The sequence below is a fragment of the Festucalex cinctus genome, chromosome 15, assembly GCF_051991245.1.
Source record: "Festucalex cinctus isolate MCC-2025b chromosome 15, RoL_Fcin_1.0, whole genome shotgun sequence".
NCBI lineage: Eukaryota > Metazoa > Chordata > Actinopteri > Syngnathiformes > Syngnathidae > Festucalex > Festucalex cinctus.
The window spans coordinates 10,998,006-11,049,021 of record NC_135425.1 but is presented as its reverse complement, the minus strand read 5'-3'; the positions used below and the strand labels follow the sequence as shown (position 1 = coordinate 11,049,021).

The 51,016-nt window shown below is 37.8% G+C and overlaps 3 protein-coding genes across 3 annotated transcripts; 2 read left to right on the top strand and 1 right to left on the bottom strand.

Moving 5' to 3' along the window:
* Positions 1 to 13,265: 13,265 nt before the first annotated feature.
* Positions 13,266 to 21,182, top strand: spp1 (secreted phosphoprotein 1). Its single transcript, XM_077498086.1, has 8 exons — positions 13,266 to 13,377; positions 14,885 to 14,954; positions 15,237 to 15,281; positions 15,354 to 15,431; positions 15,543 to 15,599; positions 15,672 to 15,824; positions 17,484 to 17,813; positions 20,395 to 21,182. The coding sequence occupies exons 2-8, from the start codon at positions 14,901 to 14,903 to the stop codon at positions 20,683 to 20,685; spliced, it is 1,008 nt and encodes a 335-aa protein (XP_077354212.1). The 5' UTR covers positions 13,266 to 13,377; positions 14,885 to 14,900; the 3' UTR covers positions 20,686 to 21,182.
* Positions 21,183 to 23,007: 1,825 nt separating this feature from the next.
* On the bottom strand, positions 23,008 to 25,645 carry LOC144002652 (uncharacterized). The gene is made up of 3 exons (XM_077498064.1): positions 25,511 to 25,645; positions 25,317 to 25,389; positions 23,008 to 23,717 (listed from the first exon to the last, which is right to left on the bottom strand). Exons 2-3 carry the CDS (start codon positions 25,374 to 25,376, stop codon positions 23,220 to 23,222), a joined length of 558 nt encoding a protein of 185 aa, XP_077354190.1. The 5' UTR covers positions 25,377 to 25,389; positions 25,511 to 25,645; the 3' UTR covers positions 23,008 to 23,219.
* Positions 25,646 to 37,536: 11,891 nt separating this feature from the next.
* Positions 37,537 to 42,736, top strand: LOC144002733 (uncharacterized). The gene is made up of 2 exons (XM_077498206.1): positions 37,537 to 37,614; positions 39,837 to 42,736. The coding sequence occupies exon 2, from the start codon at positions 40,057 to 40,059 to the stop codon at positions 42,409 to 42,411; it is 2,355 nt and encodes a 784-aa protein (XP_077354332.1). The 5' UTR covers positions 37,537 to 37,614; positions 39,837 to 40,056; the 3' UTR covers positions 42,412 to 42,736.
* Positions 42,737 to 51,016: the final 8,280 nt, after the last annotated feature.

The window sequence follows — 51,016 nt, the reverse complement described above, 5'->3', positions numbered from 1 at the left end:
GTTAAAATCATGTTTTTTGCTTATTTTACCCAGTTATGTGACTGATAATGACTTCTAAACATATACCAATAAATTAATTAAATGTGTTTTTTAAAACAATTATGAATCATCATGGCAACCAGTCCAGGGTGTCCCCTGCCTACTGCCCAGAGCCAGCTGAGATAGGCGCCAGCACCCCCCGCGACCCCTGTGAGGAATAAGCGGTCAAGAAAATGGATGGATGGACGGATGAATCATCATGAACAAATATTCTGATTGTTATACACATTTATTAAATGCTTTACTTTAAAGCATGTAGTTATGTTTATTGCTCAAACACAACCTACCAACCTACTAACTTTAACATAACCGGCCACTGTCAAGCTAAAGGATCATCTGTGGTCAAAATTAATAGTGCAATTAATCTGTGTTAATGAGATTTTTTTTGTGATTAATCAATGAGTCAACACTTTAACTTTGACAGCACTAATGTGTAATAAAATGAAATTAAATACAACCACTAATCATGCTAATTATTATTATTATTATTATTATTATTATTATTATTATTATTATTAAGTGCTGATCGATACTATCACCCCATCACCACAAACATCATCATCATCATCATCATCATCCATCCATCCATTTTCTTGACCGCTTATTCCTCCACAAGGGTCGTGGGGGGTGCTGGAGCCTATCTCGGCTGACTTTGGGCAGTAGGCGGGGTACACTCCAGACAGGTTGCCAGCCAGCCAATCGCAGATAATAATAATAATAATAATAATAATAATAATAATAATAATAATTGTTTAGCATCCATTGAAATTTTTAATAATGAAAAAATGTTAATGTACCTTACTCTTATCCATACTCCTGACTTGCACTTGAGGAATGATGCTGCCCTCTAGTGTGACAGTTCAGATACAACAGAGTACAACTTTATGTATAAAAAAAATAAAAAGGCCATTAAATACAACTGTATCAATGTGAACAATGGCGACATGCAGTGGTAAAGTTTAGGTATTGCAGGGTGTCCACACAAGATATCATTTCGAACAGTATCTCAGTAATTGTCAAGTAACATACAGTAACCTTGGTCATGACAAAGACTTCGGAGTAATGGCTTTTAAAAGTAGATAATGGTGACACATATTGAGCGAAAAATACTCATTATTTCTTGCGTGCTGTAAAAAAAAATAAAAAAAAATAAAGTTAATTAAAATGAGTGCAGAAACATGCACATGCAGACATAGGGGGGCAGACATAGAGCATAGAATGTGGCAGTCCGTCTTCTTCTGCTTACGATTCCCAGATCCAGACATTTAGAGAGTATATTTAGCTCCCTCTCTCATCTCACCACAGTAAAATCTCTGGCACCTTGACTGGAAAGTTTTTGTGCTTCTTTGTGTCTCAAAGTAAAGACACACACGCCCGCTGTAGTAGTCAGTTATGTAACATCATAGTGTTATGAAACTTGTAAAGACAAACAACTATTGGATAAACCACAGGTGAGGGTATGAAAGGACGGAATTAATGCTAGCATTGCGCCGGTGAATTGAAGTCTATAGCCCAGCTGACTTTGGGCGAGATGCCATTTACAGTTGACGGATTATGTCTTCCTAAGAGGACGCAGATAGAAACAATAATGTATGAGATGTAGGAATTATTTGGCATTTATTTTGATACTATAGCTGTGAGAAAAGAGTGATTCACACATTCCCGGCTCACCCTAGTTTACATTCCGTACCAAAAGATTCACACCTACGACCATAGAACGATGCCAGACACAAATACATGTCAGCTAATGCAATTATGCCAAGTGGTGTAATGGAAGAAGAAACAAAAACAGGACGGTTAGTGACGTCTTGAAGAACATGTTTAAGTATATTTATAAGGAACATCCCTGGAGTCTGAGCCAAACCTCAGATGACACAGACAATTCAAAATGCCCACTCATGTAACCAAAACGCACAAAACATGTAGTTCCAGTAAGACCAAAAAAAAAAATAAAAAAAAAAAAATCTAATGTGCAGCACTAAAACAAAGCAAGGTGAAATGTACATTTCATTTTACAGACTTTAATTTCATATTTTAATTTTCCTAATTTCTCCAACACACAGTCTTAACAAACCTAATACCAAACCAAAAACCAAACAAACCTAATAAACGAATGCACGATGCAATTAATTCTGTTCTCGCATAATTACTCACTGTTTCCTTGTTGAATGTTGACCAGGAAGAGGCACGTTTTGCATTTTTATGTGGTAAAGATGTTGGTGCTCTTTTTTCTCTCCCCTAAGACGAGACCGAAGACGACACTTTCATCCATTGCCGTGATTGGTCAAAACAAACGTGCACAATCTGCTGCATCGTCCAATCAGCTTGAAGCATTGTTACAGAATGTCCCTCCTTTTCCGAACGGATCTGCCGAGTGAAGTTACAGATTGATAATATGAAGAACTCCCTTGAGCGAATCACAATTATCAATGTGGCTTGTGAGGTTAACCCAATGTGGCTTTAAAAAAAAAAAAAAAAAAGCAGACCACCTCAATGATATTCATGGAACTTGTGGAAGCAATAGTATAGGAAAAATTTTATAGACCTAAAAAAGCTTTTTGATACTGTAGCTCATTGTATATTAAGGAACTACGGTATTGTATATGATATTATATGAGATATGGAAAATGCGGTCTGATATACAAATAGATGAAAAGTTACCAAGATGACTGATATCACTAGTTTAACCATGTGGAATCAAACCAATTGTACATCCTTGGTGGGGTTCCCCAAGAGTCCGTGCTAGGCCCTGAACTATTCATATACTTCAATGATATTTTCTGTATCATGAATCTTGAAACAACATAATGTGGAAAATGAGTTAAATATATTAAAAAACAAAATCAAAAAACAGGTTTGACACAAACAAATGAATGCTGAATTTAAAACAAAGTTTATTGATTAGTAAGTTAAAATCTTGGTAACTTCAAAAGGACAAGTGTATGGAAAATACATTTCTCTGAGTATTAATTGATGTGAAACTCATAACACATTAAAAGAAAGGAAGAAAAGCAAATGTCTATCAAATTTAGGCTATTTTTGCCGTTTTGTCAGGCAAAAACCAGTTACAAAATCAGCCAGTCATGTTATAAGCCAGCAAGACAAAGGACATCATTTGTATTGTTTTACGTTATCCATCTATTTATCCATTTTCCTATATGGATCCTATCCCAGTCAACATCGGACAAAACAGACTACACCAGGGGTGTCCAAACTTTTTCCTCTGAGGGCCACATGCAGAAAAATAGAAAGCTGCAAGGGCCACTTTGATGTTTTTTTGTTTTTGTTTTGTTTTGTTTTTTTAGTTATTTATTAAACATGGTAAAAATAAATGAAGCAATTGTAAATTGTTGATATAATGTGCAGTTATTTATTGAAAACGGCTAACAGTCACAAGGCAAATAGTGACCCCTGTGTGCCACTATAATAGATATGCCTCACCACTGAGCAGCATCTCGACATTCTGAACCACAACAACAACAATCTGTAGTAAACTGACCACACTTAAGAACAATTAATTTAATGTGATGTTTTCACAAATCGGACCTTCACACTTAGCAACAACTGGTTAAAACCATTTGTATTTCTGAAACCGAATTATTAGCTGTAAATGTGTGTGTCTTTGATAGAAACATTTAATCCACTTTTTTTTTTTTTTTAACAGCATTCAAAAATTATTTTTAGTGTATGCCGCGGGCCTCCAAAAAATGTTTGGCGTGCCGCAAATGGCCCCCGGGCCGTAGTTTGGACATCTTTGGACTACACCCTTAATTTGTCACCAGTCAATCACAGAAAACCATTTGAAATTGTCAGTGACAACCAAACCCATGCAGCCTGCACAAAAGTCAGGCAAATGTACCACTACTAATGGCTCCTTTAACTGATATAATTTAAAAATAATAGTTGAAAATAGGAAAAAGAACAGTTTCAAAAGCAACGTTATTTTTTTTTTTTTAGAGCAATAGGTGAATCAGCTGTTTTGGGAGTCGATCAGCTGTCTAAATAAACGTTAGTCATCATACACATTTTGAGAAGTACCGCGCCACTTCATGCTGTTAAATGAGGAAGAGGTTGGAGACCGACTTCTTACAGTAACTGCAAAGCCGCATAACCTGCCAGTACTTCTTACATCTTAGTCATGCTTTATTCTATTTCCAATTGTTATTTATTTTTCTTTCAGCATGTTGAGAAAGGTTGTTGCAGGTCTCACAAAGGAAGTGGCCATATAAGGTTGTTTCCTCGGCCCTGCAGCAGGGCCTCGTCTCAGGGAGTGTCAGCCTCGACTGTGTGGCGGTCTGTAATTACACTTGGCTGATCCAATGGGAGCCACATGAGTGTTAGTTCTGCTTTTCCTAAAATGCTTCAAATTAGAACTGGAACACACGTGCATAAACATGTAATCACATGCTCACGTATGTAAAGGAAGACCATGTTTAAAACGGTATACAGGATAAGCTTGCGTAACACCTTGTCTGGACATCATTTTACACAAGCAAACACTAGGCAGTGTATAAGTGGGTAACGTAAAATTACAATGAAACAAAAACTCTTTAATTTAGGATTACATTAAAACCAATAAGAACAGCACTAACGACAACCGGATTTGTGTAAGAGTATTGTTAAAAATTGACAAGTGATATTTGGTGGATTGGTGACTCATTAATATAACTACATGTTCATTGGTGCTCAGTCTCTAGAAGTCTCCAATAACGGCACGAAAAAAGTCGCTAACTTTGTTGCTTGTCGCCTTTTGGGAAAATAGTTGCTTGAGGTGTCGGAAATATCACTAAATAAATAAATAAGGCCACTTAAGTAGGCAGCATGAGTTGCCACTTGCATCCTTGCCAACAGTCACGTGGTAAATGAAGTCGTAAACTGTCGGCATTTAAATGAGACGGGACTGCCCACAAAACTGTTGTAATATTAATATTATATATTAATCCGGCAGCATGACAGGGGGAAAATAACAAATGAATCAACGTGGATACAGGGGAGACCAGATACTAAATACACGTACACACTAATTGACAATTAGACACAGCTGGGGAGGACACAAGCGGCAGAGGATGCTGATTGGTTGACACATGAGGGAGGACGGGCAAACACAGGTGGACATGACAATGCTTGACAAGACTAGTGGGTCACACAAGGACAACAACACAAAACACAGATCATGACTGAACTTAAAGAAACATGAGGACAAAATCAAACTAAACCAAGAATATTTGTTTTAACTCAAATCATTAAAGCTATTAAACACAGAAAATTCAATTTCAAATCGCTACTGCCACCTGTTAATGAAAAATAAAACTGCACACACCCCCTTCACATACACATTGCGCACACGACGTCACATCAGCATGACAGAGGGCGGGAAAGTCGAACCCGAATCCATTCTGAGAACTATTGGCCAGAGGCTTGCAGGAGTACCCACTGTGAACAGCTAAGGTGTTAATCTACTAATTAGAAGACGTTAAATGTGAAATTAAAAAGGCTATTGTCAAGATATTTTTGGCCAAATTGTTACAGAGAGCAACAATAAGGCCAATAATGTGTGCTAACTGCTGATCTGACTGATTCCACTTGGTTGGATTGTGGTCAATGACTGGACGTTTTTTTTCCCTGAGCTTTTCTGATCTTTTCATAAGTATAAAAGAGTATAAACAACTCATACCATGGGACAGTACGCTGACCAGTCTGGGGTAAGTCCCAAGTGTAATGGTGGTTTCACAGTTATTTCCCAGAACAGCTCTACAAAAACATACAGGTCGACTGAGATCAGTGTTTTGAACATTCTTTTAACTGTATGTACAGTCGGATACTGTCCAAGTTGACCAATAGCCTATTAATAATAATAAGTAAAAAGTATTAAGCATTTGGTCATAGCGATGAAAGCACAATGTAAACATGAATCTTAATAATATCCCTTTTTCTTCTTCTTTTTTTCAACATTTTTGTCACATAAATGTAAAATGAAGTGAGCTGTGTTAAAGAAAAAAAGTCAGTCACCAAAATTTTGATAAGATAACCCCTTTTGACACTTGCTGAGTGAGGTTTTCGGAAATATTCTCACATTTTGGGGGTCATGACATGAAATGTTGGAAGAAAGCTATATTGTAGTCAATTTCAAATATTTCTACGTGAACATCCTTCTTAGAAAGACACAAACCTAATTTTGTTTTATGCCGGTAGATATTAAAAAGATTTATTTAGTGCATGAAGGGGTCAACAGGCTCCACCCAGGACACTATTTTAGGATGACACAGTTAAATGCACACATCCCCTCTGTGGTTAAAAACAATTATGGAAGCATTTTCAGCTTCACCGAAAGTCCAGTTTGCACATGCATTTGAATTTGATGCCGTGATTATAAAGCATTTACTTCGTCATTGGGTTTGGAGCCTTGTAAAAATATCAACCCTCAGCTTAATTAACTCCATACCACATAGAAACATATATTCTTCAAAGCATGATTTACAATTCTAGATGCATTCTGACAGTGCACAAGAATAAAAAGACAGTTGGAGGGGAACATTTGAATGAACTCCAATTTAAAAAAATAAAAATAAATAAAAAATCAGTCCATCCATGTTCAGTATTGTTTGTCATCATAAGAATTGCGGCTATCATAGCTGATAGCTATGAGGGAAGCCCCACCCCTACACATTTGGTATCATTGGAAAGCTCTGAATGTCTTCTATAGAGCACAAAAGGAGTTCATTCAATCGTATGCACTGGGTGGGAGATATTCAGATTTAAAAATGCAGAGGACAAATTTGAATTGCTGGTAGTCAGGAGGATATGAGGGCGTCTATAACAAGATAGGGAGAGCATGCATTTTTCCAATGGGTCTTTTCAAGCTTTCTTACATTCTACCACATTTGGTGTGCATTGTTGTGCAAGCTATGTTATAATGGTACCCATTTTGTCACATTTAGTCATGGCCGATGGGATGACGGTTTATAGACCCAGTGTGATACAGTAAGTTGTGTTTTACAATGGCCTGACTTGGCGTGCAATCTGGGACGGGTATAATGCCATACCCGGACGTTTCATTTAAGCCTGAGCTCCACCCCATCCCCTCTTCCGCTTTTAATCAAGCTGGTCAAACTATAAAATCAGAACAACTTTCTAACCCACGTTGTCTTCTTGCCATAAAGCTATTATATCTTTAGATCTTCCTCCATCTGACATCTACTATAACCTCAAAATATACAGGAACTTGAGTCAAGCCACATCTGGTCCCTGGTTTTGCTTTCCAGATATCTTTTTGGAAACAATAACCTGATGGAGCCACAATGAAGGGGTTTTCCTCACTGTGACTTTCATAGTTTATAATGCTGGTTTGGAGGCAAATTGGAGGGACCACAGTGATGTATCCCACAATGAAAATGTAACAAATACACACCGCAATGAAGATGTGTGAGGTTATGCTGTTGAGAGTAAACGCGACTCTTCCCTATAAAACAAACTCGAAATAATGTCTGTACTTGCATAATAAAGGTAATAATATGAACACAAATCATTTATTACAAAAAAAATATTTGAGGTGACCACATCAACAACAATAAGCAGCAACAATGGAGCACAATATTCGTAGATTTGTTTTAAATGTTTTTTGTTTTTTTTCAGATTATTTAAATATGTTTGCCTTACCCCAAATATGCTGGTGATACTATGTGGTTACAACAAACATTACTTTTAGAATACAAGTACATATGGCTGTTTGTGTAATCAGTAGAATGTTTAAGAAGACATTTTGACTTAAAATGAGCATCAAACGGTGATAGAAATGGATTTTGATAGCATGCTAGCTTTATCAACGTAAAACACAAGTTAAAGCTTTAGATCATTTTGGATTGGCTCGCGCTCACCCGTCACCCTAATGAGGACAAGCCATAAAGAAAATCGATGGATAGACGGAGAAAATTTTAATGTAGCTACGACAAATGATTTTTCTCATCTCTTCTCTTTTTCAACCCTCATTTCTCTTTGTCTGCCCCAAGCGCGTAAAAGTCTGGTTTGAGTCTGACCACAACACGACCACAGCGGCCATCCTTACAGACACAAATAACCCATGCAGCCCCTCTGCAGCCACACCCTCAAGCAAAAATAGTTTTCACTGCACATGGCCCTTAGCGGGAATTAAATTTTGTGCAAACAAAAAAAACAAAAAAATGTATTTCATCATACCAGAAACAAATATGTTATGTGACACATGTTGGGGTTTTAATCCAACATTTCCTCCCTGATCAATTGCACAAATGACAATTACATTGACTGTTTTTATTCCACCACCAAAGCCCATAAAAATATTGGTGTGGTGCATTTTGTCGCAAGAATCTTAGTCACTACAAAAACTTTACTCAGATGAGTTTGCAACACTTTGTTCTCTATAAGTCATAAACTGTACAAAAACAATTCAGACATTTTCCACCCAATAATCGTCTGGGCAACATGCACTCCCAGCCACAACTATGAAGAACACACCCTGGTGAGGCAAACTAAATGTTGCCAATCAAACACAGTCATGCTGTAACCAGTCCAGCATGAACAGAAAGTGAGATGCCATCCAAAGCCATGTTTGTGTTCCTTGTATAGAATTACAATTCTCTGTCAACCAACGTAGACACTGACATGCGCTTAATTCTCTTCTTTACGTGGCATAACACCATGATGAACATTAGATATTTTGATACCCTCCACTTACAGTGTTGATTACGGATTGTTAGCCTTAGGGCAAAGGTGCCCAAGTCCGGTCCTCGAGAGCCCCTATCCAGCCTGTTGACCATGTCTCTCTCCTCCAACGCAGCTGAATAAAATCAAGCTCATCAGCTCAAGCTTTGCAGAAGCCTGATAACGACCCTGACCATGAATCAGGTGTGTTGGTGGAGAGAAATATGGTTGATGAAAACAGGTTGGATAGGGGCTCTCGAGGACCGGACTTGGGCACCCCTGCCTTAGAGACTATTGATATTTTTAAGAGGCTCAAGACACATTTTTTTAAGTTTGACATTTAAATTATCTTTTTAACCCACTCCATTTCTTTTCTTAGTTTCTTTTATTATATTGTCTTTTAGCTTTATTTTTGCCTTTTATTCTGTTTTCTTTTAGCTTTTCACTGTTTTTATTCTGTTGTCTCTTTGTTTTTAGCATTAACTCCAGTGTTTCCGGGTGCCTTTCCTCGCATGGTTTCTCTGTGCCTCGACATTTGTGTGTGTGTGTGTGTTTTGTTGTGTTGGTGTTGTTTCTTTTTATTGTATTATAGATGTTTTAATTGTTAAGCACCTGGAGTTGCTTACATTTTAATATATGAAAGGTGCTATGTCAATAAAGTTTGATTGATTGATTGATTGATTGATTGATTGATTGATTGATCTTGACTCGTAATGGACGTACAATGAATTATAAGCCACTTGTTTCCATTGTGTATTTGTCTCGCTGCTTAATCTGTAGAGCAATCATCCGACTGTGACTTTTGTGAGACAACGAAGCTCCTAAGAGTAATAACAACCTTGAGGACAAATGCAAGACTTGTCTGAAGCACTTGCCAAACCAACACAGTTCTGAGTGGAGAAATTTGATGGCTGCATATGGGGTATAATTCCGCAGTCATCAAGTGCACAAGAATTCTCGATCTGGGAGCTTAAGCTCCGGAACACTTTTTTTTTGCAAATGAAAATAGGCTGGATTACACAGAAACTTCTTGGGTGGACCAAAAACAACTCACATACAGTATGTAACAGCGTAGCAAACTTCCTGTTGTGAAGAGTACACGTGTACCCTGTTGTGAAGAGTGCCTTGCCAGTGACATGCAAGCCGACATTGGAAGGATGCACACAACCATATTCCTTCGCCCAAAGTCTTCAAAAATAACTGTGTCTGCACAACTTCCTCAGCGATATCTAACATTGAGACACGGGACAATACTAATAACATGTATGGGACCATCCTCGTATGAAATACACTTTTGACAGTGTATAGTTTTTGTTGTGGTGTTTCAGCAATTGTTCTGGGCAGTTGGTCACCCACTGCTGTGTGAAATACCTCCAGTTGGTGAGGAACGGATGTTCTTCAACTGTTGTTGACCATGGCAGGCATGACAAGCCATCTGCGTTGCTGTGTTGTTTGAGCCACCCTGCTTTTTAACGAATGAGATCATTTTCTGAAATAACTGCATACTTTTCTATGTGCTTCTTTGTCAATGCATGCCACAGACTAGAAATTCCTGCTGCAAATTTGTTGGACTATTTTCTGCTGTGGAAATTAAATATTTGTCCTTTGGGACTCAGGTAACGTTAAAAAGGTTTTGATTAGGGATGGGCGAGTACCGATACTATCGGTATCGGGCCGATACCAGCCTTTTTTCAAGTACTCGAGTACTCGTGACACAGACGAGTACTCGTGACACAGACGAGTACTCGTGACACAGACGAGTACTCGTGACACAGACGAGTACAAGCGACCGATGGCACTAGCTTGCAGCAGTTTTTCACCAAAACTTCACCGGTTTGGAAATACTTCAAAATTGTGAATCTTAAACTAAAAGAGCATTTTTGTGTTTTATTTTGAGCATTAAGACTATTGAAGAGTGACTGTGCTGTTTTTTTGTTGTTGTCAAAATTAAAGGAAATATATTTGTTTAAAAATATCTTTTAGTGATTTTTTTATTTGTCAAAATGTACTACTGGTATCGGCAGTTGGTATCGGTATTGGTGAGTACTGAGGGTCTGAGTATCAGTATCGGTCTGAAAAAAAGTGGTATCGAACATCCCTAGTTTTGATTTAACCGTAATGGTCTTCTAACTACTATCATTATTATGGCTTTGACAAGTCAATCTGCATCAAAGCATACAATTAATTTTGATCATACAACCATTTTACAGTATTTGATTCACTCATCTCTACTCTAAATCTGTCTGCAGTATGCAGCGTTCACTGCCAATTGTCAATGTTGACTTGACCCCAACTATTTTTTTACTTAATTGGCTTTATCTAGCTGAGCAAAATAAGGATTTTGACACTATAATCTCAATTACAACATGACACCTTTAAGAGGAAAACGCTAAAGAAGTTCAGCTGAACATGTGATTGTGAACCATGCTTACTCCTTTGTTCCCTCCTGTAAATGGCAACAGTGAGGAAACCAGACAGTCCTCTGATTAATCACAAAACAAACAGTCAGGCTGGTGGACGAACAAATCACTCCTTAGCTTATCCCTCCACCCTCATCCAGACTCACACATCACTGTCCACCTACCAATGGCATTACACAAATGTGAATATTTGTGCAGCTCGGGAAAAAATAGTGTGGTAAAAATATAACTTTCAGCAAAATTGAAATCCCGGGCTATTCAAAAGGAGTCCAAGCAATAAATAATTGCCATTCGTGTTGTTTGAGCATAAAAATGCACACTGCTCAAATGGTTTTGCACCTTTCTACATTCATTTAAATATCAGATAAACTATTGATAATATTATACTTTCCTAAAGAGAAAAGATTTAAAGTGTTGATGTTTCCTTTTATAAGTTCTTAAATATGTACCTGTTCAAATAAACCGAATAGTTTTGCATTTTGTTCCCAACTATGAGGAAGAAAAAACAGGAGCTTGAATCCAAGGTTTGTACCAAACTGTGATTTTTCGATGAATATGTTGTATATAATCATAATAATAATAATAATAATAATAATAATAATAATAATAATACTGCGATTGGCTGGCAACCAGTCCAGGGTGTCCCCCGCCTACTGCCCAGAGCCAGCTGAGATAGGCGCCAGCACCCCCTGCGTCCCTTGTGAGGAATAAGCGGTCAAGAAAATGGATGGATAATAATAATAATAATAATAATAATAATAATAATAATAATAATAATAATAATAAATAGAAAATTGATGATTGGAAGACTACTCTATCGAAAGCACAGTGGGTTCTGATTAATAATAATAATAATAATAATAATAATAATAATAATAATAATAATAATAATAATAATAATAATAATATTTTTTTAGAATATTGCATCATCATTCTGATGATGACAAGCAAGTTATACCGATCATGAGATTCCAAATAGTAGTTCTACTTGATCCATCTCGAAATGTAATTGTAGTCTTCCATTTCATGAAATTCCCTATAAAATAAAAATAAAATGATTAGTGACTACCAACGTGCCTTAAAGGAAACAAGAAGTGAGGCAATATCGCCAGGCCAGACACAGGAATAACACCAACCACCCAATCATCATGGAACATTCTGAGGGAAAATAATAATAACAGCTAACATATGCGACGACATTATAGTGTAGTCAGATTACACACTTTTGTCACCATTGTTGTCATTTTTGTGTACACGTTTGTCACTTTGTCCAACTCTGCATTTCCATATCACCACAATAAACAATAGCAGAAGGATACATTTGAAAATGCGATATTATGTAATGATTTTTTATTTTTGATAACATTTGATGGGTACGTTATGGAATGTGCCTGGGAGGTGACTCTCGTCAGATTAACACTAATCAGAGCTCTGACTGCAGTATACAACAACTAATGATGTGAACTTTAGCTTGAGCATGACAAAGACGCATGAAAGCAGCTTTCCTATGTTGCATTAAGTTTAAAGTCACCCGCTATTTATAGGACATATTATAACCACAGACACTTCACACCTATTTACATTCTAATTGACATGTTTTTGAATGTGGGGGGGGTTGCCGGAGTACGTGTAGGAAATCCACTTAAGTGTGGCAAGAACATAATTGTGATGACATAACACATTACATTGATTTGTACCGACCATTTGTTGTTTGTTCTTTTAAGGGTCCACGTATGACATATTTAGTTATAAGCCCACAGAAAAAGGTCAACGCCAACACAATCTGGTTAGTCTCTTCAGTTGACAGTTTAAGATGAATCAGTCTGCTCTCGCAGACATATTGTCAATTATCCGGGGAGACCTCAGTCAGACATTTTTCTGTCTGTAAGGAAGTTGAATCATTGTCATAGCGCTTGTTGATGTTTTTTTTTTTTTTTTTTTTTTTGTCACATCATGCCAGAGCACTTTCTTAGATTGATTTAATTCTCTTTATGTGTGTACGTGCGTTAGCCCCCACACCACAAACCAAAAGGAAGAGTGGGGGAGACAGACAAGAGGTGGACCATGGAGCGGTTAACCTCATGACATCACAGTCGCTGCTCTGATTGGCTCCTGACAGATGCGTGCAGATTTAAAGGCCAGCAGGGAGACTGCAGTAGCATCATAGGGCAGCGCACAGCATCCAGGAAACATACCGACATCAGTCTTCTTCTCTTTGACGCTTCGTCCTACTCCTAACAAGGTTAGTACAAATTTATCAAACGTGAACGATCACACGGAGTGTTTGGGAGGGACTGTTGTTTGCTATTTACTGCTTTTAATAACTACGAAAACATGTACTGGATATAATCTGGAATGTAGTAGGAGGATTGTAGTGGAACTGAATTACATGCTACTTCATCAGCAAATAGATGCTACTTGAATAGGACCATTTCATTTGATCAGTAGACAGTAAGGTCTTGCCTGTGAGACCAAGTGCTTGAAAATCCCTGTGACCTCTGTTGGGAAGCCAAAAAAAAAAAATCAAGCGAGTGGCGGTTGAGCAGCAATAGATTATAGGCATGGTTTTGGAATGAGATGTTAATTTTTGCTCTGTATGTCTGCTTCTGTGTGTATATAGCGCTTGGCTGCTCAGTTGTTGCCATATTTTTGGGTCTTGTGGCGGATGCACTTCAATTTTAACTTGCAATTTAACTCTTGAACACTGTTACACAAATAGTAAATTACACAACCAGAGTCCAAACCAAAACAGGCCATTTCTGTTGACCTGACATACCCATAAACTACATGTATTGGTGCTCATGTGAGACTGTGGTTGTAACCGCTTGAAACTGTTCTCAATTTGTAGTATGTACTACTTTTCATAGAACAAACTTTGACAGAAGCCATAGGTCACATTATAATCCTATATGGACATTGGTTTGGATAACTTTTTGTTGAAAGTACGCGATTTTGATAATCCTGAAGAGATCTGCCATCTTCATTGGAATATATTGATTTTTATTTATTTTTTAATAATATGAACAAAAGACACAAAGCAAGATGTTTAATCAACAAGACCTTTCAAAATTTCAGGACATTTTTTTAATAGTGGAATATTTTACATAATTGGTGTTAACTACTGACTGAGTAAATGTTTAAGAGTAACAAAAAAGCCACATGGGGGACTATTGCCTCCATTTAAAGCAGTTAAAGCCATAAAAAAAAAAAAAATCACATTAATCATGTATTAACGCAGATTAATCACACTATTAATTTTGGCTGCAGATGATCCTTTAGTTTGACAGCGGATGGTTATCTTAAAGGTAGCGTGGATTGTGTTTGAGCAATAAACATAACTACATGCATCAAAGTAAAACATTTAATAAACGATTGCATGCGTATGACTTTCAGAATATTTGTTCAAGTCTATTGTGGTCATTTTTTTCTTCATTATGTATGTAATTAGAACTAATTAGAAAAAGAGGAGGATGAGAGCGTGCAGTGGATCAAACAAAAAATGTGGACGACATCCTCATAACATTAAATGTAGAAAGAATAATTGAACACATAACAGGAATTCTTTAAATTTGGCGAGCAAAAAATGATGATAAAAAGCCTTGTTATTGAATTATTAACCATAATTAATAAAAAAATTCTAAGATGTGATTAATTTGATTTAAAAATTAGATTATACATATGCTTTAATCATTTTATTTCATTGTTTAAATTCAACATTGAGCGCTTCTATTTTTCTTTTGTTCTTCTAGACACCAAACAGGCACCATGAAAGTGGCATTTGTTTTCGTTCTGCTCTTTGCTGCAGTTCTCTGCCGACCAGTAAGTCATTTCTTTTTGTCGTCTTTGTTTTCCATCCATTTCAACTGTGTTGAGTTTAATTGTATGATGACAATTACTTTGGTAAGAGTGCAATTGCATAAATATAAAGCTCCTAGTATCAAATTATAGTGATGTCATTTCTATATTGCTCATGATATTGGTGGATATGTTGTGTGCATGTTTTTTTTTTTTTAAATCTCTCTCAAGAATACACACAATTTTCTTTGGCAAATACTCTAGTTTTATCTTATTTTACATTTACTGTGATTGTTTGCTTTTCAGGCAAGAAAATATTTTGACAGTTCAGCAGAGAGCTCTGAAGAAGTGGTGGGTATAAAGTCAGAAGGACAGAAAGACAGACAGTGAGACATCCACATTAATTGTCGATTTTGTTCACAGGTCAGACGACCAGCGCCTTCTTCACTCTTCAGGAGAAAGATGGCCGAGTTGACTCGCTTCCGTGTGTCACCATTCAGGGTACAACATTTCCTGCAACTCACTACAAGCTGACATTTTACGTTTTAAATGTGTTTGCTCAGCCATAACTATAGAAAGAATATAACCCAACCGTCACTGATGTTCTTACAGCTGTTCCAGAAAATTTTAGCACCCGTTGCTGTTGGTTCAGATGACAGCTCTGATGAGGTAAGACATGAAGAATTCATTTCAATCCTAGGATACAGTGCCAAGAATGCTAATTTTTGGCATTTTTGGTAGCAGCCAGCAGTCGAGATTCCATCTTTAATCAACTTTGAAACTACCGATGACGCTGCAACAGACACACCGTCCGTCGACAACCAAGATGAACCAAATAAAGACAGTGATGATGATGACGACGATGATGATGATGATGATGAGTCAGAGGAGAGTGTAAGTAGTTAAAGCAACATACCATATCCACCAAGAAAAATGCCATCTTGTATCACCAAATATTGTGCCAATTCATATCGGTCTACTCCTCAGCATGTTCAGACTGCTTCCAATGTCGGGGTAAGCACGTTGATGCATACATAAAAATGTAGCTGTCGGAGCAAAGTAAAAGTTGGCTGGACGTTTGATGTTTGATATTCACTACCGTCCAGGTTAGGGACTGTCCACAAATGACATTTTCCAGGTTGACCTTATTAAATGGTGAATGGTAGGACAAATCACCATAAAACAAACACAAGTATATGTTTTGTTTGTTTTATGATGATTTGTCCCACATGTCACCCTGGAATATGTAATTTGTGGACGGTCTCTAACTTTTCACCATCAGCCACAGTTTCATCTTTAATTTTGGATGGACTCAAATATTTGGTCCTCCGTGGCTGTACTGCTTTTGAAGTGGTTCGTTGTTGTAGGCCGCTAATTTCCCCTTTTATGTCTGCCGTGGGATGCAATAATTCCTCGAGTGTCGTTGTAGTCTTTCGAAGCCATGTGTTTTTATGCTTGTTTACAACACGAGTTATGTCACGAGGATTGTCCGAAAATGGCAGTTCCTGTACCTAATGAAAAAATATCCCTAAAAAGTACTATAAAGTCATAGTCGCTCAGCATAAATTGGTGAGATTTTTTCACTGAAGAGTTGAAATCAATATTGATGGAACAATAACGGCACTATCGTGATATCCCAATATTAAAATTGCAACAATATCGTCATGTCACGATATTTAAACCATCACATTAAACGGTGAGGTTGTATTACATTTATGCAGTTCTAGCAATCTCTGGTGGTTATTTTATTAGTACAGTTTAATTTTAACTAGGAATGTTTTGGCCACTGTGGCAATTTTCACTCCCATAAATCCATGAGCTAATATTTTTCAACATCTTTGCCAAAAAAACAAAACAAAACAAACATTACTTTTGGCCAAATCATCCAAACACGGCATTGTGGACTACATTGACCATGATACTTTGCAACGCTGAGCCAAAAGGAGTCACATGATATGGCCAAACCTATTTCTTTGTCACAGCTGTTATGCACAAAAACACAATAGCCTATTGTTTTTTTCCTTTTTTTTCTTTACATTATTGTGATTTTTTTTTAAATTTATTTATTTTTTTTAATATCGCTAATCTCCCCACAATATTGTGATTATTATAGTATTGTGAGGTTCATATTGGATATCGTTACACCCTATCACAGAATAGCTGGCTACTTTTTAATAAAAGCTATGCTCCTTTAAAACAAATATTGCCTGCCACCATATTTAATTCTGGGTTCGAATCTCAGCACACGTCTTCCTGTGTGAAGTTTGCATGTGTTTCTTGTGCTTGAAAGGGTTTCCTTTGGGTACTAGGCTCACTCAAACATTCCAAAGACATGCATGTTAGACTCATTCAAGACTATAATTTCTCTACAGGCGGGACTGTGAGTGTGTATGGTCTTACCAAAGTTATCTCGGTTAGGCTTCAGCTCACCCACGATCCTGAACATGATAAATTATAGGATGAATTACGTCATCATTCATTTTCACTATATTAAGTTATATTGCCATGTGCAGTTCCAGAGACTAAATGTGACCCCCTCCCCCCCCTTTCCAGGAAAGTGAAGAGGAAGATGAGGAAGATGAAGAAGAGAGCTCAGAGTCGGGCGAGTCTTCCACTGTTGCTCCTGAGACGGTGACCCCCGTAATTGTGACCGAGGACCCCCTGTTGCCCACCATTGTCACAGACACAGATTCAGGCCGCGGTGACAGCATGGGAGGATATCCCAGTGAATACAAGAGTTATGTCTATGCGGAGGAGAAGAGCTACCACAAGGCTCCCTCATCGTACAAGTCCTATGAATATGTTGACACGGGCAAAAAATCGGGTTATGACATGCCCATTGACAATGAGGTGGAGAAGTCACCAGAGGTGTACAAGAGTGAGGTCAGTTGAATTATTCTCAAATCCACTATATTGTTGCAAGCTATGTTTATGGATGTTTAGCTCTGAATGCTGAAAATGTTTCATCGTTTTAAATGCAAGGGTGAAAATCAATCAAAGCATAAATTATATATCTACAGGAAACTGACAGCAACAAAAAAACTTTGGTGCAAGAGGGGTAATTTATTCCTCATTCGGTTTGTTATATCAGTAACGTGGTGGCTATATTTACAAGACCTCAATATCCTGCATGCTCCAACTGTGTGCTTGTGGTATAAACATTGAAGCTTTTCCGTACAGTCAAAAATGTAGTGTACCATAATCAGCCAGTGCCATATTGGAAATCAATAAATTAAGACCAAGGACTTCTTCCGTCTCTGGCATGGCTTATGTGACCAACTCTGGCTAAATGGTCCGCACGTCACAAAGGTTAGTTTTGAGTAATTCTTGAAAGTCCAGAGTCAATATCTTTTTCACAAGGTAGCCTACTGGTTGCTATGGGCCTTTGATATATGTACCGAAACTTTAAATGTGTTGTTCTCAAATTAAGGGATTTCAACCTAGCAATATTAACAATCCTGTAACTTGGTTAACTAGGAATATTTCAATTTGCATTTTTTACCTATGCGGACCATTTAGCCAAAGCTGACCAGAGCTGGATTGGCACAAAAAAAAATAAAAAAAAATCGGCCCTGCCATTTGGACTTGAGACCCTCCAGCTCGACTCTTTCCTAAAATGCCACTGATGTTTATTGATGATGTTGTTTCCGTTTGCTATCTGTATTCGACCTGGATTAACAGACTGGTCCCTGGTTCAGTCTCTTGGGGTAAAATGTAGGAAAATCAAAATTAAAAAGCACTGCATCCGCCCCAAAATGGGCTGTCCAACCGGGCATCTGCCCTGTAGGCCATATAGCCAGTCCAGCCCTGCTGATCACATATGTACAGTTCTGGATTAAAAAAAAACAAACTACAATTTACTCAGCTATTTATATTTATACAGAACATTTCTTTTTTTTTTTTTTTTTTTTTTTTAAGATACAGAACATTTCTGTCTTCCATAAAATTCTGCCAAAATAATTTTCTTGAATTCTAAATTCAAATGTGTTAATTTAGAGAATTTATTAGCGGTGTTGTTTGCTGAAGGGTTGGATCCCAAAGCGCAGACAAAAATAAGGATTTAACTATTTATTCACATAACTTGGCTAAACGAAAAACAACGAAAAGCAACGAGAATCACGAGACGCCAAGCCCCCTTGGGCTGAGGAGAAGCACCGAGGAACAGTGAGTAATAATCTGGCAATACACATTTCTCAGACAGCTTAAATAGACAGTGAATCGATCTCATTGGTTGAGACTAGACATGTGGGTAACCCTGATCGGTCACTGAAACAGGACTGACATGGATTAATCTGATTCGCTGCTGATTGGCTCCTGACCATATAAGGAGCTGAGACAGGACTGACCTGGATTTATCTGATTCGCTGCTGACTGGCTTCTATCCATATAGAGAGATTAAAGATTATTGATATAGTGACAAGCTGATTGCATCAGTTAAAATACAATAAATAAAACCAAACATTAGACATTTGCCTCAAACAAATCATCAGTTCAACTAAAGTCAACTATCAGACATTTGCTGCAAACAAAACATCGGCCACAAACAAAACGTAGTCATGACAGTAACCCCCCTCCCCCCTCAAAGGACGCCTCCTGGCAGACCCCTAGGTGTAACCATAACCCTGAACACGAAAATAATCCGTACGTGACCCTCGTCATGAGACAAGACCCAAACATTACTCCTGCATGACCCGAGTCATGAAAAGCGGAAGATGAAAAGTCACTTTGGTTCATACAGTGTGACATCAATTCCCACTCATTGACGTTATGAATGCTTGTCCATCTCACTCAATGTGTTTGACTGGTACCTGGTCTAGCATGGAGAGGCTACAGCTCTCTGTGACTCTGAACAGGATTATTGAAAATGGACGCATAGCTGCCACAAACGGGCCAGTGTTTTAGGTCTTTTATTATTTTTTTTCCCAGAACTGTATGTATAAGTATATAAATACATTTATGTGACTAAGAACTCAGTGATTTAACACCAACCTTGTGCATGCAACACTTTGCCAAGGCCTTTGGTAAGACTCAAGACCACCAAAGTTGTCGCTTGCCTTCTGCAAAACCAACGTAAGCCAATATTGCAAAACCAGTAATGGCCCGGGCGCAAACTTTCAAAGGAAGAGGAAAAAAAACAGTAGTCGAAATACTCAGGGGCATAATTTAAGAAAATCCTAATTACAGAGTTTCAACAGGCGCCTTGACATGGATGATTCTCCTCTTTTAAATGAGTCCTGGTCCATCTAGCTGTAGCCAGCTATGAGGTGTCCTGAATTGATGTGTTCTTTCTAATCCTCATGTTTGCGTTAAGTCTGTAAGTACACATATTGATGCCCTCATATGAGCACACACTCTGACACTGATGGCTCACTTATGTATAGCAACATAAAATGCAAAAGTAGTGGTAAATCATAAAGACAGGACTGGTGACTACATTCATTAATGCTCCTATTTCTTGCTTCAGACTTATCAGGAGCACCCTGACAATCTGGAGGAGGATCCCAGCACTCCTGAGAATCAGGACGTTCTTCCAGCGGAGGAGGAGGATGACGGCATGAGCGATAGCGGAAGCTCCGCAGATGTGGAGGAGGAAGAGGAGTCCGAACACGAGCAGAGCAGCGAGGAGGCCGCGGCCACGCCCGGAGCAGCTGACAGCGATTCTGACGAGAGTGACAGCGATGAGAGTGACTCAGATGAGCAGGGGACGGGCCCTGAATCAGCCACTGACATGCCGGTGGTCATAACCGCCAAATAAATCTTCCCAGGGAGTCAGGTGGCGTCCCACAGATTGGTAGTCTGGTGCGATCGGAGACACTTTTATACGGCAGGGACAATCCAAGACAGCCCATATTTCTATATTGACCCGAACTCATTGGCACAAATGTATTTGTCTAATTCAATTTGGTTTGTTCAATTCAAAAAATTGATCCCGTGGTGTCCAAACTTGTGAACATTGATGACAAAAAAAGAAGAAGATGAGTCAGGAAGAAAATATTTGCACCAGGACAACACAGCATTAAATCAAAACCTGATGTGGTTCCAAATATGGGTCACAAGTTCAATGATCATAACTTCAAAGCCATGTATTCACCTCGTGTGGGGTTTAGCTTAATTGTTGCTAACTATTGTATAAAATCTGCTGATGTCCTCACTTCTTTCTTTACACTACATGTGGATTCCCCCCATGTTTATTGTAATGTATTATTTTGTACCATTTCTAAAATATAAATACAATTATTTTACTTAAATCCACCCTGCATACGGCTTGTTTATTTTGCTACAAATGGGAGTAAATCAAGAAAAAAAACAAAAAAAACCCATATCAAATAATTAACTCCTAGTTTACGGTGTATGAATGATAAATAAATCATCATAATGCTAATACGATCAGAAGAATGGTTGTTTTTACTGTCATGAACATTTGTGAATTTCTCTCTTGCTATATCACATTTCCCCACGAGCAGTGTGACCACATGACTATACTATAAACAGCAAATATTATTTAACAATATGAAATGGTACCAAGGACATTAACATATCACACCATGAAATATTAATTAGGCCTACCTCAAAATGATCAACATTAACCCTACGTTTCCAAAACTTTTTTGTCTTGTGTACCACCAAAACCTTTTTGTCACCCCTAACTCGTACATGCTGCTGATTCTCCAAAAGTAAAACATTACGTAACACAACAGAAGTTATTTGATTTTGTCTAATTAATTGGAACATTTAATTCTCAGGTATGGTCTTATTAAGTAAAATAAAAAAAAAATAAAAATGTATTTTTGAAAGTAAATAATATAATTTAAAAACTAATGAAATCCAAATAAATATAATAAAGCCTTCCTTTGATGTATATATAACTCTTGTTAACATTTTACCAAAAAACGTAAGCTCCTAAAAAAAACAACACTATTTTTAAAAAGGCATTTTATGTTTTAGAATAATAGAGACAGAATATTATTCATGGCTCTACCACTAACAACTTGTTTGAGTGGTGAAAATATATCCATTGAAATGTTTCCACGTCATGACCACGAGGCGCTCTAAAGCTTTGCCAGTCTAAAGCCCCCCAGTCCATACAGACATCACAAATTGTGATAATATAATTATAGACTATAATGGCAAAATTATTCCCTCATCTGCCTTGTATATAAACTTAAGTGGCATCTCATTTTTAATTCACTTGATATCAGAATTAATAGAGTTGACTATAAATCGTAGAAATTGCCTGGAAATCAACTGTCATAAACTGCTTTTAGTTTTTACACTTGGTAAAACTTAACATATTAAATAATAAAAACTTACATTCTTAATTACTTACAGCACAACTGAACATGTTTGTTGACATTAAATCATTTATATTACTATGATGTAATGCAAAAATTACTAATTTGACCTCAACATACAAATATATTAAGAAAAAGATCTTTATATTACATTTATATATACAAGTAAGCTTCCCATTTTATATCCCTGTAATTCCTAGTTTTCCCACTGGATGGCAGTAGAAACTTTGAATACTACCATACTAGCATCAAGTGACCAGACAGCATCGGGTATATCAGCACAAATAAGAGAAAGTACAAGAGAATAATTTTGCTTCTATAAACATAAATGATCGCTGACAACCACAATGTATTTGATTTGGTGCACTCTATGTGCTCTGTATACAGTAATACAAGATTTGCCTGTCATTGTTTTCCTGTCAAGACTAGAGAACAGTTAATTAATACAGTAATTTTGTATGTAGTGTTCAAATCATGTAATATGACCATATAATGACTAGAATGCAAGCACTATATGATAAAAAAATAATGTCAAAAAGTAAATATGTAATAAGTTAATATTATCTTTACCATTGCTAAACTCTTGTAGGCCTGTTATAACTCTTGCACTGGATCTCATTAGATGCTGCAAGCTTGCCATAGACCAGTGGGTGTGTTTTTTTTATTTCACCATATGAAAGTATACATGTGACAAAATTTTTAACATCTTTTTGTGGAACATAATATTGATATATGTGACTTAGATGTGTGGTATGTAAATCTGCATATGAAAACAATTACTGTACTGTACATTAGCCCAGTTTTTATTAACAAATTTTAAGTTTCCAAATAAATACATTATTAAGTAATATTAACATTATTATCCTGATTTTCTGGCAGCACAAGGTTTGATTAGAAACAATATTACAAATTGATTCAAGACAACAGTGATTCATTCCGATCAATTTTTAGTCCAGAATCATGACATTTTTAGGATATTTATTCATTGGGCTCCATGTTAGTTGTCTCCTCTTCTTTCAGTGATGCGAGATTCTGTCACATCTTCAGTAGGTGTGGTCGTCCCTGTCTCATCTGAGCTTGTGGTGGCAGGTTTGGGTGTGGGGGTGTTTCTGTCTTCTGCGGTTGTCGTGGTGGGATCTGTGACAGGAACTTCCTCGGAGGATTCCTCAGAGGACTCCTCGGATGACTCTTCAGATGATTCCTCGGAAGACTCCTCAGAAGATTCCTCGGACGATTCCTCAGAGGAAAGCTCGGTGGACCCCTCAGATTTGTCAGGTGTTTCTTCAGAGGATTCTTCTGATGACTCTTCAGAAGATTCCGACCGTTGCTTCTCGGATGGCAACTCCACAGACTCCGCAGAAGACTCACTTTCAGAGACGTCTCTGGACTCATTTGACTGAGCAGACTCAGAAGAAAGGCTCGAGCTGTCCCAAGCTAGTTCTTGTTTCTGGTTATTTTCGGTGATGTCAGCATCTTGATGCCAAGCCTCATCAACCTTTAGAGAGAATATCAATGGAAAGAATATAATGTAGCCTATACGCATACAGCAAAAAGTCCAGTGTTTATTTGACTACAATAGAGATAATTTTAACACACTTTTTCAGAGTTGATATAGTTCTACACCAGGGGTGTCCAAACTTTTTCATTTGAGGGCCACATACAGAAAATCAGAAGGACGCAAGGGCCACATAATGTTATAAAGAGAAATTGTGTTTAGTCCTAAAAATTGTACACATAATTTATTTGTGCTTTTGCATATTTAGAAAAATGCTACAGTGTATAAACCAATTTATTTGTAACATGGCAGTAGGGTTATTATAGTTTTGGAATTTTTTCATTTTAGTTAGTTTTCATTAGATTAGTTCTTTAAAAAATGCTTAGTTTTAGTTTAGGTTGTTAGTTTCAGTATTAGTATTAGTTTTTAAACAAAAAAATGTGTATTACTTGTGCGAAATATTTAAAAAAACACCATGGGCGCAATGTCATCTGAAGGTGCTTTTCTATTGGCTGCTGCTAAGATGACGTCACTTTTGTGTGACATACTTTCAAACGTCATTATTCCGGTTTATATCAAAATAAATCTACTAAAAATCACATTTAAAATCATCCCCAAAGGGTCATGCATTAAATTAATTACCAAAAGACTAAAACGAAGGACATGTTTGCTACAATTATAGTTCGTTTTAGTTAGTTTTGTAAACATAAAATGTAGTTTCGGCTAGTTTTCGTTTCTTAAAAGCATTTTCGTTTTTATTTTATTACGGTAACAATATTGTTTTTTTGAATTTTAGTTTATTTTTTTCATTAGTTTTAGTTACTAAAATAACCTTTAATGGCACCTGTTTTTCGATACCCTCCCATCTTACTTTGACCATCTCCAAACATTTTTGTTCTGTTTATTTTATTTGAACTGAGTCAAATGCCATTTTTAGCATATGTCGCGGGCCACTGAAAAATGGACGGCGGGCCGCAAATGGCCCCCGGACCGTAGTTTGGACACCACTGTTCTACACTCTCCAGAGTTAAATTAACACTTTTTAAAGTAGTTAAATATTTAACACTAGTAGAGAGTATATATATATATATGTACATTTTTTTTAATGTGTCAGTGTTTCTCAGTAGTAACAAAGTGATCAAATCTTTGAAACAACACTTGCTCAGAACAACCTTTAACACTGAAAATGTTAAAATTACACTTTGCGAGTTAAAAAAAAATCAACTCTAAAGAATGTAACCCTGGAATTTTAACACTCCAATTTTTTGCTGTGAGAAATGATCCAATAACAAACATCCCATTTAGTCAAGATGTCATATGACATTAAATGTGTGTTGACTCCCAATTTTGGGAAAACTATTTTTGAATTAAAAAGAGGAAGGTGCTCGTATTGGGTGAGTGACGTAGTTGTTGACTAACAAGTGCGAAGTGAAGTCAAATCTGAAATTAGTTTCTTCTACTTCCCTCTCTATCACAAAGGCAACTCTGATAGTGTAAATGGTACATTTCTATCCTAATACACTATACATTTTTAGATTTAGATACTTGATTTACTAGTACAGTGCAGTTTACACAAACATTATGTATAATGAGCCTTACTGGTTTGGTAGATGCAGTAGCAATAAGTACAATGATCAGTGAAAATGTTGGAAGAATCATCTTTGATTGGTTCCTGCAAATAAAAACAATGTAACAAAATATAATAATTATTACAACGCACAACTATACTTATCATACAAAACATCCAGGATTTAAATAAATATTTGATACCAATATTTAAATAATAGATTTACCTTTTTCCTAGTCACCTAGAAGTTTCAGTTCTCCTAAATTCTGTCTATAGTATCTGTGTTGAGTCCAAAAAGATGTGGAAGTGTCATTTGGGATGATCTGATGCTTAAGTATGCTGTGCGGAGAAGCTGGGCAGGGCTCTTGTGGGGTTTGTGGAGAGGATTGAGTAAGAGAAGATTACCTGCAGCCGGGGAGCAGGGGTGGAGCAAGACAGATAACACCAAATGTGGATTCAGTTACACTTGACAGTCTTTCCTATTTTGTGTTATCTTAGCAAACGTTTGAATATTAAACACTCATTTTATGATTGGAAATTAACTTCAGCTCAATGGCATTTGGGTCGAATGTTTTGTGACCTTGTGGATGTCATCTGTATTACACAGTAGTTATAGCAGGGCTGGACTGGTCATCTGGCATACTGGGCAGATGCTTGGTGGGCTGGAGTCTTTTTTTTTTTTTTTTAATTTAGATTAATTTATTATGAATTAATTAATTTACATTAATTCATTTACAAAATAGACAACAAATTGAACCAATCAACATCAGTGGCAGAGCTACGTGGTTGCCAGTGGTGGTTAGGAGGACGACTGGGCCGGTGGGCCTAAATCAAATTGCCAGGGCTGATTTATTTTTATTTTTATTTTTTTGTGCCAGTCCAACCCTAGAACTGAGGAGAGGACACTTCAAATACTTAAAAACTCACACCAAAACAGTATTTTAAAAACACTGTTGGATTCTTTATTATTGCCCATTGTCATAGATATTCAAATTTACTTGTTACACTGTGGTGTAATTGGGCACAAGGATTCAAGCGACAAATTGTAGAACAAAAATTCAAATCAAAATTCAAAGATAGCACATGGCAACACTTCCTGCTAGGACTTTCACAATAAAACAATACATTGTTACAATTTGTAGGTGGAGTAGATGATGTGGACCCAAATTGAGGAGACAGATCAGACAACGGGAATGGACAACTTAGGGTGATTTATTTACAACTGGGAACGGAAACCAAAACTAGACTTGACGTGAACGAACAGGACTTGACAGAACTTAACTTGGCAGACAATACAACAAGCATGACCCATGTAACACCATCAATGCACCCACACAGAGTGAACAAACACAACAGGCTAAATACACCAACACTAATGAGCTAAAGAGACACACCTGGGGAAAAACACAAGTGGCTAAGGGCAGTGATTGGTCACACACTCGGAAGGCAAGACACTCAGGTGGACGTGGTTTGACATGAGACAAGGGAAGCAACGAGGAACACGTAACAAAAACCACCAACCAAAGACAAAACACACCCAAAAACACCAAGAGAAAACATAATTCCAACCCCACAGAACCAAAACATGACATACATACTTGAAACAGGTTGTACGCTACAAAATTTAGAACAATAAATCAATCAAGGGGTGAACTAAACTCACTCGTTCTCTCTATGTCTAAATTATTCCTTAAGCCCAATTCACACTGGCTGCGGAACGGACGCGGTGCGTTTTCCGTACGGCTTCCGCGCACACTGCAATTCACACCACGTGTGTTGCGTGTCCGAAAATCTGCTCCCGACAGAACACAAGATCACGCGGGGTTCACGCTGGAGAGTTTAGTTCACGCGATAACAACCATGTATATAGGGTCCCATTTGTAAACAATAACCAAGCTTGCCTGTTGTCACATCGATATGTTTTTTGGACATTATTTCTGGGACTTCTACCATGCCTATTCTACCATAGATAAGTAAGTTTTGTGTTTAAATACTCATTTTGTCATTTTGTCATGTCATTTAAATAGTCATTTTGTCATGTTTAATTTATTGTGAGCTCATTTTTTGTCTTAAATCTCCGACTTATGTCATGCTATGTAGCTAGCTTCCCTTACCTTCATGCGAGACGCCCGACTTCCTATCCGGCTCGTGTAATTTCTTCAGCTTCATGAAATCCCGCATTAGGCGTCCGGAAAAAATTGTACGCTTGCGGAAACCTTCCGCATCGCCGCAGTCGTTCCGCACCGCAGATGCATCGCACCGCAGCTGGTGTGAATTGACACGTAGACTTGAATGTGTTCTATCCTTGCGGCGTCAGTACGGCCGCCGTACGGAAAACGCAGCGTTTCCGCAAGCGTTCTATTTTTTCCGGACGCCGCATACGGATTTTCATGAAGCTGAAGAAATTACACGAGCAGGACAGGAAGTCGGGCGTCATATCAAGGTAAATACAGTATATTTCAAAATAAAATAGTTTGCAAACTCGTTTTTTTATTTTTTTATTTTTTATTTTATTTTTTATTTTTTGAGGAGGGAAGCTAGCTAGCGCCATAGCATGACATCACTCGGACATTTCAGACAAAAAATGAGCTCAGAATAAATTAAACACGACAAAATAACACTATTTAAACAGAAAACATACTTAACCATTGTAGAACAGCCATGGTAGAAGTCCCAAAATTAATGTCCAAAAAGCATATCGATGTGACAACAGGCAAGCGTGGCTATTGTTTACAAATAGGACGATACACTGTTGTTATTGGGTGAACTCAACTCTCCAGTGAGTGTGAACGCCACGTGATCTTATGGTCTGTCGGGAGCAGATTTCCAGATACGCAACGCACGCGGTGTGAATTGCAGTCCTTGCGGCGTCCGTACGGCCGCCGTACAGAAAATGCACCACGTCCGTTCCGTAGCCAGTGTGAATTGGGCTTAACTCTAACTTCTGTTCCATGTCCGGCGCAAAAAGCGAGCTCCGCAACTACTGTACTTGGATGAGTTAGGTGTGAATCAACATCGAACTTTAACCTCAGTCAAACCCTTCTAACACATTAAGGAGTACAGTAAGTGCTTTAGTGTAACATTGTATCAGCATCATTGCCCATTGTTCATTACATTGCGCACACATTAGAATTATATTATTTTGATGTGACTTTGTTAGACACACTCCTATTGAGTTAATATAGGAAAAGCAACCAACCAGAAACAAATGTTTGCCTTCATTACTTGCTACAGTGCAGATATTCCATAAGGAAAGAATTCAGAAAAAAAAAAAAAGTGGAGGTGGGTGTTTGGCAGTGGATTTTAGTGCTTTTGGCTGGGCCGATCTGATAACTGTGAAGTTTGTCATGGCGACGATGTGAGCGCGCTACTGAATGAAAAATAGTGTTTGATGTAATGAAGAATTTATTCATCATTTAGGCAGACTGAGTGGCAGCCTGTGGAATTTTACAGGGGAGTAAGAGTTTGATAAGTGTGTACGTGTATGTCTGTGTGACACAACAGTGTTACTCCAATCGTGAAGTCACGACTGAATCGTTGCTCTTCCTGTTACTCCACTCCTGTGAATCCTAAAGAGGATGTGTTGTTAAAGAGCTTTCAAAAGACACAAATTTACATAAAATAGTCGTGAGAAATCTGCATGGCTTCACGTGTTATTGTTCGGCACGCAGAATGAATTTCTATATACAACAGCCCTTGTATGAGCATTAAAAAAAGATTAATTTCTACACTAAAAGCAACAAAAACAATGCTGTTAACACTGTTGTATTCCAATGTTTGGCTGTAACCGGCAATTATTCACAAATATGGCACTTTATTTTACTGTACTTTAATTTATTTAATTCAATCTCCGGTGTAATAACCTTATTTATTGATTGATTGATTTTTTATTTTTTATTTTATTTTTCTTCTTCTCATTATTATTATTATTAATTCAATCTCTGGTGTAATAACCATATTTATTGATTTATTGAATTCATATTTTTCATTTTATTATTATTATTATTATTATTATTATTATTATTATTATTATTATTATTATTAATTCAATCTCTGGTGTAATAACCTTATTTATTGATTGATTGAATTATTTTTTTATTTTATTATCTGTTCTCATTGCTGCTGGACATGTAAATTTCCCAGAGGGAGCCATCCCAAAGGGATCAATAAAGTCAAGTCTAAGTCTAAGTCTAAGTCTAAAAATTGATTAATCTTTTGGTTATTTTAGTGATTAATCAATAAACCGGATTTAGTCGTAGTTAAAAAGTCAGGGCCCAGTATTTCAAAATTCCAAACCAGGTTTGATCATGAAATACTGGGCCTGGGCACTGGTGGAGCTTGCATTATGTAGCTTTGAATACATAGCTGTAACACCATTACTTGGTCAGGATGCATTTTTTTCTTTTTCTTTTTTACACCCAACGCAAATGACGTCCCGGCATTATGTACGGAGTGGGAATTTGGGTATTTACATGAACTACTGCAATCTTTACGATCACACAGACATCCTGTAGACGTCATATTTTGACCAAAACCACTTCCTCTTGTCTGAAAATCACCTTCAGCCACATGTCACACTTCCTGTCACAAATGTCAATTATGAGTCAGTCCTGTATCTCTGTAAACTTCAGAAAATCTTAATGCTTATGTGGTTATTAATTTCATATCCACATATAGTGTCAACTTGCTACTTCCTCTTTCTATTCTCATAATGAAGTGCTTTATATATCATGATGGGTAATTTCCAAGTAGTTTTTTTTTTTTTTTTTTTTAATTAACCGTTCCAGGGACATTGGCCACTACAGTGGACAACTATTCAAAAGCTGTTTTCCCATGAATTTATCTAAAAAATCCGAGGCGAATCTATCAGTGCTAGATTTCCAGCGTTCGTTGAAATCTGGTGTAAACAGTGTTATTCTGACACTATTAAGATAAAATATTACTCTGTCAGAGTAAATTTTCTCAAGTGTTGGAGCGGAAGCTAAGTGTAACCTGAATAGCACTACCTTGAGTGTTAAATTGACCACATTCTCATTTCCAATGAAGGACAAGCTTTCCAAACTTGCCAACGTGCTGTCTGCATTTCAATAACGATACATCCAGTCGTTGCTGTCGGGGCAGCGTGGGTCAGTGGTAGAATGGTTGTCTCCCAATCCTGAAAATGTGGGTTTGATCCCAGGCTGGTATAAGTATGTTAAAGTATCCTTGAGTAACATATGAGCACCCAAGTTGCTCCTGATGCTACGTCTAAAGCGCTTGGAGTGCCTTTTACGGAGGAAAAATGCGATATAAATGATGTACTTGTGTTAGATTTCTAATCTAACACTAGCGATTTTGCTGTGATCTTAATTTGTGAATGAAAAGGGTTCCTTTAATCATGTGTATGAGACCTGAGAAAAAAAATCACCATAAATTAATCAACAAACCGTTTTCTCATCAGTTTGTTTTCTATTTAGTTCACTGCTCTCTTTCAGTCCTTGTCATTTCTTTTCCTATACATACATATATATATATATATATATATATATATATATATATATATATATATATATATATATATATATATATATATATATATATATATATATATATATATATATATATATATATATGGGCGGCACGGTAGCCGAGTGGTTAGCACGTCCGCTTCCCAGTTCTGAGGTCTCCGGTTCGAGTCCAGGCTCGGACCTTCCTGGGTGGAGTTTGCATGTTCTCCCCGTGCCCCCCGCGTGGGTCTTCTCCGGGTACTCCGGTCTCCTCCTACATTCCAAAGACATGCATGGCAGGTTAATTGGGCGCTCCGAATTGTCCCTAGGTGTGCGTGTGAGTGTGGATGGTTGTGTGTCTCTGTGTGCCCTGCGATTGGTTGGCAACCAGTCCGGGGTGTCCCCCGCCTACTGCCCAGAGCCAGCTGAGATAGGCGCCAGCAGCCCCCGCGACCCTTGTGAGGAATAAGCGGTCAAGAAAATGGATGGATGGATATATATATATATATATATATATATTATTACTCAGTGATGGTAAGATGTCGCCACGTGAAGCATTAAAACTTTCAGCCAACTGTGCGGGAAAAGTACTGACACTTCATTAGGATTCATTTACTCTATGGCGCCATCAAGTGGTCAAAATAAACAAGCAGTTAAATATGTAGAATGAAATAAGGCTAAAAAGTGACAAGACACCCATAAGCAGCAATATTTCAGATTTAGCTGTCAGTGTGTACCTCATAATATGGCATAAGTAAGAAATATAATCGCAAGTGAGCGCTGTACGGTTACTGTAAAATAAAATTAAATTTAAAAAAAGAATTCTTTTGTTTTTGTTTGTTTTTTTGTTTTTTTGTTTTTTTTTACAACAACCTTATACTCACACAAATTTGCATCTACTTTAACCCTTCAAGCAACAGACCCAATGGTTCAGTAGCGTGTCAACAGGCAATATGACAGTACGCCTATATATTTTTTTTTATCATCTGCAATGCCGTACGGATGAGCTGGGAGAGGTGTTTGGGGTGACACACCCTGCCCGCTATTGTTGCATCCAGGCAAGGACCACTCACAGTCACGCCATAACACACAGTATATCCAACAATCTGTCCTACACTGCCCCCAGGTGGCCAGTGGGTACGTTAGAAAGAACAGCATTCAGTTGATGCAGTGTGCCAAAAAAAAAAAAAAAAAAAAAGGAAATTTATTTTTAATGATGTAATTATGTCATAATTTCATGTTTTTGTGAAAGATTTATATTAAAATTACAATAAAAACATTCTTTACATGTTATGATTGAACTAAATGGAATACTTGCTGATCTGTATAACATCTGACTGCTCTGACTGGTAGCTTGAAAATGTCTCTTGTTTTTTGTCAAATACATTGACCTTTTTTTGTAAGTCTTTTGTCATAAACCTATATCAAACCTGTACACCACAAAATAGAATTTTCTATTAATACGACACACATCCTATGTGTGCATTACAGTAACAAACAATGACTTCATACAGACATAGATTACAAGATGTACAAAGAAGGTGACCAACATGACCAGCAAGCAAGGTGATGATGTTCTTTTCAAATGAAGTCTTTATTATGCTTTGAACAATGATGACAATTGCCAACATTCTTTAATTACACTGACTAAATTGATTTAAATATATATTTTTTTGTTAGCAATTTAGGAAAGTAGAATCCAATGAGGTGTGGACAAAATAGAGAGATAGAAAAAAGAGGGAATCAAGAATTACAACAATCCATAGTCCAGACCGTCACAGGCAATTATATTCTAGTTGGGCTGCGGGTGGCAGAGTTGTACCATCACTTGCCTTCGGTGAAGTTGGCGTGGGTTTACTTGCCCCACCTGGGAGACCATGTTTGTATGTGTGCGTGTTTGCGTGAGTGGGTGGGGGAAAAAATAGTAATGTTCTAGTTAACAGTATCAGCCAACAGAGGGCACCAAACACTTTCAAAGCATTAAAGCATGAAATAAAATGTCCCTGACCCTGTCATAATTATGTACTGGACACAGTTTGCTAATTCACATTCGTCATCTTTAAATTAGTCTTGCATTCTAACTATATTAATGCTTCAGTGGTATCATAATAATGTAAAATAATTAGTAACAATGCAGAATTTGTGATACATCTGACATAAAGGGCAGATACCTGGTGGGACAGGTGTGCAGTGCTATTTAATTTTTGTAGACAAACAACTGAACCAATCATCATCATCATCATCACCATCCTCATCATCAGTGGCAGAGCTACGTAATAGACAGGAATCATGTCAGAATTCAAATTTGATAATTGTCTTTAGAATTGAACATTTGATTCTTGCTGCCAATGCTACTTATATCCATTATTTTCAACCCAAAACATGGTTGAGAAGTTTTGTTTATCATATCGTCAACAGTCATGGTATTATGAAATGAAACACATAAATACAGAACCTTGCTCAACACATTCATAGTAGAAGCAGGAATAAATCTAAGAAAAAGCAACATTTAGAATTATGAAGAATTAAGAGATTTATGTCTCATTGTGCTTTTTTTTAGATATGATTTGAAAGAATGGGCCATTAATCACAAAATGGAGAAAGCTCTGATTGGCTGTTAGCGTGCATATGCATGAAATAAAAGTAGACTATGAGCAAAGTGTTATTATTTTTTCCTCAGTCATCTCCTGAAGATGCAAATGGTTCAATTTTTTGTGTTTCTTGAAAAATATGAAAAAAAAAAAAAATGATTTAGACGTCCATCCATTTTCTGACCCTCCGTGCTGCTTTGTTGTATGAGTGACCTGACTTATGAGTTTTTTGAGATACGAACCATCGTTTGGCAGAGCAAATATTTGAGATATAAGCGCTGTATTGTGGAAGTGAACTCAACTCAGTTGAGTTTCAACTAGCATTAATACCTTGCTCAAAAGCATGTCTGACAGTACTCAGGGTGATTAAATGAAGCCTGGTATATCCAATATGTGTATTAGGTTTACTGTATCTATTTTTAATGCATATAATAACTAAATAATGTACTAATTCAATTACATGCTTATTTTTCTTTTACACTGCCATGATCCATATCCAAACTGGCATACATGAAGCATGTAATATCTAAATGATGATTCATCAAGCAACCAGCAATCAACCGAAAAGTGTCCATATCATTCCTTTTTTATGTATTAAAATGAATTGTCATGGAAATGGCTGCAGATCCAGTCTGACAATCAACTAAATTGATGTAGATTATTCAGTGGATATGATGAAATGGTCTTATTTTAGCATTATCATCAGCAACATGCTATCGTGTTAATTTCACTGAAGGGAAGTGGATGTTTTTGTGACAGACTCAGAAGCCTCACTTTTTTTCCTTTTCATTTGCACGCTCTTTTGGACAAACACATGAATACAAAATTGCTGCTGTCTTCAGACATCACAGCTCGTGCAGGCACTATCTGAAATGACAATCATTATAGTCCATCCTTGAAGGATTTGAACTCAATCAAAGGTGATACAGAAGGCCATATCAGTGCTGACGAGCTACCTTCTCAAGTCCCGCTCTTCCTCCTCCTGCTGATTGCGGCTATCAGCGGCTGTGTGGGCAAGACGTCGTCGCCTGATAGCACTCCCTTTTCAAATGAGTACATTTTGCACATGGACTACGAGATGTGATGTTCCCCAGTAGGTGTCATTGCAAAATGCTGTGAGCTTTGAGTACATATTGAGGTGGCAATTCAAATGTCGTGCGGTGAAGTATGCACTTTAATGTTACCTATTTGCCAGTTCCCATGTCTTCCCATCTATAAAGCCTGAACCATGAAATATATGAGTGAAAATTCAGATTCTTTGTGAATAGAGTATTTATTGGTCCTTTTAAACAAACAAGCAAAAAAATAATAATTTTTGTAAATCAACTTCCACATATGACTTTTGATTTGTGTCATATTTGATACATCCGGTCACAATGCTTTAAATTTGTACATTTATAACTGTCAAAAATATAATAGTAAATAGACATCAAACATATTAGTATTTCCAAAAATCAGAAAGAACATTTCCCACTATTAATTAATAAGTATAGGTGTCTCTCCTTTCTCAATTGGGCCGATCTTGCAAGGTCGCTGGAAAAGCCATCAGCTGGGTCATACTGCCCTCTAATGGATTTTCCGTGCAATGCATGTGTCAGATCATATACGTCAGGGTTTTAATGAAAAAAAAAAAAATTATACTCATAAAATAGAGGGCTCACAATGTGATGTATTCAATATGATATGTTTGGCTTTATAGGGTTATTTTCAAATAATACACTTGGAGACGTACCAGCAGATGTGATGCATCAAGTGAGGCAAAAAATAACTAATTAATGGAAAATATTGTTTCTGTTGTTTGGAGCAAAGTGTACACATTTTTACGGCAGGCAACAAAGCTTGTGTAAATCTCATTCTTACCAATATCATACAATTGTGATATGCTCTCATTTTAGCATCATTTGTGTGTGCAGGATGCTTTTTTTTTTATTTTTTTATTTTTTTCAGCTGGAATCAGGAATTCAGGAATTCAGGAATTCAGGAATCAGCTGGACTGTAACCCAAAACGCAGAGTTTTCTATCGGAAGATATGTCAACTCGTTGTTCAGGGTTAATGTCTCAGTTTGTTGAACCTCCATTGTGAAATACACCCCAGGAGTTTTGTGAGTCAGTCTCATGGGTTCAGCGGAGGTTAAAATGCACACATTGTGTGCGTGTCCATTCGGTTCAAGCCAATTGTATGATGCTTGACAACTCATCAGATCAACAACTCTCTCAGGCTTTGCCGTCACCAAATTGTTGAAAGCCTTTGAGATACTCGTGCTCTTTACTTTGCAAGCAGTCCTTTCTGGGGATGGTAAACAGAAAATACAGAAAAGGAACAGAATTTGTTAAAAAAAATTATATGGTTTCATATATGATATGGCACTTGCCAAGGAGAAGCCGAGCTTCATAAACCTCTTGCAAGGCAATTGTTGCATTGATTTTCACTAGTTACTGCAATCACTTCTTGATAATGTAAAAAAAAAAAAAAAAAAAAATAGTATGCTTTGAATTTGGAAAAAAAAACATTTACTTTCCGTTTATGAAGGTTTTGATGAAAACATATATGAAACTTGCAGGGTTAAAACCTCCAGCAAGTTTAAGAACCACTGATTTAGAAGCTGGACTAATTAAATGATTAGATCAGGGGTGCCGCAGTCCACAGTGATATACACACATGGCCCAACTAAGCAAGAGAGCCATCAGCATCGCCAAAGACCCAGATGTACCCGTGTTACTCTTTGTTTCTCCCCTCTTCAATCTGGGAGAAGATACAGGACCATGCGATGCAGAACAGATAAAAAAAAAACGGCTTTAATCCACAGACTATCACTGATATATGTCCTCCACTGAGATTAGCTGATGATTGATTCGAACATTTTGAAGATCAACATTTAGTTTTTGTAATTTTGTTGTTATTGCAAGTGGGAATTTGTTGTTGTTGTTGTATCTGTATGAAAATATAGGGATGCATTTTTGTTTAGGGGCGGTTTTGCATATGCATACTGTCTTGACAGAGTTGCAGAATTAAACATTATTATTTTTAATTAATTGACCTACCTACCTACCTACCTACCTACCTACCTACCTACCTAATCTAATCTAATCTAATCTAATCTAATCTAATCTAATATATTCTAATGTAATCTACCTAAATGAAACCAAATCAAATCTTTCCCCCTTAGATTTTGATTGATGAAACAAAGTGGTGCCAATAACGATTTTGCCATCTTAAAAAGCACATTTGAGTGAGCGTGGTTTGTTAAAAAGTAATCAGTTGCGTCAGGCTAGCCAGCATCAAAATGCGCAGTCATTTTTAATTTAATTGACAATTGTCTCAAAATTATTATTTATTATAAAAAGTCATGATTTTCAGGTTTTTGAGATCCACAGCAGCAGAATGCTGGCAACAGCCACCGTATAATACAACATCCGAGTAATTAAATCGTTTTTTAGCGTCCTTAATTAGTGATTGAATTTGATTTCAGGTAATGATGGGCGGATCAATCCAAATATCAATTTTATTGATACCAAGATTGGCAGTGAATCAAGATGGCTGTGTTTTGTCCAAATTTTGGACAAAATAAGTGATATTGGATCTTTTCTTACGGTAGCCTTGGCCCTACCCCTGATGATCTCTCAAGGCACCCTGAGTAGGGAATCACTGTTTTAGAGCTTCCTTGTGTTCAGCAAAAGACTCCATGTTAGTACATAATGCAAAGGTCAGTCTGGATAAAGCAGCCAACATGTAGTATCGTTGTTAGCTGCCTCACAGTTTATTTTTTGTTTATTGATTAATTTAGTTAATATTTTACTCTCTTCCAAGTATAACGTGTAGTCCGTTGGCAGCATCTTATTTTGAAATGACTTGGTCAGAACCACCAAAAAGCCCAAAACGGGTCATAATACTGCATACGGGTTAATCTGTTTAGACTGGGATAGAATGTACTTGTTTTAAGAGTACCAAATTTAATTTTTAAAATTGTTTTTATTATTTTGTGCAACCCTTGTCCTCACTCATACTATACCACTAGATCCACAGCCCTGAGAAAAGTCAGCAAACGAGCTTACATCATTTTACAGAGCAGGTGTGAATGACCCATATTCTTTGGTAAACATCTCCATGTCACAAAGCTTTATTAGCAAAGCTCTGTCAAGGTGATGTCACATAGAATTGACACTTTCCCTGGGGCTTTGGAAAGAGAAGGTTCAGGACTCTAACGAAAGTATTAGGTCTTGAATCTCCAGACAATGTTCGCGACATATCAAAGGTAAATGTTCCGCGCTACCACCTGTCTAATTGTAGTCATGTTCATTGTTCATTCACATTGTGATGATAGCTACAGACAAAAGAAACAGCTGACGTGTAGAATTTTTAATTAATGCCTTTGACAAACAGAACAAGGTTATTTTCCATTGTGCATATAAAACAATTCCTCGATTGGATGGAACACTGTATATGTCATTGTTCTTCCCAGCCATGGGCACAAGGTAAGTTAAACGAAGGAAGTTGCACAGAGGATAATGTCAGTTACCTTCAAAGTAAGCTGTCCTTTGTACTTGTAGCTGTAGTAGAATGACCGTATTTTGATGACTAAAAAAGGAGACACTCAGCCCAGCCTCCCTTAAACACTTAAAGCATAGATATCATACATTTCACCGATATTAACGCATGACTCTTTCTGGGTAGGGTGGGAAAAACATAACTGAAAACTAAAAAACGTCCCTTCCTTCCTTAGTTTTCTTCCACGTCCTTGCCTTTTTTTTTTCTTTTCTTTTTTTTTTTTGCGCCCGTATTAGCTGCGGCCAGCATCTTGACATTGACACTGAAACATATGTGGCAGCTTTGCACACTGTTAGCTTTTTTCAAGTATCGTCAGCTCCTTGCCTTACCTAACTCCCTCATGACAAAAAGTGCAGAAGACCCCCAATGAGGAAACACTGGAGCTAAAGGATAATAAAATAAAAGACTAAAAGCAAAGCTAGCAGTAAGATTAATACATTAAAAGAGATAAAACAGATCATTTTAAAAAAACAAACTAAATAGATGTGTCTTGAGCCTCCTGTTAAAAATATAAACAGTCCTTGCAAACCTGATATCCTCTGGCAGGCTCTTCCATAGTTGAGGGCCATAATGGCTGAATGCAGCACTAAAATTTATGGACTTTTTTTTAAGTTCATGAACAAAAATGATGTGATTTTGTATATTGCCTCTGCTAATCTGTCACATGTGACACCGTGATGTGACACACAGTGACCCTTTCAAATCTGCAGCTAGCGAGTGCAACATGCACAAACACATGGGACAGACAGCAGGTGGATTCACGTTGAAAGGTTATAAAAGAAAGTAAATTATAGTTATAATTAGTGTTGTTCCGATACCGATACTGGTATCGGCAGAGGTGCCAATACTGCATTAAAACAGTGGTATCGGTATCGGTGACTACTCACAAGTAACATGACGATACCATTAATTCCAACGCTAATATAGGATTTTGGATGCAGCATTTTGTGTCTTGCTCGTGCACGACATTCACTGATATGTGACATGTTCACTGCATGCCGATCTAAGACATCCTATTGGCCATTGAATGCTCTGAACCAATGGCAGGACAGCTTTTTCATGTTGAGGAAAAAAAAACCTTAAGTATCGGTAGAGTATCGGTATCGGCCGATACTGAAAAGCTGGGTATCAGTATCGGTATTGGGGGCCAAAAAACGGTATTGGAACAACACTAGTTATAATGTAGCATTAATCTAACGGCAATGTTCCAAAAGTAATGTTAATCCGACTGCTAACTAATGCTGGCTAATTTACTAGCGCATAGCATGGAGCCATAGTAGCCCCTTGATATACTGTAATTGTGTTTTTCATCAAAAATATGAGAACATTTTATGTTAAATACTTCTAGATCTGAAATGTTCAACATTTTCTGACGACAAAAAAAAAATATACAGGGGTACAATGATTGTCCTGAGTAAAGCTAGACTAAAACCTTGACAGATTTTGTTGACTAAAACTAAACGAATAAAATTGTCTTCTTGGATTAAAATAAAGACTAAAATGCTAGATTCAACTAAAAACGGACTAAATTAAAAACAGGATGACGTTGACTAACTATGTTAATAACAAGCATGATTGAAACCTGACTAAAACTGAGACTAAATTTAAAAATGGCTGATAAAATAAAACACGACTGTGTGTTTTGGTCCTCACCATAGGAATAGCTAAAAGGCCGGTGCCAGAAGACCTCAAAATTTGCGAGGGTTGATACGATAAAAGCAGGTCAGATAAATAAGATGGCCCAAGACTGTTAAGACTTGTCAAAAATGAACAAAAGCACCTTAAAATTAATCCTGTAAAACACAGAGAGCCAATGCTCCGATGTTGCCATTGTTGTTACATCCCTATGAGCTATACAGGTAATGACTTTAGACTGTTTGCATGTTGTTTTTTTGTACTCACCAAATGCCTTCTTTGCTTGTATTGCAGTTTCACACCTTTTTATGATAAAATCCCACCGAATACAATTGCCTGATCCTTGGAAAACACAAGTTGTAGTTCAGCTGGCTGTGACTTCCAATATAGGGCAGCAGTTACATTGTGTGCATAAGAGGAAATCATAGCACTGTGCAAGGGATCTCAGAGAACAGTGGAACTCAAGCTTAGGATTGCAAATACCATTCACACATTCAATTTCAGCAGACACACTATGATCGAAATGGAGGAATGGGACACTAGTAGTGCTAGCAACTGGGAGGCCAGCTCTTCTCCATTCTTCTCCCACCATAGCATCTTTTCAGGATCTTCAATCAAGAATGATAGTTCTTCAACGGGATCTTTCAGTGGGTTATCCGCCTCATCCACTGCCAGGATGCGGGCACTCGCCAAGGCTGATGCTCAAGCCGCAAGAGTCAGATTTGCCTATGCTAAGAAAGAAAAAAAAATTAAAATGAAAAAAGCATGCTTGGAGGCAAGCCTAGATGTTCTCCATCAGAGAAAGGAAGCTGACGCAGCTTCGGCCAAAGCAGATGTGATGGAGTCTGTTCTTTCCCAGCTTGGTATGGAAGAACAAGGCGAAGGAGTATTGGGATTTCTACCTATTCAGACCACCCCAGAGCAGAAAGTGGGTGAATATATAAACAAACATGATCTAGTCACACCCTTTCTTGTCAATCAAGAACCCAGTCAGCACCACCAATTGCCTCAGGCCCGAGATCAGGCCTTACAAAGACCTGTAAACCAACAAGATGCTTTCCAAGGTGTACCACAACCACAGCAAAAGGTAAACTCCCACGACTACGTTGTCGACACTTCAACCAGTAACCTTGCCAGGTGCTTACCCCTTATTGTCAATCAAGAACCCAGTCAGCACCACCAATTGCCTCAGGACCGAGATCGGGCATTACAAAGACCTGTAAACCAACAAGATGCTTTCCAAGGTGTACTACAACCACAGCAAAGGGTAAACTCCCACGACTACGTTGTTGACACTTCAACCAGTAACCTTGCCAGGTGCTTACCCCTTATTGTCAATCAAGAATCCAGTCAGCACCACCAATTGCCTCAGGACCGAGAGCAAGCGTTACAAAGACCTGTAACCCAGCAAGATGCTTTCCATGGTGGACCACAACCACAGCAAAGGGTAAACTCCCACGACTACGTTGTTGACACTTCAAGCAGTAACCTTGCCGGGTTCACACCCCTTACTGTCAATCAAGAACCCAGTCAGCACCACCAATTGCCTCAGGACCGAGATCAATCATTACAAAGACCTGTAAACCAACAAGATGCTTTCCATGGTGTACCACAAACACAGCAAAGTGTAAACTCCCACGACTATGTTGTTGACACTTCAACCAGTAACAGTGCCAGGTTCACAGCCCTTATTGTCAATGAAGAACCCAGTCAGCACCACCAATTGCCTCAGGCCCGAGATCAAGCATTACAAAGTCCTGTAAACCAACAAGATGCTTTCCATGGTGTACCACAACCACAGCAAAGTGTAAGCTCCCATGACTACATTGTTGACACTTCAATCAGTGAACCTTCCAGGTTCACACCTCTTCTTGTCAATCAAGAACCCAGTCAGCACTACCAGTTACCTCAGGACCGAGATCAAGCATTACAAAGACCTGTACCCCAACAAGGTGCTTTCCATGGTGTACCACAACCACAGCACGACTACGTTGTTGACACTTCAATCAGTGACCTTTCCAGCTTCACACCCCTTCTTGTCAATCAAGAACCCAGTCAGCACCACCAGTTACCTCAGGACCGAGATCTAGCATTGCAAAGACCTGTACCCCAACAAGGTGCTTTCCATGGTGTACCACAACCACAGCAGAGGTTAAACTCCCACCGCTACGTCGTTGACAGTTCACCTAGTGACCTTGCCAGGCTCCTAGCAAAGATTCAGCTGATGACCGGAGCACTGTCTAAATTTGACGACAAACCCGAGAGTTATCCTAGCTGGAAGGTCGCATTCCGGTCTATCATCACTGATGTTGGTCTAACGTTGAATGAAGAACTAAACCTCCTAATCAAGTGGCTAGGCCCTGAATCTTCTCAACACGCAACAAGGGTCAAAGCAGTCCATATAAGCTGTCCTTCTGTTGCTCTGGAGATTATATGGACGAGGCTTGATGAGGTCTATGGCTCACCAGAGGCTATTGAAAACTCCTTGTTTTCCAAAATAGACAAATTCCCAAAGGTCTCCCGCAAAGATCCACGGAGACTACAAGAGCTCTCAGACATAATCAGTGAATTGGAAGCTGCAAAGGAAAATGGACACTTACCTCTTTCAACTTACTTTGACACAGCCAGGGGAGTTGGTCAAATTGTGGAGAAGTTACCCTTCTATCTCCAAGAAAAATGGATAATGGTAGGGTCAAAATATAAAGAAGATCATGGAGTTACATTCCCACCGTTCTCCTTCTTCTGTGAGTTTATGAAAGGACAAGCCAAAGCGAGGAATGACCCAAGCTTCAACAGCTCATCTTTCACCAGCCACGCAAAGAGAACAAAAGCATACAAGAATGCGCAGAAAAGAAAAGTATGCAAGTAACTACAATCAGAGACCACCAGTTATGGTATTCAGATGTAAATAGTAGTCAATGCGGACTGTTTGCATTACTTCCTCTTCACCCTGCAACCAAACCTTGTTTATCTCTCCCTTCTACTTCGAAAAAAATTCCACTAGAAATTGGGAACGTACTATTGCTGATATATCTGATCCGCTACGTCGTCATCTTGAGCTGCCGCAGCCGTGTGATATTTGTGACGTAACAAGACGCAACAATAGTGAGTGTTTACCAAAACAGCGCCAATTTCTGTCAAAGTGTAGAACATTCAATCAAACCACCACATTCAATAAATATTAACATACTTAACTGTCTCCTGTGTTTTATTTCATGGTGTTGCCATGACTTCAGAAATTGCTTCCTCCTGTGTTGCCAAGGGGCGTGACTGAGTTGGGGAGAACCTAGGGGAGGTCGGCGTCTATCTTCATGAAAAGGGATCTGCAGGTTTATGGAGAATTGGGAAACTCTGTCGTGAATGTGCTTTCCGGGGGCTGAGGGACGAGATGAGTGGTAAGGGGCGGTATTGGGTATAGAACCGTGTGTGAATTTCCTAAGTAGTTGCATAACAACGTCAGTGTGAAAATTGTGTGTGTTGGAAACAAATTGTTCACCTCTTAATTTGGTTTAAAAAAAAACAAAAAAAACAACAACAAAAAACTATTCCTTCACGCCTTCACACAAAGAATAGTATCTGTTTACTCACTTACTTACCCTAGAGGCGACAAGAGAATGGCAGGCAGTCACTTGAGTGGTATACATGGCTCCTTGAGCAACCCTAATTATGCTACAATTGTAATGGTATATGGAGTGCACTTATATAACACTTATCTGTGCTCAAAAGTGCTTTTACAATGGCTCACATTCGCCATACAGTAAGTAAATCTTACCAAATATTTGGAGGGAATGGTGCAGTATTGATGGCTGTTTATCCCGTAACACGTGAGTCTGACTATAGCGGGACAGCTTTTGGTACTGATTTTGTTCTGATTGTGATTAGCCAAAGTTAATTCATGATTCAACAAAGTGGGCAAGTTCTTTTTCCACATAGGAAGCTTTGAGTTTTTTGTTTTTTGTTTTTCCCCAAGAGATGGGTGAGTATCAGGCCAACCTTAGTTAAAGGTATCAGTACACTCAATGGTGGACACTACTTGTGGCCACTTTTATGATCAGTAATTGGAACAATAGAAAATTTCAAGCATATAAAGGTCTTTAAAATATTTGCCAGTGTTATATATATATATATATATATATATATATATATATATATATATATATATATATATATATATATATATATATATATATATATATATAGCCACATTGGTATCGATACACCCAAAATAAAGAAAAATAAAATCACTAAAAACTACATGCTATATTTACTTCTGTTATCTTTCATTTTTACATATGTTTCATGATTTTAACATTAAAGCGGGGAAACCAAATAAAAAGGGTGAGGAGAGGAATCTTCAGAGAGTGCAGGAGTGAATTGTATCAGTTCCTTTCCTCGCGAGCCCTGAACTGAGTGTCTTCTCTCCTTTTTGTGTCGTGTTTAATAGATGTCAAACAGGTAACCCTGACACTATGCAAAAAAATAAGAATTTGGGAAGTGTGCACATACAGTTGTGCTTGAAAGTTTACTGTATGTAACTAATGAGTGCCCTGTATGGTAGTACAAATGTCCATAATGTGAAATAAATACTGTGGCAATTGTTTAGATATTTTCGGAGGTTGAAGTTGACATGAGCACAGATGTGCGTGTGAATTTAACCATTATAAAATAATGGTTTCATTGTTGCTTCGTAGACATAGAGTATAATGTAGTCTTTATATCTTAAGTATATATTTTTATTCAGACACAATAGAAGGATTGATTGGCAGACAAACGCTGTTATCACTGATAACATAATCTTGTGTGTGCGAGCGTATCGAATGCATGTGAGAGACAGTTATTAGGAGTCAGCCATTTTTATTAGAAAAACACAAAATGTCTGATAGCCAAAATAATAAATACTTAGAAAAGGTTTGTTTGCTGCGATGAACATTTTTGCTCTTTCTTATTTTCTGGGTTAATTTTTGTTGTTGTTGTTTTTTTTTAAGCAAAGTCACTTGGGGGAGGATTTTTTGTGACATGGGCCTTTGGCAAGGTTCTTTTTCTTTTTCTTTTTCTGAGGGTGAGTCTGTTCACAACTCCCAAAATGTCAGTCTACCATTGTAGCAGACTAATGTCACACCCTCGGGGGACATTGCCAAAAATACTGATTTTTTTTTTTTTTTTAAAGGATTCTGTATATGTGGATGAAATTACTGGCAACAAGCAGTTGTCCTGTGTGTGAATATTAATGGGTGAAATTATATTTGTGCTCAGTGTGAGCTGATGGTACTCGTCAGTGCTTGAGAGTGTTTTCTCTTTGGAACAGAGGCGCATTAAAGAGCGGCACCAATTTCCGCTCCAGCAACCCGGTGATTGCCATCAAGAGTCGGCTGACGTTGTGTCCTCGACTCCTCTATTAAGCATTCAAGCGCCGCTCTGTGTGCTATCTGTTGACAGTGAAGGGGGAGAGGGTCACAGCTTAGCGGTCAGAAGGGAACTTTTGAGAGACGTCTCAAATATAAACAAAACCATTTAGAGTGACTATTGGCCATGTTCTTGACTTCCACAAATGCTCCTTATAGGCTACATGGCCTTGCATGTGTCGTTATTTATTTATTTATTTATTTATTTTTTACATAATTATACAAATGTAAACAAAATATAAATCAATTCCTTTGTGTCTGTGGCTGCAAAGGTTGGTTAGATTTTTTTTATTATTATTATTCTGTTTATTGGTTTGTTGGTGAGTTTGGTTGCTTAAGGTCGGTGCTTATGAAGGTAAAGCTCGAGTAATTGACGCATGAACACTAGGGATGTAACGATAAGTGCAATATCGTGATATCGTGATATTAGAACTGCCACAATATCGTCGTCGTCATGTTCACAATATTTAAAAGGAACACATCTGCTAAAAAGAAGTGACGATTTCCATTTGTGCAGTTCTAGCACCCTCTAGTGGCCAGTTTATTAGTGCAGTTTAATTTTCATTAGGGATGTTTTGGCCTTCTATGTTTAAAATATATGCTAATTGTCAGATGAAGGGGAACGGAATTTGCTTGTGACGTGATCAATGTGTGCTTGCATTAGCAAATAAGTTCCTCAATATTGTTATTAGATATTGTAGGGGGTTTATATGCATTGCTATTATGTACAAAAACACAATATTGTGCTTTTGTTAGTCTGAGCTCTTTTTTTTTTTTTTTACAATATTGTGACTTTTTAAATATCGCCAACTCCCCTACAATATCGTGATAATATCATATCATGATGTTTGGATATCGTTACATCCCTAATGAACACCATTCTAAGACACAAACTTTGGTGCTCATTGAAACTAATATCTATCAGGTCAAAAGCACAGCAATATGGATCCCAAAATGGTGAGTGCTGTGCACCTCACTGAGGATGAATATGGACAGCCGAGTGACTGCGGGGCAGACCCGGCTGCCGGTCATCATCTGATGACCTTGTGCTGTCTGCTGTGGAAAGTCGATCTGACAGCGTGAGAGGCCGAAGGCTGGAGACATACATACGAATCTGCACATCATCAAACAGCAACCACTTGACGGAGGTGGCAGAATTTGTCAGTTGGCCCAGAACGAGCGGCTTTGCGTCCTTTGCACATCAATTACTCAATTAGTCAGCCGCAGCTAGTCATTTGCGGTGGCGGGTTTATTAGTGTTTAATATGGTAACATTTTTGAAAATGGGGAAATTGTGAAATGGTTCAAAACGTGTGTAATGTTCTGGTGCGAGAGGGGTCAGGTTCCAAAAAAAAAAAAACCTGCAATACATGAACTCCGCGAAGTAGTTAGCTTTATGTTTTACATTCATTATAATTGTTTTACAGCTCTAAAACCCCTCACCACACAGTTCATACACTTTTCTCATCGAGGCATTTACAATTTCTCACATTAGTTTAAACATTCTCAAAGTAAAAAAAAAATAATACATTTTATAAAATAGGTACATTACTGTAACAAAAAAAAAAAATACATGCAAAATTGCAGGGAAATAAATTTGCTAAATAGCGAAGTGAACCACGTTATAGCGAGGGAACACTATACAGGTTAAATACTAGAGGAACACAATTTTTGTTATTAGGTCTGACAGCTGTTTTTAACCAATTTTTGGGTGCGGAATCAAGAATTGATGTCAGTTTTTCTCTGTGTCAAATTTTTGAGCTATAGGTCCGTGTTTGCTTTAAAAATATGAAATAAATGTATGTACATAAATATAACATACTAAGGGCTAGGGATGTAACGATATCCAAACGTCACGATTCGATATTATCACGATATGAAGCTCACGATGTGATAATTATCACAATATTGTGGGGAGGTTGGCGATATTTAAAAAAGGTCACAATATTGAAAAAAAAAATGGCTCATACTAAAAAAAAAAAAACACAACATTGTGCTTTTGTACATAACAGCAATGTTACATTATTATGTTTTATTATTATTATGTTATGTTAATACATGCACACATTGAGTTCCTCCACATATTTACTTGCTTCACACTTCACAGGCATATTATGTTCCCCTTCATGTGACAATTAGTGTAGATTTTAAACATAGAAGGGCCAAAACATCTCTAATGAAAATTTAATTGCACTAAAAAAATAGCCACCAGAGGATGCTAGAACTGCACAAATACAAATCAACCTGACTTTTTTTTAACAGATGTGTTGCATTTAAATATTGTGAACATGACGACGACGATATTGTGGCAATTTTAACATCACAATATCACGATATTGCGCTAATCGTTACATCCCTACTAAGGGCCAAATCCACTAAAGGTTTGCATGACCTTTGTGCTGCACTAACTGGTAAAAATTAGGGGTGCACCGATCACCGATCATTTAAAACGTATTCCGATTTTTGCCGATACCGTTTTTTTTTTTTTTTTTTTTTTCATTACAAGCAACTATATCTTAAGTGTTCTAATCTTGTTTTATTGGAAAACCGTTGATCAATATCGCCAAAATAATACAAATGGGTTGTTTTAACTGCACATGAAGTAGTTCTCTCAAATAAAAATTAAAATCCTATTAGTCATCTCAGCAGAAGAGGACAGTGGCTGACTTTTTCAGACCTCTGATAGGGAGATGAGATTGGTGGAAAAGATCGGTTTATTCTTATGAGATCGTCCGATCACCAATCTTCCAAAATTAAGGAAATCGATCGGTGCACCCCTAGTAAAAATAGAGCAAAAAGATCGGGTCTAAAGATAGAGGGTCTATAAATCACGCGCCGATTAGGAAATGCATTTCTAACTGTGCTGCCAAGCAGAATGCGTCTCGTCCGCCAGTGGTATTTGTGCGTAAATGAGGTAATATGCAGTGAGAAATCGCCCACCTGTGTGCAAATGATCCTTATTAAAAAATAAACGTCTAATTCACTAACGCCAACGCTAACTGCCACATGCAATTTGAATGACGCAAATAACATCAATGGATAGCTTGTGCAAAGTTGCCAGTACTTTTGAAAGCCTGGAGAAAAAACTTGATTGGTGTGCTAGAAAAAAAAGACAAATTTGGAATCTGCATACCAATTTTAGTTTTAATCAGCACAAAAATCTATCCCCCATTGGAATCATTCACTATATAAGTATTTTCTGGCGTAAGCTAGAAAACAAATGTTCATGTATTTCTGAATTAATCGTCATGCTTTCAAAATTGACAGTAATTGCAACCAAATGGTACGTCTTGTACTTATGAGGCAGCTTACTAAAGTCTAAGCGCATGAGTAAATAATTAACTTAGCGGACATTCTGCTTATTGATGAAATCGCTTTAATGCAGTTTAACTTCAGACGTCAACTGTCTCAACCAGACTGCCAGAGTGGCAGCTCTGCACACCACAAATGGAAATTACCACATTTGCTCTTCATATTAAAAGCTCATGAGTAGATTTATTTACATATCTAGGATCAGTGGGGAATTCTCGATGGCGGCTTTGCAGACATCACACCACTGCAGGTCATCATCATCATCATCATCATCATCTTTCATGAATCCTCATCATGAGGATTTATAAAACTAATTTTCATCTATGATTATCTCCATCCTCATAAGCAGCATCATTATGGGATTATTACATCATCATTTCGACCATTTTCAGTATTTATTTGCTTTGCCCTCAATAGCACCAGCTGCAGAATGTGTACACATAGTTCCTACTTCACTTTGTGTTTATTACCACACAAGTTATCAATTTTCCATCCTCATCCTACTCATTGTTAATTTATTCCTCACCTTTTTTTTTTTTTTTTTTTTTTTTAATTAGCATTTCTTTTGCAATCATATGTAAGCCACCATCACCATCCTCATTTTCACCACCATCTTAGGGAATCTGTAGTGCATCCTTATGAGTAAGTTGAGCGTATGAGTGCCACTGAATGTGCCATTGCACTGATTGGATATTGTGACGGACATGAAACTCATTCAATCAGAAGTGCAGAGCATCAGGAAACCGTACAAAAAGGGTCATCAACGACAACTAATGAGTGTTCATAATGGCACCATCAAGTCCTCAGAAGTAAATCAAACCATCAAGTGTTTAAGCGAGAGTCTCTTGCTCAAGCCAGCTTGAGTGAAAATAGCGCTTTCATCAGGAAGTACTGCCTCGTGATGGAAATTCCGGATCTTGGAAGAGCTTTCTTGTGCTACAAAAACAACACCACCAGTACAGCCCGTCTTATTAATAAACAAATTGTCCAGCTCTGATAAATCTGCATATTATTTTCAAATGTACCTTTCACAATCTAAACCCAACCACAATCTTTTATATGACACTGGTCAACTTCTAATTGTTTTTTCAAAGCAATTTTACAGTTATGATTTGCAATATGTGTCATGTTTCGGTTTTGGGGGGTTGGGTTTTGTTTTAGTTTTGGGTGTTTATGTTGTCTGTTGTCCGGTTTTGTCTCCCCTAGTCTCGTCATAGTTACCCTCGTCCACCTGTGTGTGTCTCCCCTCCCCGTATGTGTTGCTAATTAGTGCCCTCTGTCTGCTGTGTTTCCCAGGTGTGTCTTGTTAGTAGCTCGTTAGTGTTGGATTTAGTCAGTGGTGTTTGTTTACGCGTCGTGGTAGCATTGTCTTGTTTTGTTCTGTTGTGTTGTGCTGGTAGTGTTCATTGCTAGTCAAGTTTCTACACATCTAGTCAAGTTTCTCCACGCCCAGTCAAGTTTCTCAACGTTTAGTGATGTTTCTCCACGTCTATTCAAGTTTCTCCACGTCAACTCAAGTCTCCACGTCAATCCAAGTCTGTTCAGATCATGCCCAGTCTGTCCACGTTCAGTCCAGTCATGGCAACCAGTCCGTTCACGTCCGATCCGGTCTTCTAGTTGGTTCCAGTCAATAAAGTTATTCTCATTCCTGTTTGTCTCCCGACCTTGCTTCTCTGCCATTGGGTCCATCTCCCCTCATCCACTCGCTCCGCACACCTTCAATATGACAATATAAGCCAGTTAAGATTTGTTGGCAACAATGTTAATTGTTTGAAAACAATTACACTAATAATACTCCACCCTGTGCACAGTATCATTATTCAAAAGAAACGGTCAATGTTTCTAAACTTTTTTTTTCTAATTTGCATTGCAAGAATCAAAATTACATTTCTTTCTTTTACTGTCTGTGATTTTAGGATCGAGCATTGTTCCTTGTTCCATTTTCTGCCGGGTTGTCTGGGCGGGTCACCTCTCCCCTCAACCACAATTGGACTCATGATAACGGATCTTTTAATATTACTCTCTGCGATATCAAAGGATTGTGAAAGTACCAAGCAGGGATATTGAGTGCGAGCTAAGAGTTGCTCCCTTTTGGTTTGGCCCGGAATCAAAACATATTAGACCGATAAATGAAAGCTGGACTTGTATTGAAGCAAGCCTTTTTAGTGCCAGTGTGTCATTTATTTGTTCCCCCGAATACTGGCTAAATCAGATAGTCGCAAACCTTTCACAGCGCCTGCCATCCGTCTGCATCTGTTGACCTACACCAGCATTGGCACGGTTACTGTGGGCTTTGGTGGCACAGACGCAGATGTTTACTTCCTCTTTGAAAGAACATATGTTTAGTTTTGGTCTTTTGTCCAGATAAAGCAGCATCGCAAAGGGTCAGACTCTTAGTTGGATCTGCGCATCTGGCATGCTGATTCAAATTCTACATGTGGATTTATCTTACAGCACTGATGGAAATCGACCCGTCTCAAAAAATTCTTAATATGTTTTATGCAGCCCCTATTACTATTACATTAGTGGAAAATGAGTTGAGCAGCAAAATCCAGCAGTTTTTATCAACATCCAAAGGCGGACATCACAATTCCTCAGGTCTCAGGTAACAACCAATGAAAGCTCAGCTTCAGAAAACAGGTGAGCTGTGATTGGTCATTGCCTGAGCCTTGAACAACTGTGATGTCATCTTCAGTCGACAGCAAGTGGCAAAATGGCCGCCCCCTGAGATGGATAAAAACGGCTGGATTTTGCTTCATAA

Coding starts and splice junctions, on each gene's coding strand:
- LOC144002652 (XM_077498064.1), bottom strand. CDS start 25,376: ATGATTCTTCCAACATTTTCACTGATCATTGTACTTATTGCTACTGCA. Junction 23,718..25,316: donor CTACTGCATCTACCAAACCA/GTAAGGCTCATT, acceptor TTCTCTCTAAAG/GTTGATGAGGCTTGGCATCA.
- spp1 (XM_077498086.1), top strand. CDS start 14,901: ATGAAAGTGGCATTTGTTTTCGTTCTGCTCTTTGCTGCAGTTCTCTGC. Junction 15,282..15,353: donor CAGAGAGCTCTGAAGAAGTG/GTGGGTATAAAG, acceptor TTTTGTTCACAG/GTCAGACGACCAGCGCCTTC. Junction 15,825..17,483: donor ATGATGAGTCAGAGGAGAGT/GTAAGTAGTTAA, acceptor CCCCCTTTCCAG/GAAAGTGAAGAGGAAGATGA.
- LOC144002733 (XM_077498206.1), top strand. CDS start 40,057: ATGATCGAAATGGAGGAATGGGACACTAGTAGTGCTAGCAACTGGGAG.